Source organism: Cyprinus carpio, chromosome A3, assembly GCF_018340385.1.
Source record: "Cyprinus carpio isolate SPL01 chromosome A3, ASM1834038v1, whole genome shotgun sequence".
Lineage (NCBI taxonomy): Eukaryota > Metazoa > Chordata > Actinopteri > Cypriniformes > Cyprinidae > Cyprinus > Cyprinus carpio.
The window spans coordinates 38,562,442-38,634,530 of NC_056574.1; the positions used below are offsets into that span (position 1 = coordinate 38,562,442).

General features: G+C 37.2%; 2 protein-coding genes across 2 annotated transcripts; one reads left to right on the top strand and one right to left on the bottom strand.

Annotated features, from left to right (window-relative positions):
* Window positions 1-16,891: 16,891 nt before the first annotated feature.
* Window positions 16,892-19,091, top strand: LOC109067360. The gene is made up of 2 exons (XM_042732071.1): window positions 16,892-17,243; window positions 17,547-19,091. Exons 1-2 carry the CDS (start codon window positions 16,997-16,999, stop codon window positions 18,176-18,178), a joined length of 879 nt encoding a protein of 292 aa, XP_042588005.1. The 5' UTR covers window positions 16,892-16,996; the 3' UTR covers window positions 18,179-19,091.
* Window positions 19,092-25,651: 6,560 nt separating this feature from the next.
* LOC122138836 (tripartite motif-containing protein 16-like) lies at window positions 25,652-60,066 on the bottom strand. Its single transcript, XM_042733470.1, has 5 exons — window positions 59,936-60,066; window positions 54,620-54,793; window positions 52,615-52,661; window positions 27,281-27,819; window positions 25,652-25,672 (listed from the first exon to the last, which is right to left on the bottom strand). Exons 2-5 carry the CDS (start codon window positions 54,778-54,780, stop codon window positions 25,652-25,654), a joined length of 768 nt encoding a protein of 255 aa, XP_042589404.1. The 5' UTR covers window positions 54,781-54,793; window positions 59,936-60,066.
* Between the last annotated feature and the right edge of the window lie 12,023 nt (window positions 60,067-72,089).

Genomic DNA, 72,089 nt, shown 5'->3' on the forward strand with positions numbered 1-72,089 from the left:
AGCTTGCGGAAGGCTTTTTAAGACCCAAGCGGGAGTCCTCCATCGCTGTGCTCCGCTTCACAGCGCGCGGACTCGCGCTCACTGACCAAGCTTCAAAGCCACAGTAGCAAAGACAAAAAACATTCAGTCTACCTGGAGGAAGATGTATTTCATGTAAGTTACTGCTGTTACATAGAGAAGAAGAGAGAGAGAGGAGATGTGCCGAGAGAGAGAGAGAGAAAGTAAAAAAAACGTGTTGGCTATTCTTAAATTGAACGCTCATTATATGAAGTACAAATCAAAACACCAGGAAGCAAACTCTCAGTGGTTCTGTAATTGAAAAGTATGCAATTTGTTTATTCACAGGGCTATATGGTTTTGAAATAATATTTTAGTTCCAAAACTTAAGGCCAAAGTTTAAAAAAATGCTTTATTGGCTAACGTTCATCGACCTTCAGTTGTATGCTTTTTTAATAATCCCATACCATTTGTAAATTTTCACAGTATTTTCACCTCCTAAATCACTAACCTTTAAAGTCACAATTCTAGAATGGTAAAATTAATCAGCGCCGGCGGCACTTTTAAGACAATTATTTATTTATTTTATATTATTTAAAAAGAATAATAAAAACTACATAAATAGGTGAAGCAAAACAATATGAATAATATTTGACATCCACTTATTTTTCTGGACTCTTTCTTAAAGGAATAAAAAACTTAGTTTCTAACAAGAATAGACATGATAACATAGTATTATGTCACAGAAATTAAGTTTTAAGCAATTAAAACCTTTGCTTTTTACATGAACTTCAATACTGTGAAAACTGACTTTAAAATCTTAAGGAGTTTATAATTTAAAAAGGGTTAAAATGAGTTCACAGTGCCTGTTAAATGCCTAAGGAAATTGTAAGTTAACAATAATTAGAACTAACAATCTATTCGATTTTTTTTTTTAAGACAATTCAGTATAAATGGGTATTTACCTTTATATCAAACATTTTTGAAATGTCCACAGCTGGCAACGCGCGAGGCAGTTGAGCGTGCAAGTGATGTGCTGCACAAGTCATTTTTCAGATGCCAATGAAAAAAAAAAAAATAAAAAAAAAAACATGATAGGCCTAGATAGGCCCAGACTCGTTCCTAAGCTATAACTATTATAATTACTGTTACCCCCATTAAACATATTTAAACCGATTAATGCTATTCGTTTGCGCATTGTTTTTAAAACCTTCTTTTAGTTAGTTATTTTCAAAAGGCCTAAAAATAAAAAAAATGTGAGAGGCAATCATCATATATAAGGATGTATAAGTTGCAATTGTTCTGCAATTCAGAAATAATAACGGCTGGCCTCATAATGTTATACTGTTACCAACAGATATTTATCAAAAAGCAACTCATTTTAGTGGCCACCTACTTTATGAACCTCGGAGCATAGGGTAGCATAATTATACAGGTAAACACTACTCCTAAATCAAAGCCCGAGGCTAAATACCACTCTTGTAAAAACTAAAATACAACGGACTAGTTTTTTCAGATTTTGCAAAATAGAATAATATTTGCTTTACGGGTGCTGTCTAGAATTGTTTTAGGACGTGAACATTATGTCCTGGCCAGTATTTCATCCATTTGGTCGAAATACTAAAATTTGCCTTTCCCTCTCCCACCAGCACCACTTTTGCAAAGTTTTCTCTTCACGAAAGATACTTTTGTTTAGAGCTTTCCATTGGACCATAAGATTTGCCGCGGCTTGTCAAAGGCCTTCTCTTTCATGTCTGCTTTCATGTCTTGGTAAATGGTGGCATTTCTCTGTTGCTTGGAATGTAATATTCCCGTAATTTTTTTTTATAAATAACTACTTCAAAAAATAACTTCCACACATACCCGCCATCTTCAAAACATACAATGATCATATGACTTCAGCCATAGGACTTTTTTTTATTGTGTAGTACACCAATGTGATGTTAATGTGAAAACATTCCATTGCCAGTGTGCGAAGATGTATTTCCTTTTTTGCTTGTGCTGAAAGACAACCTCAGAGCGAGAGAGAGAGAACTTTTAAAAAACGTATGGGGTATTCTGTAAACTTGAAGCTCATTATATTGAAGTACAAATCCAAACACCAGAAGCAAAACTCTCCAGTGTTCTTTCATTCATTGTCAAAGAAAGTATCATCAATTTGTTTATTCACAGGCGCTATATACAAATTTGAAATAATATTTTAGTTCAAAACTTTAGAAGTGCCATTGTTTCAAAAAAATGATGTATTTATTGGGCTAACGTTTCATAGACCTTCAGTTGTTATGCTTTACAAAATCCCATGATTCACCCCCATTTGTTATTTCATTGTGCATTTTCACCTCCTAAATCACACTAACCTTTAGAAAGTCACGGTTTTTGGGGGGGATTGCTATAATGGTAAATTTTACTCTAGGCTGACGTGGCGCACTTTGTACCTTACTTTATTTATTTATTTATTATTATTTTTTTTTTAGAATAATTGTAAGCTGGCATAAATAGGTGAAACAAAACAAATATGAATAATATTTTGATCATGTCCCTTTATTTTTTCCCTTATTTTCTTTTAAAGAATAAACACTTATTTTCTACAAGAATAAACATGATAACATATTATTAATTCATAGAAATAATTAAGCAATTAAAACCGCTGTTATTTTTAAACTTGAACTTCAAACCCATTAAACTGACTTTAAAATCTTACACATGAGTTTATAAGTTGCAAAAGGGTAAAATGTCACAGTGCATGTTAAATAGCCTAAATGAACTTGTGTTAACAATATAATTAGAACTAACAATATAATTTAGATTTTTTTTTTTTTAATGAACAATTCCTGTATAAAAATGGGACGGCAACCTTTTATATCAAACATTTTGAAATCGTCCACAGCTGAGCAATCTTGTAGCGAGGCAGGTTGAGCGTCGCGAAGTGAATGTGCTGCACAAAGTCATTTTCAGATGCAATGAAAAAAAAAAAAAAAAAAACCCCTGGATAGCCTAGATTAGGCCCAAGACTCTGTTCCTAAGAATATAATAATTATAATTACTGTTAACCCACATTAACAACAATTTTAACCTTGATTAATTGCCTATTTTACGTTTTGCTGCATGTTGTTTTATTATTTTAGTTATTTATTTATTTTTTAAAACAGGCTAAAAAATAAATTAAGTTTGTGAGAGGAAAAAAAATACGTGTAAGTCATGTATACAGTTGCAATTTATGAACATTCAGAAATACTAACAGGCTGCCTAATATGTTATAAGGTACAACGGATATTTTCAAAAAACTCCTATTTAATTTGGCCACCTACTGATGTAATTTAGAGCCATATCGGGTCGCATACTTAACAGATGAAACACTAACCTAATCAAACCACCAGAGGCTAAATACCTACTCGTTGTAAAATTAAAACACCAGACTAGTTTTTGGTTCAGCTATGCAAAGAATGAACTAAGAAATAATATTTGCTTTACCATTTCGGCTATGTCCTAGAACTGGTTTTCATGGACGTCACAATAGGTCTCTGGCCAAGTATTTCAATCCATTTGGTCGCGAATACTATAAATTTGACTTTCCCTCGAAACCCACCAGCACCACTTTTGCAAAGTTTTCTCTTCACCGAAAGATACTTTTGTTTTAGAGCTTTCCATTTGGACCATAAGATTTGCCGCGGCTTGTCAAAGGCCTTCTCTTTCATGTCTGCTTTCATGTCTTGGTAAATGGTGGCATTTCTCTGTTGCTTGGAATGTAATATTCCCGTAATTTTTTTTTATCTTTAATTAGTTTAACAAAGAACTTCGTCTCATCTTCGGTCCACACATACCACGCCATCTTTAATAATGATCATATGACTTTTTATGTATACACCATGTGACTGTTAATGTGAAAAAAAGTTCCCATTGCAGTGTTGCGAATTATTCCTTTTTCGCATTGTCTGAAAGACCACCTCATGCGAGTGTAAAAACTTTTTGTGAAATATGGGTGTTTTTGTGAAACTTAATCATTTTCATTAGGCACATTCATTAACCCACTCTCGGCCAATATTTCATTTTGCGAATTTGATGGGTATAGAGAAACGCGGTCCGTACTGTCATCAGGAATGTGCCTTGCGGCCAGGAGGACAATGTTGAACAATTTAAAATCTTATACTTTTCAGTTAACCATCTACGACCCCAATAGATGTTCAGCAACACAATTAAAGGGATGGTATTCTTCTCTAACATTTCATACGACTGTTTACTTTTATTACTCTAGACGACAAACTAGGTGTTCCTTTGAGGTGACTCATTTTTGTTCGACGGCCGAAAAGGCATTTTGATAGGAATAGAGTAAGGTTTGATTTTGCTTTAGAGTTATGGAGGAGTTCGGGAGAGTTCGGTTTTGGGGGCGGATTGTATCATGGATAACGGCGGCTTACTGGATTATGCTGACCTGCAAGCTTCTCGTTTTTATAATACAGTCGTTGTAGAAACTCTGAGTATTTTACCTTATCACAGGGTACATGCCAGCGGACAGCCCCACTTCTTAGTGTGCTACGACTTAGCATTTATACCAATTATAACAATTGGAAAATCTTTCGAAGGAAAAACTTTCTAAACTTTCTAAAATATATCCCAATGTTTCAGATTTGTGTGATAAATGTAAACTTTCACCATGTAATCTTATTCATATGTTTGCCTTTTGTCCCAAGTTGCAAAACTTTTGGAATGATGTCATTGTGTTCTAATTGGGGATTACTTGTTGGGGCTGGGTATGGTTGTATATGGTGGTTGGGGTGGTATAAAATGTAAAAATGCAATTTGCAACAATAAAAAATCTATGACAAAAAAAAAAAAAAAAAGATTTTTCACAACAATGTTCAAAACTACTACCGGCTAAAACTACTACATAAAAAACTACAAATGTTTAGAGTAACTCAAAAACTATTTAAAAGTGTTAATTACAAGTTTGTTGCAATTTATAGATTAGAAATAGCTCTTTCAAATGAACACTGTTGTGAGCTCCATTAACAACCTAAACATGTCATACTCTAAGAATTTAAGAGCATAATAAAGGCTCCATAAACATGATTTGTGGAAATCAAAGATCTTTATATTACCTTGCTACTCTCATAAAAATACAGCACCACACAAACTTACTTATTATAATTATTATTAAAAAAGGCTATGTAGGCCTTTATTTGTTGTTTGCATAAACCTTGCACCACATAAACTTACTTATTATAATTATTTTTATAGTGACACTACACAGTAAATAAACATAACTCAACCAACTACTACAGCATCGGGTTAGATGATAAAATTACAGATAAAAAATTATTCCCATGCAATACAAAATAAAACAATTAATCCAACCACTACACATTTTTTTTAATTAACCAACCATCCCTTTCCACGTGTCAACTAACTACGCATCCAAATCCACGCACCTAATTGCGCAGTCAAAGTTAGACTAGTCTCAGCCTCAGACGTCATGTCCACGGACCGTTGGCTAAAAGTCTGATGCATATGGGACACAAAAGTGGAAACATCATCAGATTGGTTGAATTCTACAGGATTTCTGGGAGACATGTGGCACGTTCTTTAACCCTAAACATCAGGAATTATAGTTTGGAAAAAGTCTTTGTCTTTGTTACGCCTGGAAACAAAGATACCTTGGCGCCAAACCTCCTCATGGCAGAAGAAAGCCGCTGTGTTTACAACTGTGACGACGAGCACTTATCAGGATCAACTAAACACTGGAGTTTCAAAAGTATGTGAAATATTTAAAGTTTGTGGCATAGAATCTTTAAAATATGTCTGAGAGTTATTGTGTTATCTGTTATTGTGGCGACATTTCCACGCCTTGAAACGTGATGGTGAACGAAACGAACTGTGATTGGTTGTTTGACATGTCGGTCAAACGGCCTCAGGGGTGGGTCTTGGCCAGTGAAAGCTGCCTTGAATTCCAGACCTTCAGTCTGAAGTTCTGACTATGCGAGACTAAGGTTAGACTAGATTGATAGACTAGCTATTCCCATAACAAAACTAATCTGCCACATCTGGGAAAGTCAACAGGCATAGGATACTTAAAGGATACGCAAAGATGAAATTGATGATCCTGACCCGCCATCTCATCATGGACGTGAAAAGAAATGAATCTTTACAGATTACATAATGAAAGCGTTTTTTTTGGATTTGAATTATTTCGTTTTGTGGTCAGCTTTCTATAGATATATTCATCATGTCTGAAAGGAAAATATTCGCTGATTTTCAGTTCATTTTTGTGAAGCGCTCCTGTTCAACACCAAGACGGCGATTGGATAGCGCCTATAATAGTGCACGTTTATGTAGGTTAAATATTTAAACTAACATTATGATATGATTTAAGTATTTTATCTATAGATTATATTTTTGACATACTTATAACATCGTATGACATTGTCTCATATGATGCTCATGAGTTTCTTCATATTGCGTTAGTATCTGATAACATCAAATCAGTAGAAGAATAAAAATTGCTCTATGAAAGAGCTCCATGATTAGCACTTCCTGTTTTCCCTGATTGAGAATTTTTGTCCAATGACTAAATGACCTTAGCACACGTGTGGTTTTGTTTACAATTTCTGGTTTAATTGCATAAAGGGCAGTGTGAAAGCAAACCGGAACAAAAAAACAAACATTGTATTTGGTCTGGACCAAAGCAAGTGAACTAGCGGACTTTAATGATGTGAATACACCCTTGGAATGATTTCTGAAGGATCATGTGTGTCAGATTCCGGTCCATGTTTTGTGTGTTTTTGTTCCCCATCCACAAGAAAGCTTGTCTTCCCAGGATTGTGTTCCCACTTTAACATCTATGTTTGATCTCAACAGAACAATCACAGTACATTCTTACCCCAAGACAAGACTGATAAACATCATTACAGGTTTTTTTTTTTGGCTTTTTTCATTTCGCTAACATCCCTTTGTCCAATCTGTAGCTACATTTTGGGAAGTCATGGCCTAATGGTTAGAGAGTTTGAATCCTAACACTAAGGTTGTGGATTCGAGTCTCAGGCTGCAATACCACGACTGAGGTGCCCTTGAGCAAGACACTGAACCCCCAACTGCTCCCCGGGCGCCGCAGCATAAATGATACCCACTGCTCCGGTGTGTGTGTTCACGGTGTGTGTGTTCACTTTGGATGGGTTAAATGCAGAGCACCAATTCTGAGTATCGGTCACCATACTTGGCTGTATGTCACGTCACTTCACTTTTGTCACTTTCACATTTTCAAAACTCTAGAACAGCACAGAGAGGCTTTCTTTTGTTTTTAGATGACCTCCACCAACAACTGGTGCCAGAAGCAGAAAGGGAACAAGTCGGAGGAATCATGAGGACTTAGTGACTGCATGGGACAACGTAGCAGTCCACCATTCACATGCAATGACAAATTAGTTTGCAGCCCATCCGAAAATGATTTCCCTTTTTCTTCCTCTGTACTCTCCTTTCCTCAATCCCACTGAAGAATTTTTTTCTGCCTGGAACTGGAAAGTCTATGATCATTGACCACATGATCAATGTGCCTCCTGGACAGATGGATGCTGGCTGCAGAGACATGCTAAGTGTTTCTATCCAAGGTGCATAGCAAGAGACCATTGAAGGTGTGATGTTGACGAGAACATGTGGCCAAATGCTGAAGATCGTATAGATTAGAACTGTGCTGTTTTCCTGTTCCATTTTTGTCTGTCATTTTGCTTCATGTTTGTAATTTTTTTGAACCAGTGGGCTGTATGTGTTTTTTTTTGTTTGTTTTTGTTTTTTTATGGTCACTGACCGCTATTTCATTTTGCCAATAAAGCATTTACTGCAGCAATTGTCATTTTTCTTTTACATTTCATAAAGTACTAATGACTCCTTCATAATGCTGCACACATCCTATCTAAAATGAATCCACACATTCACACACACACACAAACACACACAAAATGTAGAGTTCATCTAACTGTAATGTTTTATTATTAGTAGGCAAGCAGGTAGGCACCTATTGAAGCCGTTGGCATTCTTCTTCTCATTATTCTTCCGCTCTGGAAGTCTATTGCAGCCCACAGAACAGTTGTGTTCTGAAACAAAAAAAGTTATGAAATTTGGCACACAGATAGAGCACAGTGTCCCCATAAACCATAGCAAGATTGGAGTCTCTAACAGCACCACTTGTCCAAAATGTAACTCATGTTTATGCTAATAACTTTTGAACCGTAAAAAAAAAAAAAAAATTCCTCTGAATCCTTGGCTCATGCCAAGTCAAATAGACATCAAAATTTAAAATTCATAAGATTTAATTAGATTACACTATATTCATCATAATCTGGGCTGTAGTGATTGTACAGTATTGAATTTTACGTTGTCTGCATCCATTTGAACCGTTGTCCTGACAATTTTATCACACTGAACAACACGCCCATAACTTTTTTTCTACTTGCTCATGGATTTCTTCATGTAAGGTAAGTATTTATTATACCAAGACAGCTAATGAGAACTGTTTACGGTCACATTACGAAGCCAGCTAGCACCTGTGATCATCTTTTTTAGCATTTTTTGTGGAAAAGTTAGGCTAGATATGAGGCATGCATCACTGATTAGTGAACCATTTAAAATTATTTGATTGCTTGGTGTAAAATATACATTTTTTTTTCTTTATTTTCTTTATAGGTCCCTGATAATTGGTGCTTTTTTCTTTCACATTTTTGAACAGGTATGGAAGATAAGTGAGACTCACTGTATAATCTCCTGTCAGTGGGATCATACCCATCAGAAAAGGCAGAACCTTTGTAGATATGCACTCAAATTCAACCTAAAGGGTGGTTATTTTAACTTGAAATTTTAACTATGTTTATTTTATTATTCATTTGTTGCTATCTTGATCTTTTCTTCCAGCAAATGTCCTTTTAGTCTACTTCTGTCATAGTCACACAGGGCACACAGGGATTGGTAAAACATGTGCTGCCATCTGTGCCAGATTTTACTGGCATGGCATGTCAGTTGACTTTGAAAATTGGGTGTTATTTTATATAGTTATTTTATTAGTTTATATATATATTATGTATGTGTGTGTGTGTGTACATATACAGTATGTACTTTTTTTCTGATAGGTACTGGAATGTGATCTATATCAAAAGTAGGAAAGCCTTTGACTGCTGTGCAGACCTTACAGTTAGGGTTGCCACCTATGTCTGATAAAAAAACCTGGACATATCGATGACCTGACTGACCGCTTTGCTCACAAGTGAAAATGTCCATTAGACATTAGACCCATAAGTCAAAACTGGCCTTTGTGCAGTAAGATTGTGCATAGTCGTGACTCTTAAACATCTCAAGTATTCTCACTTATCTTACTTAACTTATAGTTTACCTGATTGCTTAGATACTGGTGCTTGTGCTTGCTTTTGCTTCTTCTTTGCTAAAGAAATAAGTAGAGGGATGACATAATTAGATTTGGTTTGACCATACCTTAGCCACATCTATAGCCACTTTTATTTAGTATGTCTCAATCAGACATTGGAATAACAAAGTCATACATAAATAGGCCTTCGCTTACCTAGTCTTCCATCTATACTTGGTGTTTCCCTTTGCTGCAGCTATCAGTGGTATCTGTTCTTCAATGAATGTCTTGAATTTAGTGCATGACAATTTGAAATTCAACCTGACCTGAAGCTCAGACTTCACCACTGCAACTGACAGTCTGTTTCTTTTATCGGACCAAACATCCTCCATATGATTGAACACTCTTTCTGCATAGGCATTACTGACTGGTATGGAAAAAACAAAAGCAACTACTTTCAACAGCTCGGTGGATTCAGTTGCCTTGCTAAAAAAATAGGCCCACTTTCTATCTGGGGTAAGGTCTGTGGGAATGGTGTGCAAGACCTCATTCAGAATGACTACATCACCATACAGCTTGTCTTCTTCAACATCCAGGGCCAGTTTTTCCACTAAAACTTCCAACTCTGACCACTGGAGTGATTTTCCTTCATGAAGGCTGAGACAGCCAATGTGTGCAAGAACCTGGTTACTGAAGTCAGATTTATCCTCAAGATACAGCACTGCCTTCTCAAAAAAATCTGTCCACCAAGCTCCTGAACTGTTCCTGTTGCTGGGGTAAAAGGCTCCTCAGTATTTGTTTTGCTTTGCTGCCATAGAATTTGTCTGTGCGCCTTGCGATCAGCTGACTGCGCAATCGGTTCATCACAGAGTAAACGTCAATCACAGTAGCACTGTCACTCTTGAGCACCCTAATACATGAATCAAATTCTTGCATCACATTGTGCATGAATGCAAGGATACATTCAGCTACAGTACACGCTAAATTTTCTGCATCACTTGCACCACACACAAATGTCCAGATTATACTTGGGCAGTCCTCCTTTCCCAGGGATACAAAATAAGACTTTAAAGCTGGCCAACACTCTAAACTCCTCTGTATCGCTGGCAGCAAAGACAGCCAGCGTGTGGGGACATGCCTCAGAATCTCCCTGTATTTTGTATTAGTAAATTCACAGAAGTCCTTAAGCAATTCCACTTTTTTAGCAGAACAACTGAATTCACTATACACCTTCAGCACAAAGGCCTCCACGTCACACCCTCCAGCACTAAAGACACGATTAGCTGCTTTGACAGTGTTGTTTATGATGTGACACTTGCAACTGCCCTTCACAATTTGTGGGTTAGCTTCTCCGAGTTTCTGAAAAACTGAGTTGTGCCGACCATAATTAAAGGAGCCGTATGTAGGACTGTGGCCTAAACTGGTACTGCAATCACTATAAAAATACTGTAGAGCGGTGTCTCCCCTCCCCCTACCCCTGACTCGAGGTTGCCAGATGAGCTGCAGGATTCAGCAGAAACGTAGGCTGCTTCAATGAGCTTCCAATGGCAAGTGACGAACAGACGTACACAGTAAGTTTTTTTTTTCTGTTAATTATGTTTATGCTTCATGAGAGATATTTTGATAAGTAATTATGTATTTAAAAAAATTTACTAATTGTCATTAGTTAAATATAATCGTAAAGATTTATGCTCGTATGTGACAGTATAATCGTAAAGATTTATGCTCGTATGTGACAGTATAATCGTAAAGATTTATGCTCGTATGTGACAGTATAATCGTAAAGATTTATGCTCGTATGTGACAGACAGAACGGTAACTGTTAGTCTAGGCTACTGTCTCAATTACGTTTCAAATTGCCATAATGGGCGTGCTAATGTTGTTTTCCTCAGCGTCTCAGCATAATGACAGAGAAACGGGCTCCTGTAATGCATTGCCAAAGTTAGCATACGTCCATGTGAGCTAACGTTATGTTACTTTGCACAAACATGCATAACTTTGTTCGACTGTCATGAATATATGAAATGTCCATTGACATTCAAGTACAAGTTAGCCAAGCATAGATGAATCTTACCTGTCCAGGAGAAAATTAGCAACGTTGGCGTCTGTGTTCAAATTCTTCTCCGTTTTCAGCCGTCTCCATCTTTCAAAAGCATCTCCAGTACAAATTCTGGTTTTATTTCGGACTTTGTCACGACGAATTTCTGAATTATAACTAAGTCTTTTTGATTTAGTAACATTAGACATTTTTATCCGACTGGAGTTAGGGTAGGTTACAGCAAAGCTGGCAACACGGATCCCGAAACACTACTGACTTCGTGATTGGTAGATAGGTGGAGGGAGGCGCTTCAGGCCAAAACACAAAATGACAACATCAACATCAGTTGAGGGCTGCAAGTCCACTTTTTAAATGACAATATCCTGGCCGGACTACTGTTGTCAGTGATATAAGTATTTGAAATGAACATGATTTCTTAATGTCTAGTGACACCTCAGGGCCATTTTATGATTAATTGAAATAGATTTCTTACATACAGCTCCTTTAACTGATGCGTTATCTGCACCATAGGCACTGATCTGGCTGACTGAAAGTCCATTGTTCTCAGTAATAGACACTATTTGTTTGAATATAAATAAATTTAAATAAATTTATGCATTTAGCAGACGCTTTTATCCAAAGCGACTTACAGTGCATTCAGGATATAAATTTTTACCTATCATGTGTTCCTGGGGAATCGAACCCCCAACCTTGCGCTTGTTAACGCAATGCTCTACCACTTGAGCTACAGGAGCTTCACTAGATTTGTCGTCGTAAAAGTCTAACAATCCATACTTCACACCCTCGGATGCACAGAAATACTGGACTGTGTAGGGAAACAATTTTGTGTGCCCAGAATTGGATGCATCAGAACATACTGCAAAACAGTGCGCTTTCTGTAACTCTGCTGCTAATCTTTGCTGACTAAATGGTGACAACACATTTTCCACTAAGGCCTCACTTTTAGTTCTGCCACAAGACATTTTAGTTGCAATATCAGAGTCACTGAATATTTTTGCACTGACCTTGTTCCCACAGTCAGTTGACAGGTAGCTATGGCCATGTCCCACACCGTGATTGGCAGCTGTTAACTCGGCGACAGTAATTTTGTCCTCTGAGTTTTTTGTAATCATGAATGATGAAATTGCCTTTGTTTGTCTGGTTACTTGAACGCGACTCTGATGTTTCTTCGTTTTAGCATGGTCATCCAAAGCAGTTTTGCCTTCATGTTTAAACAGAATGAGCATACGGAGCAAATAGCATATAGTGGATCGCCTGGTGTTTGCTTTAGCCATGTGGAGTAATTGTCATTTTTCATCCAGTCATTAGCATATAGTGGATCGCCTGGTGTTTGCTTTAGCCATGTGGAGTAATTGTCATTTTTCATCCAGTCATTATTAAAGGAACACTCCGACTTTTTGGGACTTTAGCTTATTCACAGTATCCCCCAGAGTTAGATAAGTCCATACATACCTTTTTCATTTCTGTGCGTTCTGTAAGTGTTATTTGACGCACCACCGCTAGCCTAGCTTAGCACAAAGACTGGATGTAAATGGATAATGGTAGCATAGTAATCCCAATAAGTGACAAAATAAGGCAAACATTTTCCTATTTACATGTTGTGATCTGTATAGTCACAGTGTGTACAAATAACAAGGCTATATGAGACAGAGACCATTTTTAATCGTATAAATACTGGGAACTATATTCTCACTAGGCGTAGGAGCACAGCTAATGTTACTTGGGCGGAGTGGCTACTTGGGCGGAGTGATTAGCGCAGCACACGAGACGCCCTGTTGATGGTTCCGTAAACAAAACAACTTATAATTGATAATGCGATTAAATTTTTAACTAAAAACTACCTTTGCACGCATTGCTATCACCTCAGCAATCCGAGCGTCTCTGTCTACCTCCGGATTCGTGCTTTGTGTTGAGAATCTCTGCCATTAAACTTCAGAAAGTATGGTGGGTACTTGGCCTAAAAGAAGAGTTTCATCAAATTACATTTCCATTATGAATTGTATTTAATAATTAAAGTGTGAAATAACTACACCACACCTTTCAGATGTTTGTCCCAGTCATTCTGCTTGTCATTGCAGTACTTGGACAAAGCCCTCTTGATGGTTGGGTTGGTCCTCTCATGCTGTCCATTTGACTGGTAGACTGACGTCACGCACTGCTTCACGCTCAAGATGCTGAACATGTCCTCCCTGACCTGATGCCAGAAAGGTATGGTATTAATCACAGCAATATACCAATAATACAAATAACACAAAACTCTGTTAGAAGTAATGATAACCTGGTTGTGTAAGACAGGAGCCACTGTTTTAATAGTGTCATTGCGCTGACACTGTGGACTGTGGTCAATCTAACATTTAATTAGATGTTTGTAACATCTTACATCAGGGAAACATATCAATATGGGACAGTGTCCATACATCTTACCCAGTTTTGACGTCCTCCATGATGCCTAGCCAGTAGGAAAGGACAATTTAGTCTTAAGTTCTTGATCAGTCTTGATGTCCACCTGTCCCTGGGTAATCATGACACTCTAGCAAGACTCTTTCCTGTTGATTCTTATCCAGAACTACTAGCCAGTTGGACTCCTTTTCTGTGAAATACAGATGTCCATCTGTGTTGGACATAAAACATATATTACAAACATTTTAATATGCATGTTAAAGTTTTTACCAATTAGGATTTAATTTTACATTTCATTTAGCCATTAAAGATGCACTAAGCAGTATTTGAAAAATGCTTTTGACCATGCTCAGATTTTCTGGTTCTAGTCAAAATCCTGGCAGCAGCGTTCTGGATGAGCTGCAGCTGTCTAATGGTCTTTTTGGGAAGGCCGGTGAGGAGACCATTACAGTAGTCCACCCTGCTGGTGATAAAGGCATGAACAAGTTTCTCTAAGTCTTGACTGGAAACAAAACATCTAATTCTTGCAATGTTTTTTAAGATGATAGTATGCTGATTTAGTTACTGCTTTGACATGACTACTGAAACTAAGGTCTGTCTCCAGAATCACACCACGATTTCCTGACTTGATTTTTAGTTGTTAGACCCCTAGAGTCAAGGTATGCATTCACTTTGAAAACTTTATCTTTGTTTCCAAATGCAATAACTTCAGTTTTTTCCTTGTTTAACTGAAGAAAGTTCTGGCACATCCAACTATTAATTTCATCAATACATTGGCAGAGGGAGTCAATGGGGCTGTAGTCATTTGGAGATAAGGCTAGGTAAATCTGTGTATCATCAGCATAGCTGTGATAGGCAATTTGGTTCTTTCTCATTATTTGACTCAGTGGGAGCATATACAGGCTAAACAAGAGCGGTGCCAGAATTGAGCCTTGTGGGATGTCCACTTAGACTTATGCTCTCCTAGACTCACATAATAACCTCTCCCTTCTAAGTATGACCTGAACCATTTGAGTACCATCCCAGAAAGCCCGACCCAGTTTTCCAGTCTCTCTAGTAGTATGTTATGATCGACAGTGTCAAACGCAGCACTGAGATCTAGCAATACAAGCACTGATATTTTGACAGAGTCAGAATTTAAGCGAATATCATTTATTATGATTATTATGAGTGCTGTCTCTGTGCTGTGATGCAGTCAGAAACCAGATTGAAAATTGTCCAGGTATCCATTTGAGTTTAAGTATTTGTTCAGCTGATTAAGAACTACCTTTTCTATAATTTTGCCTATAAAAGGAAGATTAGATATTGGTCTATAATTGCTCAAAATGGTGTCATCAAGATTTGCTCTTTTTCAGGAGGGGCTTAACAACTGCAGTTTTCAGGGAATTTGGAAAAGTCCCAGAAAGAAGTGAGGCGTTCACCACTTCTAAGAGATCTGCTTCTAAACAGTTAAGCACACTTTGTGGGAAGTGTGTCAAGATAGCAGGTTGACGATTTTAGGTGCTGCACTATTTCTTCCAAAAGTTTACTATCAATTCCTTCAAAAATAGACATAGTATCTTTTTGATATTGCGGCCAAATCTGTCTGACCTCATCCTTCCTGATATTGATGATCATCTCAGAAAAGAAGGAAGCAAACTCATTGCATTTGCTGTCTGAGAGCATTTCACTTGGAATCTGACTTGGGGGGTTTGTCAGTCTCTCAACAGTGGCAAAAAGAGTATGAGTTTTGTTTAAGTTACTGTTTATAAGGTTTGAGAAGAAATTCTGTCTAGCTGTGGCTAGTTTCACATTAAAAGCATGAAGGCTGTCTTTATAGATTCTATAGTGAATTTAAAGTTTTGTCTTCCGCCACATCTGCTCGGCTTTTCTGCATTGTCTTTTCATAGTCTGTACTCCTGTTGATTTTCTCCAAACTGATTTCTGTCTGTTTGTTTTCTTATTGACTATTATTGGAGCAATATCATCAATAACATTCTTAACTTTTGAGTTAAAGGAATCAAGGAGAATATCAACAGAGTCTGCAGAAATGCTTGGTGTTAAAGATATAGCATACATAAACAGCACACTAGTGTTCTCGTTAATGCATCTCCTTCTGACAGAGACAGATCTAGATTAAGTGGTAGCAGAGATCAATATATTATAAGAAAATACAGAAGTGATCAGATAGTGCTACGTCCTTAATAACAATGGATGAAATGTTTAGACCCCTACTGATGATTAAATCTAGAGTGTGTCCACCTTTGTGTGTGGGTCCATGCACATGCTGAATCAGGTCAAAAGTGTTTAGAACCGTTATCACTTCTTTTGTAGTTTTGTTTTCTGCATTATCTATGTGAACATTAAAATCCCCTGCAATAGCAAAACAGTCAAACTCTGAGGAAATCATTGATAACATTTCTGTGACCTCTTCAACAAAGGCTGGAGAGTATTTTGGAGGCCTGTAAATAATGATAAACAGAATGCGTGGAGCACCTTTCAGCACAATTCCTAAATATTCAAAAGACACAGTACTGACCAAATGACACTTACTTGCACTGATAGACATCTTTAAATTGAGCAGCTACACCTCCACCTCTCCTAACAGTCCTGCAGACACTCATGAAAGTAAAGTTAGGAGGGGCTGCGTTCATTGAGGACTGTTGCACTGCAGCTGTCTTCTAGCCATGTTTCATTCAGAAACATAAAATCCAGATTGTTTGTGGTTATAAAATCATTGATTAGAAATGATTTATTTTTTAGTGAGCGAATGTTTAAAAATGCTAACTTGATGGCAGAGCTTTGGTCTTTACATTAATCTTAGTTTGATAATAAGCCACAGATTAGATGAGTTTGCCCTTCGGCTTGAAAAGGCCTTAGGGTGCTTTCACACCTGCCTCATTTAGTTCGGTTGAATCGTTCCAGAGTTCGTTTCCCCCTTTGGTGCGGTTCGTTTGGGCAGGTGTGAAAGCAGCAATCGCACTTGGGTGCGCACCAAAGGCGGACCAAACAAGCGTACCGAGACCTGCTTGAAGAGGTGGTCTCAGTACGCTTTTAAACGAATTCTGGAGCAGTTCGTTTGTGGTGAGAACATGATCCAACCTCGAACAGACCCAACTGCAAAAAAAAACGGATAATTTTTGGACTAAACCAGCTGCCGTAGTCAGCTGCGCTGTGCATTATGGGATGAGGAAGTGTTTGTTGACAGTTTGCACTTTAGCATGGCAGCTCATGGACAAACTTGGAGTAGTGAGGAGGTGCGGAGCCTCATAGAAATTTGGTCTGATGACCATATTAGGTCCCAACTTTCGAAAACTCACAAGAACAGCGCGATCTTCTCATTGTTTAGCAAACAACTCAGGGAAAGGGGGTTTGATAGATCCGTGGAACAATGCCGGGTTAAGGCAAAGAAGCTCTGCCAGCAGTACATCCAAGTTCGGGATGCACTTAATAAAACAGGCAGCTCGGGTAAGGAGAAAGACAAGTTCCCCTGGTATGATGACCTCGATAATATACTTGGGACAAAAAAAAAAAAAAATAATATATATATATATATATATATATATATATATATATATATATATATATATATATATATATATACTATTACTATATATATTATTATTATTATTATTATTATATTTATTTATTTTTTTCCTTTGTTTAGCACACACACTGCATTGTTTACATTGCAATATGCATTAAAATATATTTTTATCTGCATTAAAATGACATAAGTAACATAAAGAAATTGTGTTTTTCAATAAACAGTGGGAGATTCAAGCAACATATCCTCTGATGCAGATGTCACAAACACCGTTGCTGATGCAGGAGTGTCTGAAGATCCAGGTACAGAGAGCAGTGCCAATGAAGAAGCCATCATAGGATGGAGACTACCCATTCCTGGAGCCAAAGCTCGAAAAAGAAAGCTAAAGTCTTGCAAAGCTGATGTTGACATCCAGGCATACATGATGGACAACAGAATGATGCTGACAGAATTGCATAGAGCTGAACAGAGCCAAGTGGCTCAAGAGGCTGCCTGTTTTGAGAGAATATTGAAGGCACAACAGGAGGCTGAGGAGAGAAGATTCCAGAAGATGCAGGCACAGCAACAGGCCACTAACCAGATGTTTCTGCAACTAATGGGCACTCTAGCAAGTGCGCTGAATCCTGGTCAGCCCCCACCTCATTCCACAACAGTGCCAGCCTGGACCACAACACCCCCACCAACATCAATCCCTAGTGCTTGGTCCTTGCCCCACCTGTTTCAGCCAACTGCCCTGCTGCCAATGAATAATCCACATCACCACCGGCAATCAGAATCTCCATCCAACCAAGATGAACATCCTAGCACTTCATCCATTATACATGATATTAATAGTACACACTACTACAACATGTAGTTTTTTTGCTTGTTTTTGCAATCTAGGAAAGGCTTTGTTTGTGTAGGCCTTTAATGTGCAGTCATTTTGCTCTTTAAATTGTTCTGTTTAGTGTTCTGAAGAATATACTCCAGCAGAAATGACTACCCTGTGTGTGTTTACATTTCCCAGAAATATGCTACCTCATTTTCATTATTAGTATTTTTTTTTTTTTTTTTACTTTTGGAATACACAAGGATATATAATATAAAGTAAAAAGAGGACTTTTTTGGCACAACACACAGCCATTTTTAATAAATGGCTTAAATGTTTAACTGTAAAACATGTTTATTTTCCAATCATAATGTTTTTGTAGCCAACATTTATGGAAAGTTTCATTTGTCTGAAGTTAAACAGGCAAGTTTGGTGTTAAGAATGTTCCATATTTTTAGTGTATTTACGTGTAGCAGCAACTGCTAGCAAGCAGTTGAAGGACTAGCTGGAGGCAAATCTCCCTAAGACCACCACTTACGCACTGAAATAATGGCATAGTGCCTTTAGCTTATGGTGTTTGTGTGGTCACTCATGGGAGATCGAGGTTCAAATTACATGCACTATGTTACCTAATTTTTCAAGGTTTTCTTTTCAAAAGTTTATTGTAATTTCAGACAATGTACCAGACACATAACACTGTAAAAAAAAAAAAAAAAATACATTTTACTTTCAAAATGGAGAAAAATATGTTCAGATGTGTCAACTTTACATTTGTTACAAATTAAAACAGAAATCATTTTAGAGCAAAAGTATTTCCATTCCATCCATTTTAAATCAGACAAAATAAGTTTAGTATATGGTGGTTCCTTATACCAGCACATGAACATAAATGCTAACAGATGAACTCATCAAGAAATAACAGCAGAATTTTATTTGAATACATACTGAATACTGAACAGTATTTGCAGGCTTTGGTCATTCATATTGTAGCAAAGTAGCTACACAGTGCATTTCTAATGTGTTGCTGCTGTGCGTGCCCCTGATCATGTACAGGTCCCTCTTCCTCTGCAACTCTTTCTCCCTCCAGAAATTCCTCCTTCTGTACCTCGCAGAAATTATGCAGCACACAGCAAGCAGACACAATGCGGCTTACAAAAGTTATGTGGGCCTCATTTTCTTTAAGAAGGCAACGCCAGCGTCCTTTGAGGCACCCAAAGGCACGCTCAACTGTCATACGGGCTTGGCTTAATCTGTGGTTGAAATTGAGCTGCTGTTGTGTTACTGCTCCTCCTTCTGGGTAAGGTTTCATGAGCCAAGTTAGTAGAGCGTAAGCCGAATCACCCAAAAGAAAAAGAGGTACATCGACCCCTTCAAACGTTTCAGTCCAATGAGGTAAAATGGTGCCTGCATTGCCACGCACAATGATGAGAGGGAGAAAACACAGGCATAGTGTATTCTGCCTGGTCGCCCAACATTAATGTCCCAAAATCTCATTCTGTGGTCCACCACACCTTGCAGAATGATGGAATAGTCTCCCTTCCAATTGTAATAACAAGATGAGTTGTCAGGTGGAGCTCTGATCTTAATATGGGTTCCATCAATCGCACCTGCCACCTGAGGAAATCGCCATTTGTCTCAAAATCCCTGTATTATCTGCCTGAACTCTGCTGCTGAGGGATGCTTGATATACAGAGGCTTCATTACCACATTTATGGCAGTCACAACCTCCTGGGTGATAGTGCAACATGTTGATAACCCAACACCAAACAGTTGTGAGATAGACCTGTACTCCAGGTTTGTGGCTAATCTCCAAACACAAATTGCAACTCGAGCCTCTACAGGCACTGCCTGTCTATATTTAGTGTTTTGTCGGGTAAGCCAGGGCCGGAGAATGTCACAAAGGAGTCTGAAGCTGCCTCTCCGCATTCTGAAGTTTTTCAGCCAGTCTTCGTCTGTCCAGGTGGTGTTGATGTGGGGCCACCAACTATCACTTCGTGGCAAAGTCCAAATTCTCCTGTGTTTAACAGAAATATATAATTAATCATCTAGTCATTAAGAAAACTTTCAGGAAATTATCTCTTAATTTACATTGTTATTATCATATGTAAACTGATTTTATTAATATTGCTAGAGAAATTAGGAAAATGTCATTTTTGCTATTAACATTTCGAAATGCTTTAAAATAGGTCTGTAATATGGATGATATCAAACTGTTTTTTGACAAGCAAGCAGAAACATAGCGTTAGCATCATAGCATAATTGCCTAAGTCATTTTTGGCCAAATTATTTTGGGCAATTATGCTATGAGGCTAAAGGTTACCACACAACATCAAATTCAAGGAATTCCAGGCACCAACACAGCATAGTATAGTGTAGAGAATGTTTAATGAGAGCTCACAGAAAACTATTTCAAAGAGAAAGAGAGGGCATGACATTTCCTGATAGATCGTTGGTAATAAATACAGAAGACCGCCATGCCAGAGCAAAGAAGAATTAATGCACGCCTCCGCTTGAAGTTACGAGCGATGCCCGCTCGCCGTTTGCAGTGCATTAGAACAATGTTTTCAAGCTGCATCCGCGCTTCATTACAGAAATGTATTGTTTGCATATTGTGGTGTATACAAACAATGTAATAAGTTATAGCCAGGGACAAAACCAGCCCGCGCAGTCGTTTCTCCATAGTTGTGTTGTTTCTGTGTTGTTTGCCGGCTTTTCCTCTTATGTTGGAATTTTCCCGCACGTAAATTCTGACCAATCGAAAAGCAGTTTAGGAAATACGTCATGGCCAATGAGTGATGTGGATGTTGTCATGTGACTGCATTTTGGTTCGTTTCAACTGGTTCGGACCAAAGCAATCAGTGTGGTGTGAAAAGGAACCAAAAAAGCTGAAAAATGCTACAATGTATAATTGTTTGCCCTTGGTTCGTACCAAATGAACCGAACTAGAGATGTGAAAGCACCCTTAGTCTTTCTATAACGTGATAAAACTGAAAAAGTCTAGTAATGACAGGCAGAAGACAGCACTCAGTGAGTGCACAGGACGGATATTAGCAGATTGACCATAGATAGCGAGAGATGGCAGATTTAAAAAAAAAGGGCTTTTCAGCGGTGGAGAGAACTCAAGGAGCAGGAAGGCCTGGAATCAGATGCAGAGGTTGCTGTGTTTCTTCTTGATAGGCGAGTTACGTTGATTTTTTACATTGAATTATCATAGTGACACTTATCGCATTCACTTATTGATGACATCCCTTGGCTGGCTGGCATAGCAGATTCTACCATCGTCGCTGCCAGGTTTGTGTACGTACATGTGGGGCAGAGTTATCAAAATTGGGGCCGAGGTCCTGTTGGGGTATGGGCATGTTTGTTTTGGTGCTTATAAATATCAACATCGTTCAGCAAAATTCACTTAGTGCATTAACTATGCCATAATGGATGTTTTCTTTATTTTACAAAAGCACAGCGCTGTTGTTATTATGAGTGTATACAAATAAAAGTAGACCCTTTACAGATTTGAATGATGTATTGCTCTTATCTGTACGATCAAAAATGACAGAGCAATTTAAGTTCTCTTCAGCGTTATCAGGAAAAAATGCCATAAATCATGCTGGTGAGTTTGTCGACCCCAGAGGGTAAACTATGGTTAGTTCAGCATATTCATTGTATTTATTTGTGGTTACCATAGTTTAACTATAGTAACCATGTTTTGTTTTGTTTTTTTTGTTTTTGGTAGGTAAACCATGGTTAACTTTCGTAAGGGCTTTATTATACGACTAGTTCATATTACATTAGCATGTAAGAATAAACTTGAAAATGTATATTAATCAGCATTTTTAGAATATGTGATGGCATTGTTCATTGTTAGTTTACCAATCACTGTGTTAGGAAATGTTAATGTTACTGTAAACTTTTAAAAGATACATCTGCATACATCTGTAAATATTAACAATCTTTGATGGCTGCTACAGTAAGTTATAGTACAAAATGCTCTGTTCCCAATAGGTTATACTAGAGGTTTGGATTTGCTAGCCAATATAAAATGGCATTACATTTAATAAGGGCAAAAAAAACAACCTCTACCCATCTCTTTTAACAGATGTTTTTACTTGGCCACAAAAACTATTTGGACTTGTTATCTACATATTCTTGGTGAAATGTCATAAAGTTATAATTTCTTTTGATGACTGCTACACTGCAAAAATGCTTTTCTTGCTTAATATTTTTGTCATGTTTCCAGTCCAGATATCTAAAAATTCTTAAATCAAAAGGCGTTCACTAGACAAGTAAAAACTATTGTCTTGTTTTGTGGAAAAATATATCAAAATGTATTTATTTTTTAGAAAACACGAAAATACCTTTTACTTATCTAGTAAATGCTTCTTGATTTAATAATGTTTAGATAGTAGGACTGGAAACAACAAAATATACTAAGTAGGAAGAGCATTCTTTGCAGTGTACATAAGTCAAAAAGACAGATAAAAAATTAGATAGATAATATAATAATAGATAATAGATAGAAAGTACTTACCCTTCAGAATCCATTTCAAATGATTGGTTCAAAAAATAAATAGAGACTGGTCACAAGCACTAGATGATCTTCAGATGATACTGAAGAACAGATTAAGCTTCCATAGTTAATAGATGAACTTCAGATGATACTAAAAAAAAAGAAAACATTTGAAGATGAATATATAAAAAAAAAAAATATAGTGTTTTCAGTTCACACTTACACTAATGTAAACTTACAAAATCAGTTTTGTCAGCTGGCTAATGCTGAAAAGTATGACTGCCATTAATACAGTACAGTCTAACATTAGTACAGGTCATTTTTTAACTTATTACACATTTTTAAATCAGTTTTATTGTTTTATAGTCCTTATTCACCTGGGGCCCATTTCAATAAGGAGGTTCAACCAACTCTGAGTTAAAACATGAACTCTGAGTTAACTTATCTTGAGATGGGAAACTGATGATCAATGGAGCTCCGAAATTATGATTCACCATGGCAACAGCACTGACAAAAAGATGTCTGCATACTTCTGAGTCAATATGTAACTTTAATTCTTAATCACTGTTATATCAGCGGTAAAAACTAACAGAACTGTAAATTATTGAACTAATATTAATTTTCATGGTATTCTACAGGCAAAAGGGAAAAATGAAAGAAAAAAGCAGCTAAACATGAAGTATAAAAACATAATTTAATTAAGGTAAATCACAAACACAAAAGGTTCATGAGTGTAGGCTACATGACTTTACAAACATTTGACATGTTAAATAAATATCATTCATGGTCTATTTTATTTTCTATTTTTTATGGTCTCTATATGTGCTCCTGTAGCTCAAGTGGTAGAGCATTGCATTACCAAGCGCATGGTTGGGGGTTTGAATCCCCAGGAACACATAATAGGTAAAAACCAATTTAGTGTGTGATAAAACTAATATTACTAATTTATTTCATAAATTTAACTTTATTTTCACAATTATTTATTAATGTCACACACACATACTTAGTGCCTTTAGACTGAAAAGATGAGAGTGGTAAATGTTACAGACAGATTATCATGGAACTGTTCAGTCTATTATTGATTTTTATTTCCACTTCACTTTTATCCAAGGAGACAGAACTATTTGCACTGTATTTATCAGTGGGACAATATTCACTGGCGGTGATCAACCACAAGATGCATGCCAGTTAGAAATGTGTCCAAGGGCAGTCTTCCTTGCTCTGATGTCACACTGACATATGTCGAAAATCTTTCACAACAGCGACGTTGACCAAAAGCACAATGGGAAAGGACTCACTGATGTCACCGTTTAATGCTCACTGGTTCAAACAACCGTGATGTTGCATTCTCTCTCTTCTAAAATGTTTTATTTTTATCTAATTTCATGTGATTATGTGTTTAAATTATGCATGAATAGTCCCATTCTTTATGACAGTCCTCTATGAGTAATGTGATTGTTGACATTTCTCTAAAATTATAAAAAACATGTTTATATGAATGTAAAAATGAATGATAAATGTCTTTCGAATGGAATTAAAGGTGACATATCATGAAAATCTGACTTTTCCAGGTTTTAAGTGCTATAATCAGGTCCCGGGAGCATCATCCAACCAAGGAAACGTGTAAAAGATCAACCCAGTAACTTTGTTTTGGTAAGCCTTTTTCTGCAAGCAGTTGAGAAAATGAGCGCGTCTGATTTCACTGCCTTGGTGACATGGCAAAGGGATCTCATTATAATTTTAACACCCCTTAATCTTTAAGTTTATACCCATGGCGCCATTATTTTGATTTTGCAAGCGACAACTGTGTACCAGTTCTAATGCCATGGTGAAAGTTTGAGTGAAACATGCTAACTGTTCTGTCTTTAGCTGCACAGACGAGCACAGAACACTGTTCAGAGTCCCAGCCTCAGAGCAGACAACAGAGCAGTGGATTTATTGATTTATTTACTGAATATTGCTGCTGCCACACAGATCTAAAAACTTCACAGACATAACCGACTGTTTTTGTAACTTGTGTGTTTTAACATAATCTTGTGTGTGAAAGAGAACTTAGTTTAGTACTCACATGCTGTGACAGCCGCTTTCTGTCCGTGTGCTTCGGATGTGTGCGCTCAGAAAACCCTATATCAGAAGTTTAAACTCATATGGTTTAAAACGCATGATTTCAGAGTGCAAGGTAAAATGCACGAATGGACAACATTCTACAGTTTACTACAATTTCTGCAATTTAAAGTTCTACTGTCAAGATCTTTTGCAATTTTTAATCGTTTGAAAAAAAAAAAAAAGAACACTTTTTCGGTTTGATTTTCACCAAAATTGGCTTAGATCATCTTCAGACCATGAAAAATTATGGATATCAAATTGATCAGCCAAACTGTTCTTGAATAATGTGCAAATTAACTTGACGAAGAGCACACAAAAATGGATGTGAGGCTTTATCTCCACAATGCTTAAGCATATTGAGACCAAACTTGGTGTGTGTTATAAGAACCATGACCTGAGGCTACCTGCACAGTTTTAGTGCAGCGACACCTCGTGGTCAGGAGACATGAAAAATGGCTATTTTCGCTTGTAACTTCTGAATGGTTTGGCCAAAAATCACAAAATTAGTCTCTTTAGATTTGGTGCAGCAACCATATCCAGTTTTCCCACGTCAGCCATTTTGGACGATGGCCATTTTGAATTGTGTTGTAAAATGCAGCATTTTATGAATGCATTGTGTCTTTGGAACCATGCCCTGATGGTACTCAAAGAGTTTCAAAGCAGCACCACCTTGTGGCCAAAAGTTACAATGAAATTAACAAATATGCTAATAACTTTTGAGTATATTAGCCTATTATGATGAATCTCAATGTGATGATCTCAATATATTCTTTGGGTCATGCTGAGAACATAGATACCAACTTTGCTATAGTCAGCTGAACTTCCTGTCCGCCATTTTGATTTGTGTTGAAAGAACTCCTTTTCTAAAAAACTCCTCCTAGACCGTTGGTCCAATTTTCCTAAAATTTGACTCAGATCATCTTCAGACCATGCTGACAAAGAGTTATCAAAAGATTTTTGATAGGCCAACCCATTTTTTAATAACACATCAATGAAATTGTTGGCATGATGCCAAGCTAATACTTAGCTTAGCTGCAACTCCGCAGCACTTTATTGACACCAAACTCTTTTTTTGGCACTGTCGCCTTACACTAACCACACCATAACAATTTAATATCACTGCCATCTCTTGGTCAAAAGTAATAAACCGGTAAATCATATCACTATTGACTATATTTATGATTTTTCAGCCATTTTGACTAAAACCATTCTAAAATAATTTTAATTACTCGTTGCAGTTGTTCTGATGCTCCATATCATGCTTAGCCCCGTAATTGTTGCTTGCAGCTTTATTTATCATTATTATTGTTGTTGTTGTTAAATATTCAGTTTTTATTTTACATTACCATAGGATTGTTGCAATAGTAACATTATTCCTTCGTTTATTTGTTATAATTTAACAAACTTAGTTAATAAAACCCCATGCTTCAGCTATGGTAATGTTTGCATTATATCTAAGGTAATACTTGTTCAATTCAGCAAAGTTTGTACATATATTAGTAAATAAAATAATAACAATAATAATAAAAGTTTTTTTTTTTTGTCCATTAAATCATGTTCATTTTGAATCTTAAAAAGCCAAAATCCCTGCTGCTCCTTTCACTGCTTGAAAGAGATCCTGTAATGATTTAATATGGCTCTACTGTAGTTAGATTTTATTAAAAGCTGTGATTAATGTCATATTTCATAACGTCAGAAACTGTCATGAAGCTCATTTCAGTCTTGTGAGGAATCATTTATATTCATGATTCATACAGCATTCACACATTCAAATCACTAACAGTCACTAAAATATGATCTCAAGCTGATTTGTCATTGTTTTATTACAAACAATAGAGAAAAACCACATGAATTATAACACATTTAACGGCATGTTCTGAATGAATGACTGAACTTACTGTCTAGATCAGGGGTCGGCAACTTTAGCATGCAGAGGGATAATAGTGAAAACTGCAAACCGACAAGTCCCCCTAATAATTAAAAATGCCCTTCCCCAATATTGTTGCTCTTGTTGTTAAGTTACATTTTCAGCCTGATCTGTCTGCACTGGTCAGTGTCAAAATAATTCAGATGACCAATCATATCAAAGTAGGCAGAGTTTGCGGTTCACAGAAGCAGATTGCGAATTCCAGCAGGCAGTGTCAGTTTAACATTGAAAGAGAGTGAGGTAAGATGAAAATTTGTTGCGGTTTTTGTTTTCTGGCACAGTGGTTAACCAGAAAAATTCATGCCCAAAAGGTTGCCAACTCCTGGTCTAGATGAGTATTTATGACACGTTTATTCTGATTCATGTTATTTGACTGACACAATATTCATGTAATGAAGACACTCTATAATATCTCACTGTTACTGATTTGTCATGCAGCTCAAAGCATTATGGGTAGAATCTCTCATCAGTCTATTCTGATTCATCAACACAGTTTCACTGATGATCCAAAACCAACCCTAAACCCAGGATAGAGCGTCTGAGTGAATGTGGTCTGGACTGTGTGGATGAGGCTCATTGTGTCAGAGACGCTGTAGAAGGAAAGAGTTCCTGCACTGTGATCCACAAACACTCCTGTTATATAGTGATCATCATCACACACTCCTGTTATATAGTGATCATCATCACACACTCCTGTTATATAGTGATCATCATCACACACTCCTGTTATATAGTGATCATCATCACACACTCCTGTTATATAGTGATCATCACACACGTCTGTTCTACTGCTGATGGGTTCTATAGGGAGAACAGTCTCTATGTTATTGTGTTTGAATGAGTATCTGTCAGGAGAGCAGATCAAAGTCCAGGACTGATCATTACCTCCAAACAAACACTCATAACCTCCCTTCCTGCTGATGCTCTTATATGACACTGATATAAACACATCATTGTCTCCACTCCACTCAATCTCCCAGTAACAGCGTCCACACACACTCTCTCTACACAACACCTGTTCCCAATAATCAAATCTGTCTGGATGATCAGGATACGGCTGTTTCTCTCTCACACGTGTCACTTTTTTGTTCTCCTCGGACAGAATAAGTGCAGTGTTTGCGGTGTTTGGATCCAGTGTGATATCACAGGCATCTGAAACACAAGAACAGAGACATTTTGATTCCGAGGGCTTGGTCGTCCCTGGTTCGTTTTCGTTGAGGAGGAATAAATCACCGTAATGATTTATTCCTTAGCTCAGTCGATTGGTGAGTCAGTGCAAGTTAAGATGGCTCTGATAAATGTTAGATCATTGGTGAATAAAGCCCTATTCGGACGGGACTAGTTTTACAGGGGGTCGTTAGAGAAATCTGTGTTTCACAGACGTACTTGGTGATTTTAATCCCGTCCAAATCTGCCACGTCTGTGTTTTTCTCACACAACCTCTGTAATAATTCCAGAGCAAATTACCTACTGTTTTTCAGCAAACTCAGTGATCCTCTGAGAAAACTAATCCTGTCCGAATGCGAATGTCTGTGATTGCCGGCAATATTTTATTTCACAATGCGTTTCCTTGTCTGTTTTGGCCAATGTGAATTACCGTAGATGCTCTTACCGCACACATGTTTGATATATTTGCTTCCCGGCAAAGAAATAATAATAATAAAAAAATTAAAATAATAAAATCAAGAGCCAGATCACGTAAACTGTTAATACTGGCTAAATATCAGCATCAGGTAAGATTACTCACGTTCATTTATGCACTCAGTTACATAATGTTTTAATTACAGATGTACCTTTATGAAAATTAAACATGGGTTTAGCCTACTACAAAAAAAAAAAAAAACTTAACCCTTGTGCATTGTTCAAATTCACTACCCTTTCGTTATGTTCGGGATGAAAACATCCACTCAATTCAACTGCTGTAAAAATGTATCAGATAAATATTTTTTTTCAATTTTTTTTGCATAAATCTATTAATCAACCTCAGTCCTGATCAAAACTACCAAATGTTTTTAAAAAAATCCAAGATTTTAACTCTTTAATTGCCAAGTTCATAAATGATGTCACTGATTTGGGGGAAAAAACAAAACAAAATGACTTATTTTCAATATAAAAGTAATTGTGGCTGGATTTTTTTTTTTTTTTACTTTTATCACATTCTTGGGCATGTCAAAGATTAGTAACAACATTGGCTTTGATGCATTTTTAGTTTTTGTGCAGCATTAGATTTTATTTTTATCTCCCTCATTTATTGTTCGTGGCTGTTTTTGCCCCATTGACTTCCATTATAACGACATTTTTTGATTGCAAAGCCATGACACCATAAAATCATGCATTCTTGATTGTTTGTGGTTTTCCCTTTTGGGAAGAGGTAAAATTTGTTATTTTTACAGTTGATCACTAGGTGGGACCATTAACCCTTTAGATAGGCCTGTGCAAAAAAAAAAAAAAGCTTAGTTTCTGGTTTCTGGCTTGTATATGGAGTTATACGGAGTATAACAGCAAATTATAGTGTTTGTGTGTGAGATTCTTGATTGTTGGAGGTTTTCCCTGTTGGGAAGAGGTAAAATATGTTGTTTTTTACAGTTGATCACTAGGTGGGACCATTAACCCTTTAGATAGGCCTGTGCAAAAAAAAAAAAAAAAAAACATGGTTTCTGGCTTGTATAGGGGGTTATATGGAGTATAACAGCAAATTATAGTGTTTGTGTGTGTGTGAGATTCTTGATTGTTGGTGGTTTTCCCTGTTGGGAAGAGGTAAAATTTGTAATTTTTTACAGTTGATCACTAGGTGGGACCTTAACCCTTTAGATAGGCCTGTGCAAAAAAAGGCTTAGTTTCTGGCTTGTATATGGAGTTATATGGAGTATAACAACAAATAGAGTGTGTGTGTGTGTGTGTGTGTGTGTGTGTGTGTGTGTGTGTGTGTGTGTGTGTGTGTGTGTGAGAGAGAGAGAGAGAGAGAGAGAGAGAGAGAGTGTGTGAGACAGACCTTTGCGCACTTACCTTGATGTATTTGAGAAAATCAAAATGTACACCTCAGCTCTCAGAACTACATGGAGTAAACAAAAGTGTATTTATGCACCTGCTGCCTTTTAATGGTGTTGATAAGTATAGACTAAACAAAAGCAAAGTACATGGATTTAAACACTTGCATGCCATCCTGCTGGTCATTTGATGGTGAGAAGAGCAGCAAGCAACACGAGAAAGGGCTTGACTTGTACCAAAGTTTTAGAAATTATTATGCAGCTTGACCCCTCCAGCGAGCTTCAGTTCATTTGAATTTGGTATTGCATTTTGGTTCATGATAAATTATGTTCATAAATCTGATGCAAAGTAGATTTTTTTTTTTTTTTACAGAAAAATCAAAAAATGTATCACTGAAGGATTTTAAGGTTTTAAACTGGCTTTACCATCAAGAAAAGACAAGCATTTCACACATAGGCCATCCGTACTTTTCACCATGAAAAGGCAGCAGGTGCATAAACACACTTCTTTTTTTATTGTTTACTCCATGTAGTTCTGAGAGCTGAGGTGCATATTTGGATTTTTTCAGATACATCAAGGTAAGTGCACAAAGGTCTCTCTCACACTCTCTCTTTCTCTCTCTCTCTCTCTCTCTCTCTCTCTCTCTCTCACACACACACACACACACACACACACACACACACACTATAATTTGTTGTTATACTCCATATAACTCCATATACAAGCAAAAAAATAAGCCTTTTTTTGCACAGGCCTATCTAAAGGGATAATCCCAACAACTAATCAACAACAAAAAAAACAAAAAATACCACCTCCCAACAACAAAAAAAACAAACAATCAATAAAGAAACTCACACACACACAAACACTATTATTTGCTGTTATACTCCATATAACTCCATATACAAGCCAGAAACTACGTTTTTTTTTTTTTTGCACAGGCCTATCTAAAGGGTTAATGGTCCCACCTAGTGATCAACTGTAAAAATAACAAATTTTACCTCTTCCCAAAAGGGAAAACCACAAACAATCAAGAATGCATGATTTTATGGTGTCATGGCTTTGCAATCAAAAAATGTCGTTATAATGAAAGTCAATGGGGCAAAAACAGCCACAAACCATAAATGAGGGAGAAAAAAAATAAAATCTAATGCTGCACAAAAACTAATAATGCATCAAAGCCAATGTTGTTACTAATCTTTGACATGCCCAAAACTGTGATGAAAGGTAAAATATCCAGTCCACAATCACTTTTTATATTGAAAATATGTCATTTTGTGTGTTTCCCCCCCCCCCCCCCCAAAATCAGTGACATAATTTATGAACTTGTTAATTAAAGAGTTAAAATCTTGGATTTTTTTTAAACATTTGGTAGTTTTGATCAGGACTGAGGTTAATTAATAGATTTATGCAAAAAAGTTTGAAAAAAATATTTATCTGATACATTTTTACAACAGTTTAATTTAGTGGATGTTTTCATCCCGAACATAACGAAAGGGTAGTGAATTTGCCCACAGTGTATTTTTGAGTTTTTGAAAATTTTCAAAGCATTTTCCCAAAATATGTGTAAAAATAAGATTTGTCACCAAAAATCATTCCATTTGCTGAAACACAGGGAAGTTGTGGCCAAAATAAGACTCAACATTACCCCCTAGTGGACGAAAACGTCCCCAACAACGCATAAAAGTTAAACTAAAGAAACCACACATTAACATGGTTTTGCTATACTAGCCATTTAGTTTTTAGTGTTTATTGTGTAATAATACTAATGGTAATCAATCCGAATGCCTAATGTTATATGCAATGCATGCATATAGAGCGCGTGATCTCTGTGACGCCCAGATGCACAAAACAGACCCTCCCAACACACAAAAAAAAACATAATATGTAGACACAACCGAATATAACATAAAACATTTATTTTACATTATTTTTTTTTTTTTACAACAAAAGATCTGGATTTTTTATTTGTGACTGAGACTTGGTTGTCAACTGAGGATGTGAGTCCTTTCTGAAATTGTACCTTCAAACTGTTCATTTTTAAACTGCCCAAGATCAACTGGAAAGGCTGGCGGCTTAGCATGTGTTTTTAAAAGCTGTTTCACTTGTCGGACTATACAATCTGAGACTTTCTCCAGCTTTGAGGTACTGTTATTTAATCTGAAAAGGGACAAACAAATTAGCAATTGCTATTGTATACCATCCTCCAAAAACAAACAAAGACTTTATACATGAGTTTGCTGATTTTTTAGCTGGAATTGTTTCTCAATTTGATAGACTCTTGATTGTTGGTGATTTTAATATTCATGTATGCTGCGATACAAATCCGCTTGCTAAAGAGTTTAAAAATCTTATTCACTCTTTTCAAGGAATCAAAGCATTTATTGTCATATACCCAGTGAGGAAAACAAGTTTCCCTGAGCAATGAAATTCTTACTTTGCTGTCCACAATGAATGTCAAGACAGTGCAAAACTATATACACACATAGACAAACTGTACACGATACAGACTATACACACACACAATGTAAGAAACATAATAATAAAAACTATGCTGCAGTAGTAGGAATGTAGAAGTATAGACTATGTATATCATAGACTATGTATAATATAGACTATGTATATCTATATATGCAAGGATAGAGTAGGAATATAGAATGTGAAAAATAGAAATATAGACTATGTTTATGATATCTATCAGGGGTGCAAACAGCGCGCTTTTTGGCGGCTCTCGCTTTTTTCACGGCCGTCTGGGTGACTTGTGTGAATCGTGCAGATCCGAAGAGTTTTTTTTTCTGGGGGGGGGGGGTGTCTGAGAGTCTGAGAGTGTCGGATTATAATTTCACCATCAGTAATTCAGGATTGCCTCCACCAAAAAAGTAAATGAGCAAATCAGAACACTGCGCGCCAAAACAGCACCGATATGTGCGCTGGTGTGAACCACTATGTTTCTTCTCGCTGCGGTATATCTGCCACTGCAGCATTATTTCTCCCTGAGACCCGAGTTCGGCGCCGCACCTTCCCGTTTTACTGGAAACTGGTGAGATCATCAATGACTGGAGGTAAGGATATTTTTGGTTTATAATGTTATGTAATCTACTAGTCATGTAATTTATTAAACATTTTAACTAGGCCGAGGTAATATGTTGTATGTCTGTGTGTAACCTGCTATCAGTACGATTTAGCTACATCAAGTTCACATGTAAAGACCTAACGTTAGTGCTAGCTAGCAGATCAAATTATGGATGACTGCAGCTACATAGAAAAAGTTGTTAGGCTCGAAATCGCATGTGCTCGTGAAAAATGTAATCCGTCGATATATACGGTAACCTAAAAATATATTCAGGAGTAAGTTACTGCTAATTTGTGCGAGTGCAAATAATGGTTGTGGTGCTAACGTTACCTGTTTCATTTTGTAAGCCGTCAGTAAAAGAGGTAGAACAAGCCAATGCTGATAGTTAGGATGTTTTATTAATATTAATTAGGGCTGGGGGAATTAACGCGTTAATCTTTGCGATTAATTTGAAATGTTTAACGCGTTAAAAAAAAAACGCATTTAACGCAGAACTTTTTTTGCCTCGTTTTAATGATTTCCTGTTGCGACTGCTATTGAAAAGCCGAAAATATGTGGATCGGGTTTCATTCTCGCGCAGCTTTCATGAGCGGGTCTTTTCCGCTCCGTGTGCGCCGCCGCACTCTCTGTTCCGTGTGTCTGTGTGTGTGTGTCTGTGTGTGTGTGTGTCTGTGTGTGTATGTGTGTGTGTGTGTGTGTGTGTGTGTGTGTGTGTGTGTCGGCCATAGGTGTCGGCGCGCTGCGCTCTCTGCTCAATGTCCGACTCTGTGTTTGCGCTGCGCGTTCTGCTCTGTCGTTCACGCCCCAAACGCTCCAATCATGTACCGATCAAGCACTGGAAAAGCAAAGTCTGCTCAAATAAGGTGACATTTCTCTGTAGACTTCTGTTTGCTGAGCTGGTATAGTCATGCTGGGCAACAATGTTAAAGGAATAGTTCACCCCAAAAATGAAAATTCTGTCATTTTCTCTCCCTCAAGTTGTTCCAAACCTGTATTATTTCCTTTCTTCTGCTAAACACAAAAAAAGGTATTTTAAAGAAGGTTGGTAATTAAACAGTTGCTGGTCCCCATTGACTTTAAGTAATATGATCGAACATGATCTGATATGCTGATATGACTTGCCATTGTGCTGCAGCCATGAAACCTGAGTATGAACTCAGTTTAAACATGTTTTTTGTATGGTATGTGTGTTGCAGATAATCATGGATTTTATTGGGAAGGTGACCAAGGCATACACAGCTTGTGGCAAGTACATGCAGAACAAACTACCTCTCAAAAGTAAGAAGACCCTACAGGCCTTGTCCTCTATTGATCCTGTGGTGAGGGGCCATTCCCAGGCTGTTACTCAGCTGAAGGAGTTGGCTAGGATCATAAAACATTTAGTGCCCCTAGAGAGTGACATCAACCAGGAGATCATTAGGTACAATGTGGACCCCAACCTGGCCAAGTATGAAGATGGAGATGACATTGTGAAGTGGTGGGCCCATGTCATGAGTTTGGGGAAGTATCCAGCTCTCAGCCAGGTTATCAGAGGGGCCCTCTCCATCTTCCATGGACCACTGGTAGAGTCCTCCTTTAGTCTCATGGGAGATGTGATTGATGCTAAAAGATCTAGCATGAAGATCTCCACCTTTGATGCAGTGCAGACTGTCAAATATGTGCTGAGGTCAAGGGGCAAGACTGGCATTGGCATGTTCAAAAGAGATGACATCAAACTGGGGCCAGTTGATAAAACTCTCTGCCAGAACATTAGGGTTGCAGGGAGAAGGGACAAGACCGACAGAGAGAAGAGGATGGAGGCAAAGCAGAAGAGGCAGGTGGAGTATGGCTGCAGTGCTACATGTGAAAGTACAGAGAAGGCCAAGACCACTGCTCTGGCCGAAGAGAGGCAGACACGTCTCAAACATGTTGATAAGAAAATTAATGCAGCCAGACGCAAGGCCCTGGATACGTTGCAGGAGGTGGCCAGGAAGAAGAGGAAGTTGGAGTAAAGCAAGAAGATAGTTCAATGAGAGTTTATGTTTCGGAATAAAAAATGAAATTGAATATTACAAATTAGCGTCTGTGTATTTTGATTTTCAGAATTTCATTTTAGTCTGTGCCTATGGGGTGGGCTGGGGATGGCAGGGGTTGGTGGCAATGTAAGTATCTGGATATTTGCCGCTGGGTGGGGGCTTCGATTACCTCTCTCTTTTTTGACCGTACATGTGTTTGCACCCCTGATCTATATATGTGAATGTACATTAATAACTTATGTTATTACAGATATCATCTGAAAAATGAGTGAAACTACCTCTTTCCAAAACTCCTGCACCTTAGGACAACCCCACATGCAGTGCAAAAGTGTGCCTTTATCAGATGTGCATTTAATGCATGTGTCTGGAGTGTTCTGACAAATTTAGTTTAACCTAACTGGAGTAAAATACGCTCTCATAATCCAGTTGTACTGTATTAATTTAAGATAACTGTTTGCCCTTGAGCTTTTATACATATTTTTTCCCATATATCTAAGGAAATGTTAACTTTTAAATCTTCTCTCCAGGAGATCAGTTTGGATTCTGAAGATTCTTTAGAGTATGACTCAAATAATTAATAAAACATTGATATTAAGCCTTTAGATTGGGGTGACTTTGATAGTAAAATTTCAAGAGAAGTCTTAATGGGTTTTGTAAGCTTTGTACCTTGGTGTGAAGAAACCTAGCTCCTAAACTGAAGAAATTTAAAGAAATGTGTTTTAGGAATATCAAACTGTGCCACAATATCTGCAAAGGACATTAAGTTGTTAAAAATCCTCATTTTTTTGCAGTCCTTTATCATACCATAGCTTAAATCCGGAGTCTGATCTAGCTGGTTTAAAGCTTTCATTTCCCCATATTGGGGTAAAACATGATAAAGTATTTGTCTGACCTAAAAAATTATGCACATCAAACCAGACTTTAATTGTATTAATGAGAATAGGATTAAGAGATACAATATCTTTACCCTTTCAGAGAATTTTGAAATCAGTCGAATAAAGATTCAATGTCCAACCAAGATGGGTGAGGTTCAGGAGAAAAACAGTATAAAGTAGACCTCAATTGCACTGCCCAATAATACCACTGTAGATTAGGAAATTGGAGACCACCCCTATTGTATGATAAGTATAATAGCAGCAGTCGAAATCGAGCTCGTTTATTACTCCAGATAAAATCAGTGAAAACAAGTGACGTAAAAAAGGAGGGTGGAGGGCACAGGGGAATATTTTGAAAGAAGTATAGTATTTTAGGTAATATGCAAATTTTTATTGCATTTATACGTCCAATTAGCGATATATGGGTAGACTTTTCCATCTGTCAATGAATTTGGAGATATTGTTTAAAAGGGGGTTGATCATTTTCTGAGGATATATAATCTACATTAGCTTCGATTTTAATTCCTAAATGGGTGAAAGAGTCTACTATATTAAATTGAGTAACAGCTGGTCGTTGATTATCATCCTTATTCAATAAAAGAAGACATGATTTAGACTGATTAACTTTATAACCAGAGAAGTTACAAAATATTGAAAGAAGTTGTATAAGTGAAGGAATGGAGCGGGCCAAACTTGTAAGGTATAAAATAACAACATGCATACAAAAAAATACATATATCTGTGGTGTTTAATCTGATGCCTAGTATGTTACAGTGAGACCTTATTGCTATGGCAAGAGGCTCGATTGCTAAGACAAAAAGAAGAGGTTATAAGGGGCATCCTTGACGAGTGCCCCTTTCGATATTAAAAGCCCTGGAGACAATACTATTAGTAAGATAGGATGCTTGTAAAGTATCTTAATCCATTTACGAAAAGTTTCTCCAAACCCAAATCTTTTCAGGACCTCAAATAGATAAGGCCATTTTCAGCATCCAGGGACAGAATGGCCATATCAGAAGCTCCCTTTTTAAGATATAAAATGTTAAGCAAAGTTCTAACATTATGGAGACCTTGCCTACCTCTAATAAATCCATTTTGATCTCGATGTATTATATTGGGTAGAAGTGCCTTCAACCTCCTTGCCAGAATTTTACTCAATATCTTAACATCTGTGTTAAGTAATGAAATTGGCCGAAATGATTCACATTTAGTATTTATTTTACTAGGCTTAGTAAGTAACGTAATTAACGCGTTTCTTAAAGAGTCTGGGAGCACACCATTTTCAAAGGATTCTTTTAACACTTCTAAAATTGGTGGGACAAGTTTTCTTTAAAATTTCTTATAAAAGTCTACATTAAGACCGTCTGGTCCCGGTGTTCGTCCCGCTGTTATTAAACTATCAATAGCCTCTGTAATTACTTCTTCTGTTATATCTATGTCCAGGAACAATTTTGCCTCTTCAGACAGACTAGGTATGGATAGACTATCCAGAAAGGTGGTTTGTGCACCATTGTTTAAATATTCAGAGGTGTATAAAGTCTCGAAAAAGCATTTAAAAGTATTGTTTATTTTAGTCAGGTCACTTGTGATATTCCCCTTATTATCTTCAATAGAATTTATTGTTCTTTCAGATTGATTTTGTTAAATTCTCCAAGCTAACAATTTCCCAGCTTTCTCACCTTGATCATAATAATTTTGCCTTAACATCATAAGGCTGGCAGCTGCTTTTTTGGCAGATAGTTTGTTGTATTTAGTTCTAAGAGTTAACAATTCTTGGTGAATGGTTAAATCATCTTTATCTGATAAGTTTTTTTCAAGAAGTTTAATTTTTGTATTGAGTGCAGTCAATTCTTTTTTGCAGCCTTTTGATTTACTGCTTGTGATGCTTATAAGACTTATAACTTTAAAAGCTTCCCATCTGATACAGGCTCAGGTTTGTGTTGTGTTAATATCAAAATACATTTCTATCTGTTGTGTGATTTTCACAAACATTTTCATCTAGGAGCCATTTAGGGTGAAATCTCCATACTGGAGGACCACCTGATAACCCAGGGTCATTATAAGTAAATAGTATAGGCGCATGATCTGAAATTACTATTGTATCATAAAGAGAATCAGTAATATATGACAGAATTGTTGCTGAAATCAGAAAATAATCAATTCTGGAATAAGACTGATGTGTTCTGGAAAAGCAAGAGTACTGAATATCCTTAGGATGTAACTGTCTCCATATTTCTATTAGGTTTAAGTCCTTTATAAAATAATGAAGGGTCTTTCTGGTCTGTCTATGTAACTGATCAGTGCCGGAAGAACGATCTATAATTGGGTCCAGTGTACAATTGAAATCCCCACCAATTACATAAAACCCAGAAAGGCTGGATAAAGTCAGTCTTAGCTACTTGAAATGTGATTGATTTATGGATCATTGTAATAACTCCTCGTGTTTGAGTACTAAACGAAGCTGAAAACACTTGACCAGGCCATCTATTACGTATTCTACATATGTCTTTAGACATTAAATGTGTTTCTTGGAGAAAAACAATTTTGGAGTGTAGCTGCTTTATCCTAGTCATTACTTGTTTAATTTTAGTAAAAAGTATGCAGCCCCCTACAGTTCCAAGAAATAAACTTAACCCCAATAGTCCCTGCCAAATCTTGTAGTACTAGATAATACAATACTCTCCTTAGTTTTAAAACAGAAAATCACCTGTACCTTGTGACAATAAAAGGTAAAATTAGAAAACATCATAATTAGAAACACTAACCAACATAAACATTTAAACACTACAACTGTGGGTTGCCGAGAACCACCAGCAAATCCACATGCTACTTTACTTCTAACTTCCCCCATCTGAATGGTACGATGAATGGTGAGAATTACATCCCACATGTGCTCCACTGAAATGACTTTGTCCCCTTATAAGGAATATGTCCTATTAATAATTGTCCGTTATTCCCATATTCCTGAGTGTGAATAAATCATTAAAATAATGTCTCAAAATTACATATTTGTTAGACTTCGGATGAAGTTTGAAAGACGTGAGATTGGCCATTGACAGTCACCCGAAGGCGCGCTGGAAAGATGAATCCATTCTGTAGGCCCTTAGCTCGCAGCTTCCTCTTGACTTCATCGAATTGTCTCCGTTGCTTGTTTACTTCTGCAGAAAGGTCTGGGCAAAACATGACTCTGTGGTTTTGGAACAGCGTGTCCTTCTTCACTCTGGCCGGATTCATTACACGCTCCTTGTCTCTGTAATTCAAGAACTTTGCGATCATCACTCTCGGTGTTGAATTCCTGTCCGTATCAGATCTTCGCATACTGCCAATCCTGTGAGCCCTCTCTATGGCCAGGGGTTTTCATAATGGCTCCATGTCTAGTGCATCAGGTAACCAGCTTTCTAAGACTGCACACGCGTCGCTGCCCTCGGATTTTTCTGGTAAACCTACGAGTCTCAGGTTGGAGCGTCGACTGCGATTCTCCAGGTCATCTATTTTCCAAGTAAGTGCTGCAACTTTCGTTTTTGAGAGCACTGGTCATCTTTTGAAGTGTAGTAATCGAATCTTTGGTCTGTGAAATGCATTCCTCTGTCTGCGTCAATCTTCCGAAACACTTGGCAACTTGATTTTTAACATCTTGTACAGCTGAAAGGACAGTTTCAAATTGAGAAGTCATGTCAACGCTCACTAAATGTATTGCTTGGAGAATATCACTTGTGTCATCGTGAAAGCTGCTAGCTTGATCTCCATAACTTGGTGACAACTTTTCTCTGCCATATGTAACACGCAACCCTTCTTCCAGGCCCTCAGAATCTGACGCAATATCAGTTGCTTTTTTCGGCTTCTGCTTTCTGCTGGAACCAACTCATGCGTCTCATCAGCACATCGCCATAACCGGAAGTTCCGAACTTGGTTATGAAGTTAAAACCAACCACATCTATAACTGACGTTATTCCAGCGCACCTACTTATTCAGGTTTTTGATGTTATTGGGCCTTGTTTTGTAGAAATAATAAATAAGAGTCTGTTGGATTTGTTCCACAATATCTAAAGCATGCTATTGTTAAACCATTGTTGAAAAAAATCTAACCTTGATGTGACAGTTCTCTCAAATTTTAGGCCAATTTCTAATCTACCTTTTATCTCTAAAATCCTTGAGAAGGTAGTTTCTGTCCAATTATTAGATTTTTTAGACTCAAATGGAGTATTTTGAATTCTTTCCAGTCTGGTTTCAGGAAACATCACAGTACAGAATCTGCTCTCTTAAGAGTGTCAAATGATATTTTATTATCTGTTGATTCTGGGAACTCTGTAATACTTCTGCTGTTGGATTTGAGTGCTGCCTTTGATACGGTCGATCATGACATTCTTATTTCTCATCTTGAATACTGTGCAGGTATTAGAGGTCATGCACTGAACTGGTTCAAGTCTTATTTGAACAATTAGAACCCTTTTCGGTTCATCAATAAATGGATGTTTAATCCTCCAAAGTGTGTGCACCGCCACTACTTGTCGATTCATTAACACCTCACTTGTCCTCTGTAATTCCAGACCAACTTTGCGAATCAGCACTCTCGGTTTGTGACATTCCTGAAGCCGTATCATCATCCTCCGCATACTGCCAATCTGTGAGCCCTCTCTAGTGGCCAGGGGTTTTCATAATGGCTCCATGTCTAGTGCATCAGGTAACCAGCTTTCTAAGACACTGAAACACGATGCGGCGCTGCCCTCTGATTTTTCTGGTAAACCGTACGAGTCTCAGGTTTGGAGCATCGACTGCGATTCTCCAGGTCATCTATTTTCCAAGTAAGTGCTGCAACTTTCGTTTTTGAGAGCACTGGTCATCTTTTTGAAGGTAGTAATCGAATCTTTGGTCTGTGAAATGCATTACTCGTCTGCGTCAATCTTCCGAAACACTTGGCAACTTGATTTTTAAACATCTTGTACAGCTGAAAGGACAGTTTCAAATTGAGAAGTCATGTCAACGACTCACTAAATGTATTGCTTGGGAGAATATCACTTGTGTCATCGTCGGAAAGCTGCTAGCTTGATCTCCATAACTTGGTGACAACTTTTCTCTGCCATATGTAACACGCAACCCCTTCTTCCAGGCCCTCAGAATCTGACGCAATATCATTGTTGCTTTTTTGGGCTTCCTTTCTGCTTTCTTGCTGGAACCAACTCATGGCGTCTCATCAGCACATCGCCATAACCGGAAGTTCCGACTTGGTTATGAAGTTAAAACCAACAACCAAATTCTATAACTGACGTTATTCCAGCGCACCTACTTATTCAGTTTTTGATGTTATTGGGCCTTGTATTGTAAAATAATAAATAAGAGAGTCCTGTTGGATTTGTTCCACACATATCTAAAGCATGCTATGTTAAACCATTGTTGAAAAAAATCTAACCCTTGATGTGACAGTTCTCTCAAATTTTAGGCCAATTTCTAATCTACCTTTTATCTCTAAAATCCTTGAGAAGGTAGTTTCTGTCCAGTTATTAGATTTTTTATAGACTCAAATGGAGTATTTTGAATCTTTTCAGTCTGGTTTTAGGAAACATCACAGTACAGAATCTGCTCTCTTAAGAGTGTCAACTGATATTTTATTATATTATCTGTTGATTCTGGGAACTCTGTAATACTTCTGCTGTTGGATTTGAGTGCTGCCTTTGATACGGTCGATCATGACATTCTTATTTCTCATCTTGAATACTGTGCAGGTATTAGAGGTCATGCACTGAACTGGTTCAAGTCTTATTTGAACAATAGAACCTTTTCGGTTTATATAAATGGATGTTTATCCTCCAAAGTGTGTCTGACCTGTGGGGTTCCTCAAGGATCTATTCTTGCTCCCATTTTGTTTTCTTTATATATGCTCCCTTTGGGCTCAATATTTAGAAAACACAGAGTATTTTTTTTTTAATGCAGACAACACTCAAATATACGTGCCAATCAAGCAAAATGACAATGCTGGTTTGTCTACCCTAACTGCCTGTTTGTCAGATATTAAGGCTTGGATGTCCAAATTTTTTTTGAACTTAAACGAGAGTAAGACTGAGGCAATTGTGTTTGGACCATTAGCTTTTTCTGGCAGCTTAAATCAAGTGTTAGGCAGCTTAGCTGCTTATGTAAAGCCATCTGTTAAAAATCTGGGTATTGTCTTTGACTCTCCACTGCTATTTGATAAGCAGGTAAATGCAGTTATCAAATCATGTTTTTTCTAGCTGAGACTACTGGCCAAAGTTAAAAGTTTTTTTAAACCCTGCTGAGTTTGAGAAAGTAATCCATGCATTTATATTTTACAACCAAAACTACTAAAACCTAATCCACATAGCCACTGCTCATTACTACAGTAGGTGGACAACCAGAATGGGTAATACCACCGCCACAGGGCCGCGGCGTTAACTGCAAGTCAGTTGCGTGATAAAATTATTCATGAAACTGTCGCCAGGTGGCACAAAGGGACGGATTGCAAACTGACTGTAGCCTAATTGTAAAATGCTGGTTTGTAAACAGAGATGAAAGGACGAAGTACAACAAAATTACATTATAATATAACATTGTAACATCCTTAAAAACCATTAGAAAATTTACAGTGAGTAAATTTCAAGACGTGGGATAGTCTTAGGCTACAGTCTATGTATCAAAAATTAAAAGAAAGACCTTTACACAAAGGCTCTTATGCATGCTATTGTTATTTAACAGTCATTACATATATAGGCCTATATATATACATACACACACACACACACGGATTAAAAGCTAAATGTTTTAATTTTGGTTCATTCTTGGTAGAAAAAATAAATCATACAAAATAAAGTCCTTCAGGTTCCATATGCAGAGCGAAATGGGAATGGTCCAGCATTTAGAATAATTCTTATTAACTCTGCTATTATTCTTGATTATTCAAACTGCTAACACTTTGCAGTTTTAAATTATGCCTTTACTGTGTGAGTATTTTCTGTTTCAGCTGTTTGATCTCGCTGGTGCCTAATGCGCACATATTCATTGGAAACAGTGCAGCCGTTCTCCGTGCCATTCGGCGTGAGCAGCGGTCCACTTTGGCATATTTTTGCTAATTAAGATTTTTTTCCATCGATACTGAAACACGCGTAAACTACAAAGCCTATTTTACCTAATGAATAACAGTTAAGCTTCAAATGGGGAACATCACGAATATGGAAACGTTTGGATTTGTCCCGAATGAGAGATGTAAGCCCAACTTTACCTTATGTTTCACTTTAAATTATAATTTTAAAAAAAATGTATAGCTAAGCCTATATTATTATTATATACTGCAATTGTATTTATCCATTAGAATTATATATTCATATATTTTTATATTATATATATATTAAGACAGAACTGCTTGTGGTTCCAGCAAACCCATCGTTTCATCACAATTTCACCATCAAGTTAGGTACATCAACCATAACTCCTTCAAAAACAGGCAGAAACCTTGGAGTTATGATTGATGATCAGCTAACTTTCTCAGACCACATTGCTAAAACTGTCCGGTCCTGCAGATTTGCTTTATTCAACATCAGGCCCTTTCTTTCCGAACATGCTGCACAGCTCCTTGTTCAAACTCTTGTTCTGTCCAGACTGGACTATTGCAATGCTCTCGTGGCAGGTCTTCCAGCCACTACTCTATCAAACCTTTACAATTAATCCAGAATGCGGCAGCAAGATTAATTTTTAATGAGCCGAAAAGAATACACGTCACACCTCTTGTTTATCAATTTGCACTGGCTACCAATAGCTGCTGGCATAAAATTCAAGGCATTGATGTTTGCATACAAAAACCACCAATGGCTCTGCACCCCTTTACCTAAATTCATTACTTCAGACTTATGTGCCCTCTAGAAGCTTGCGTTCTGTAAGTGAAACATCGCTTGATTGTGCCATCCCAAAGAAGCACAATGTCACTTTTACGGACTTTTAAATTAAATGTTCCCTCCTGGTGGAATGACCTGCCCAACTCAATCCGAGCAGCTGAGTCCTTAGCCATCTTCAGGAATCGGCTTAAAACACATCTCTTCCATCTTTATTTGACCCTCTAACTTTAGCACTCACTATTCTAATTCTATTCTTAAAAAAAAAAAATCTAACTAACTTTCTAATCTTTTTGTATTCTATTTTATTTTCATTTATTATACAATTATAAAAAAAGACCTCTAACACTAGCTTGCTCTATTCTTTTTCTATTCTATGTTTTCTTTTTTATTATATTATTTAAAAGCCCTTGCTACGTGTACTGCATTTAAGCTAACTGAGACTTGTTATAGCACTTATATATCATTGCTCTTTTGTTGTTTTTGATTGCTTCCATTGTCCTTATTTGTAAGTCGCTTTGGATAAAAGCGTCTGCTAAATGACTAAATGTAAATGTAAATATATTTTTAATTCTTGTTCTGTTCTGATAGTTAAATTTAAAGGATTTGTTGTAAAGTGTGGGGAACTAAAAATATCCTGTTGGTACATTATAACATTATTAGGCCTGCCATTATTATTTCTGAATGTAATAAAATGCAACTTATTTTTTTTCTCTCAAAAACTAAAAAATTTATTATTAGCGTGTTTTTAAAAAACATGCAGCAAACGAAAATAGGCGATTAATTGGTTAAAATGGTTGCTGTGGGTTAACAAATTTACATTATAGTATACTTAGCCTAGATTAGGCCCAGACTCTGTTGCTATGTTGTTAACTATTTACAAGTTTCTTGTATGTTTTTAATCCAGTTTTTTTTTTCATTGCATCTGAAAATTACTTTAAGAAACAAAAAAACCCCCCCCCCCAACAAAAAATTCTGCATGCACATTCAATTTGTGCGCTCTGGCGGAGAACCTGCCTCCCGCGATGCTCAGCTGTGGATGATTTAAAAATGTTTGATACAAATGTTGCTGTCCCATTTTATACAGGAATTGTTAATTTAAAACAAAACAAACAAACAAACAAAAAAAAAAAACTAAAAGATGCAAGTTAACCCTCTGGGGCCGACTAACGCAAATATGCATTTTGAGGCATTTTCTCCTGATAACACCAAAAAGAACTTAAATTACACTTTCAGTTTTGATCGTACAGATAAGAGCAATACATCAATCGAATCTGTAAAGGGTCTAGTTTTATTTGTATCCACACATAATAACAACAAAACTTTGTGCATTTATAAAATAAAGAAAACAAACAGGGAGGGCTGTCTGCAGCCTCAGTCTGCGGTGATCTTCATTTAGAAACGCGTCATTAAAATGAACTGTAACTCAGTGAATACTCAACACAGAGACATGAGAGATATATCTATAGAAAGCTTGACATGACTTTTAAACTGAGCAAGTGCTACCAAAAACAAATATTCTGTGATAAAGTAATCCATATGAAACCAACGCGATGTCAGTCTTTCACGTCTCCCTTCATTATATCTAATTCGACCACGCCCATGCACCGAGCGCGCTATTGGCATTATTATGGTCGCAGCAAGTAAACACCCCATAACAATAAAAAAGCAGCGAGTTTTTTTTACATTTTACTTTGCACTTTGCGCTGAGAGGAATGAGACGGAATTCACAGCAGAAAAGACTTGCTGTGACAAATAAGAAAGAATTCACCTCAAGAAGCTTTGGATTATTGATTCAACGGCTTGATCAAGCAGAGATCCTAAACATGAGTATGTCTTTTTTTTATTATCCTACTTGTATTAGTTTTCACATGACCTGTACACATTTTACTAGTTAGACTTTTTTCAAACTATAATTCCTGACTAAATGTATAATCAAGTGAAACATTATAAAGTTTAATTCACGGCAAATGTCTCACCATGCTAGGATGTTTTTTTTTTATGTTATATAACATAAACAGCAATACAATATAAAAAAAATAATGTTGCTAGCCTAATATCAGTAAGAATGGTTAGACAAAACCTTACTGAGATAGGCTATTCTCTGTTCACGAATATAGCCAAATATGTTTATAACTATATATATTGTATAGGCCTACATACAAAGCATGCTTGTGTTTATGAATGTAACTAAGCCTCTGTTCATGAATATCTGCACTGGTGTAAATATTTTGAATGTGTTATACCCGGGATCCTCTGAGGTGTAAATGTATCAAGTAAGCTGTAAATATCACTGATAATATGTGTGCTATGTGGTTATTGTGTTCTTTTTTCTATAAATTAGTACTAGTATCAGTGACCATCACAATAATGTTAATAATGTAATTAAAAAAAAAAAAATATTTTGTCCTCATAGTCTTTCTTGTAACTCAACTCTCCCATCCAAACAACACACCTAAATGAAAATCACACTATGCGGGTCTATGTCTTCTCAGGTGTGAATCACAATGATATTCATGATAGTTCACGCCCTCTCGCATAGACCCTTTCTACACAAAAAGTGTCTTAAAAAATGTAAATCAATATATTGTTTTCTGTGAGCGAGTAATCAAGATGATTTTCACATCATTTTGAAGCAAAAACTCTTAGGCTTCAAAATCTGTTCTCAAAAGTCTTGTGAACAAATGTTCTCTAGGTGTTTTATTGCCTTATTTCAGTGACTTCAAAAATTTAGTTTTTCACTAACCACACATAAACGTCGCTTTCTCAAAAATACAATCATGTACATACATGCTGCTCACATATTATTGTAGCCCAGTTTGTGCTGATTACAGTGATATTAGACTTTAGCAATTTATATTTGCATAAGCAACTGAAAAAAACACAAATATCAGGGCATGTCAAAACTTCTCTAGGCCCCCAAAACACCCTCAGGCCCCAGAGGGTTAATTGAGATTCAAGTTGAATCTAGTATAAAAAAAAAAGCTTTAAATTGCTTAAATTATTTCTATGAATTAAAGTAGCCTATCATGACTTTTCATCATATCATTTTTTACAGTGTGATAACGAACTGTAATCATTTTCCATTTCGGAAACCAAGCACACACTTTTTTATTTTTAAAATCTATTATTCGCTCGCATATCTCCTACAACAGGTTTTTTTTTGTGTTTTTTTTTTGAGGAAGGTGCCACTGTCAGGGGAGTCAAAAGAAAATTACATTATCATTAGGGTTGCCAATTAACTTCAGAAATGGAAAATAAGGGCTAATTGTGATTCTTGTGAACTTTATTCTTTAAGAAAATAAGGGACAGAATAAGGGACGATCCAAATATTTGTAATGTACAATAATGTAGGCCTATATCTGCCTGCAGTTAAAAAGTTATCAGAAATAATCATATTTGTTTTGCTTCACCCATTTATGTAGGCTACAATTATTCTAAAAATAAATAAATAAATAAATAAATATTGTCATACAAAAAATGCCATCAGCCTGAGTAAATTTTACCATTATAGAATTGTGACTTTACAAGGGTATTAATTTAGGTGAAAATACTGTGAAATTACAAATGGCATGGGATTTTAAAGCATAACTACTGAAGGTCTATGAAACGTTAGTCAATAAAGCATTTTTTTAAACAATGGCACTTAAAGTTTTGAACTAAAATATTATTTCAACCATATAGCCCGTGAATAAATAAAATGTTTTTAATAAAAGAACACTTAGAGAGTGTAGGTTTCTTCATTTGTACTTGTACTCCAATTCAATATAATGAGCTCCAAGTTTAAGAATAGCCTACACTAGTTTTTTTTGTTATATTTGTTTTATTGTTGTCTCTATTTAACAGCATTAACTTACAATGAAATACGTCTTCCTTCAGGTAGACTGAATGTTTTCCTGCCTTGCTAAATGTTGGGCTCATGATCAATAAATTGCATTCGCCCAAACTGATTTTGTAAAATCAAAACGCTGGTGAACCTGGGTGCAGTTAGTGTGAGTCGCGCTCGCTGTGAAGCGGGAGCAGCTGGCAGAGGATTCCGCTTGGTCTTAAAGCCTTCTCAAACGCATACGTTTACAAATAAGAATGATTTTTGCAAAAAGAATGATTAATTATTAATTATTTAATTATTATTTGTTATTATTATGGTCTGGTGAAAACAACAATATGGGCTGTGAGAAAATAATGAATAAAAAGAGTAGGGCTGCTGTGAGTACAGGCAGCACATTTCAACCAGTAGCATGACAACATACCGTTCCTCGCAGCCAAAAAACAGACCGAATTCAGTTCAACTGGAGGGGGTCCGCGTTTGTTCTGTATAGCTTGTGGGGGTTGAAATAAAGGTGTGAATCTTTTTCTCTTTATATAGACAGTCAAGTCAAGTTTTTTTAATTTATTTATTCTTAATGTATTTGTTGCTTTGTAGCTATTATTTTCAACGCTGCAGTCATTTTGGCAATACAAATGTAAAAATATATTGCAGTAATAATAAACTGTCCCGAGATGTCATGTAGGCCTAATTTTTTTAAGTTTCATTACTGGGCACTTCGTTACTGATGTGACATTCACAGTCAAAACCTGGGGCCGGATTCATGAAAATCTAATCAGAATTTATGCAAACGCATATAAAATGCTTTAAAAACTTTAACAAAGATGTCTAGAGGGTATTTAATAGGTCTGCCCCCACGTAAGGTTTTTCTAGTTAATAGTAGTCATTCATTTAAGTCATTATTCAACTAATCGCACGTTTATATTAAATTAACATATATAATCCATAATGAGCCTTAATATATTCCGCGCTCAAGCACACGCATTAAGTTTGCCACAAAGCACAGGCAGAAGTAGCCCAATAATTGTGAAAAAGGAGACATTTTAATTATTTATTAATAAACAAATGTTTTCTTGTCGGCTGCAAGATGAAATTCACAGTGCTGACTCTCATCTCCACAGTATACTGTACACACCTTTAAAGAGAAATGTAACCGTCACAGATTACATAATGCTTACATTTCAAGCTTTCTGTAGATATATTTCTCATGTACCCAATGTGAGGCACCCTAATTTTAAGTTATTTCATTTACAGGAAAAAAAAATCAAGTGATCGAAAGGGTGCCTCCCTGTCATGCATGCGCATTAATAATTTTTGCACAAACACTTGAATATGAATAATAAAAGAGCACATTTCTTTTCGGTTACAGTACGGGATCCGCATTAAAAAATAATCTTCACAAGTCTACAACCAAGACAGATGCAGTTATAACCTGTAAATTGAAGGCTATTTGACGTTTTAAAATGATCTAATGGCCAATGCCGCTCCAAATCATTGATCATTCGTTGTTCTTGATCAAGATTAAACAGATGCATGACTCTTATAAACTTGTTTCTCTTCTGCCTTAAATAATAAAGATATAAAACAGGTTAAGTTAACCCTCTGAAGTCGATTAACGCGTATACGCGTTTTGGGGTATTTTCTCCTGATAACCCCGAAAAGAACTTAAATTACACTTTCAGTTTTGATCGTACAGATAAGAGCAATACATCAATCGAATCTGTAAAGGGTCTACTTTTTTTTGTATACAGACATAATAAAAACAAAACTTTGTGCACTTATAAAATAAAGATAACAAACAAGGAGTGCTATCTGCAGCCTTTGTCTGCGCTGATCTTCAGTTACAAATGCGTCATTAAAATGAACTGTAACTCAGTGAATACTCAACGAAGAGACATGAGAGAGATATCTATAGAAAGCCTGACATGTCTACTTTTAAACTAAACAAGTGCTGCTGAAAACAAATATTCTGTGATAAAGTAATCCATATGAAAACAACGCGATGTCCGTTTTTCACGTCTGCCTTCATTATCTTCTAATGCGACCACGCCCCCGCGCCGAGCGCGCGCTTTTTAGATTCAAATGTTTCACTGAAGCGCACGGCTTTTGAATACGCCCACACAACAGAAGACAACGCAGCAAGATTGTTCTTCAAGTTTTTTTTTATTTTACTGTTTGCTTCGCGATGAGAGGAATAAGACATGATTCACCGCAAAAACATGTGATGTGGTTGAGGATTTGAGATTTGGATTTCCTCAGAAAAAAGAATAAAGCACTTTATTCAGCAGAGATCATAAACATGAGTAAGTCTCTTTTTTATTTATTTATATACTTGTACTAGTTTTCACATAACGTGTAAACATTTTACTAGTTAGACTTTTTCCAAAGACTTTTAAACCTATAATTCCTGACTAAATGTATAATCAAGTGAAATATTATTAAGTTTCAATAACAATATACACTACTATACCATTCAAAAGCTTGATGTAAATAATATAAATGTAACAATAAATGTAACTGTAACAAATGTAACAATCATTGCTGTTCTTTCAATTTATCCCCCCTAAAAAACCTAAAAAAAATATTCTCAGCTCTTTTCAACATTAATAATAATAATAATAATAATAATGATAATAATAACAATAAATGTTTTTTTGTAGAAAATAAGATTGTTAAAAGGATTTCTGAAGGATTGTGTGACTGGAGTAATGATGCAAGAAATTCAGTTTGAACGTCAGCTTTGATTGTTCCTAATAAACTGTTCAACTGCACTCACAAGTGAATATTAAATTATGTTGTGGTATAATTAAATATATTCTAAATGAACTACAAACATAAAATTATATACATTTTTTTTTGTCCTCACATTCTTTCTTGTAACTCATCCCTCTCAGTGACACAGCTGACTGAATGGCTCATTATGCAGCTCATTATGCAGGCCTTTGTCTTCTCAGGTGTGAATTCATGATAGTTGACGCCTACTCGCATATGACTTTTACCAACAAAAAGTGTCTTAGAAAATTTAAATCAATATATTGTTTTCTGTAAGTGAGTAAACAAGATGATTTTCACATCATTTAGAAAAAAAAAAATTCTAGGCTACAAGCTCCAGTTCTCAAAATTCCTGGGAACCAATTTTCTGTATGTGTTTTATTGCCTTATTCAAGTGATTTAACATTTTCAATTTTTCACTAACCACGCATAACATTTTTTTTCTCAAAAACACAATCATGTACATACATGCTGCTCACATATTATTATAGCCTAGTATGTGCTGATTACAGTGAGATTAGACTTTAGCCATTTAGATATTTATAAGAAACTGAAAAAAGCACAAATGTCAGGGCATGACAAAACTTCTCCAGGCCCCAAAAATACCCTCAGACTCCAGAGGGTTAAATATTATTGTACAAATAATTATAAAATGCTATAGACATTTAGATTGAATAAGATTGAAGTTTCACATTTTGCATATGCACTACAAATTAAATAATTTTTTACATGCAATTACACAAAATAATACCAAACAAGATTTGTAATGAACATAAAATATGTAAACATATAAGAATAAATGCTGCGAGTCGCACTCAGCTTCATGCACGCGCAAATCTTGCACTCTGATATTTTAAGGAATATGATACACAACTGCATTTAAATGCGGCTGCATTTTTTTTTTTTTTTTACTTAAATTGTATGAAAGCAAGTAAAGAAGGCTTCCTTTTAAATCACTGGAATTGTCAATTAATGAAGCTCTTTTTTACATTGTTTGGACTTTGGTGATCATAATGAGAGAACTTGAGTTTAAACATGAGGATGTTTTATTAATCAGTCCATTCTTTAGAACAGGGGTCTCCAACCCTGCTCCTGGAGAGCTACTGTCCTGCAGATTTCAGCTCCAACAGCTCCAACCCCAAGTGTTCAAGGTTACTTGATAATTACAGACAGGTGTGTTGGAGCAGGGTTGGAACTGAGGTCTGCAGGATGGTAGCTGTCCAGGAGCAGGGTTGGAGATCCCTGCTTTAGAATTTCAATGATTTAGCTAAATCGTGCAGGTTTAATTTATTTGTTTCTTGTTTTAATTAAGCCTAAATAATGGGAGAGAAATTATACAGTGCCTCACGTTTTACTAAAATAAAGGAAATAATTTATAAAACACGCAACAATTTCTTAATCAGTGTACAGACAGATATCTTTTTCCCAAGTAGTTATCTGTCAAAATAGGTAACGAATAACAAAGTTGTGACAAAAATGCATGCTGTTTTATTAAAGGAATTTTAAAATATACATTAAAAATGTATTTGTGACAAATATAGGCCTAACATGTGAGAATATTGACATTTTGCATATAAATCCATGTAGCGTAGCTCACTAAAATAGGCTACCACTTTTAATGCTCCGATGCAAAGTAAACCACCATTTCTTAAGGATAATATAACACATAATTCATATTATATAAATAATACTGCACACCTATTAAATGTGTCAAATCTAAAATAAGGTGTAATACTGTGTAACTTAGAGAAAATATAAGCACAGGCTCATAAGCTTGACATTTATCCTGCTTGAATTCGTTCTAAGAAACGCACATAACTTCATAAGTAGGGCCTACTAAACTTTCATCTGTGAATATTCAATAATTTAACTTCAGTGTTTTTCTTTCATTTTCCCTGACTGCAGCTGTCAAATGTAACACATCGGCTAGACTCCTCAATGGCACTCGTAAATTTGAGCACATCACCCCGTCTTACTCTCTCTGCGTTGGTTTCCTTTTAGAGTAGTGTTTTAGATTTTACTCTTTGTTCTTAAGGTCTTAAACGGTCTGGCACCGTCTTATTTTTCTGAACTTGTGACTGTTAACATATCTGCAAATTGTTTAAGGTCATCAAATCAGAAACCGTTAAAGGATCCCAGATCAAGGTTAAAAAAAACCTGGCTTTTGCCATAGTCGGCCCCAAATTGTGGAATAGCCTACCTTTATCTATTAGGATAATATCTTCAGAATCTATGTTTAAAGTAAAACGTAAAACTCACCTTTTAGAAAATGCTTATAACATCTGAGTCATCCTGAGCATGTTTTTTCCTCTGTATGTACTACCTCCTGTACCATAAAACTTTTATGTTGTTTTATTGTTTTGATTGGGGTTTTATTAATTTGATTTTATAATTTCTTGTAAAGCACAATGCTCAACGACTGTTGTTGTACTGTTCTATATAAATAAATAAACTAAACTAAACTAATTTAGAACAACAACAATCACTACAGCTGTGTGTGTGTGTGTGTGTGTGTGTGTGTGTGTGTGTGTGTGTGTGTGTGTCTGTGTATTTGTAGACGTACATTTTTTCAGTCCTGCTGTAATCCTGGATTCTCCTCCATGATTCACACTAAAACACACACAGACTCTCATTCAGTCAGTCAACAAACACAACATCAAATTATGACTGCAGCTATGATTTTGAAAACAAGATAATCAAGATAAAACAAAATGTTAAATCAAAACTGTGATTTTGTTCTTTTATGTTTGTCTTTATTTTCAGGACAGAAACTGATCTGCTCTAAAGCTCAGAGATTCTGCAGTAGTAAAAATGTTTCCACATTATATCTCATCTCAGCACTTTTGATCATTGACTACACGTTTTAATTCATCATTTCATCTGAATATCTGTATTTGTAAGATTTAGTCCAAACAGTTTTGAGTTCATTGATTTATTTCATGATGCAGCAAAAATAGACTTTTGTCTATTACAGTAGTCAACATTTGAAGTGGATCAAAAAAGTTAATCCTAAAACAAGAACGGGAAACGAAAAATAAAAAACATTGTTTTGGTTTTAGGACAACTTTGAAAAAAGGTTTTGATCCACTTCAAATGTTGACTAGTGTATATAGTGAGACTGAAGAGTGTTGTATTTATGTTTTTCTCATTTGTATCTCATGACTAGTTACACTTTTTTTTACCAGAAGCTACTCTGTATCTTACTAATGATTCTCTGTAAAAGTTCATGATGCCTATCCACAGTAATGATTAAAAACTAATAGGGGACATAAAACCACAACTTCATGAGATATTACTAATGAGTTTTTAAATTCCAATATTAGGAACCTGTGAACCTTAATGTAAAGTGAATGCATGTCAAACTTCTCTAGGGCCCCATAAACACCCTCAGACACCAGAGGGTTAAAGACACATCTCTTTATTCAAGCATTCACATAATGTATCTCATAACCTTGTAATCCAGTTTTATCTGATTGAATACACAATTATCAGTCTTTGCTTGAAATGGTTTGAACAGCAGCTACACTAATTTTTCTTTACTTGCTTTTCTGTTTCTGCTACGAGATGGGCATCCCTTGGTAACTAGGAATTACACCAGCTTCAGTCTGGATCCGTCCTCTTATGAAGATCTAACCAACATACAAAACTATCACATTTTTTGTGAAGCTGCTTTGCAACGATTTGTATCGTGAAAAATGCTATACAAATAAACGTGAATTGAATTGAATCTGAGATGACCGAACACCTGAGCAAAGATAATGCCTAACCCTCAAAGGACCAATTTACCATCATACTACCAAAAGTTTTCTATAAGTTTGATCACAACATACAATCATTGCTGTTTATCGAGTTCGCTATTTATGTTTAAATACATGTCATTAACTAACTGCATTAATTTTACTGTACATTTCTGCCATATGGACATCACCTTGATGTAGCCACCACTGATAATCTACTAAATGTGAATTAGAAACCTTCATTTTATGTGAAGCTGCTTTGCAATGATGTGTATCATGAATAGCGTTAAACAAATATATTTGAATTTTATAATCTGAGGTAATGATAACTAATTTACTATGACTATTACTATGACTCCTCTATTTATCTAAGTGAGTCTTACAATAATTTACAAGTTGTAAATTTAAATGTGTTATCATTTTGATTATGTTTGTTTCCACCTTTTTTGGATGCTGTAAGGAGGTGGGTGCCATTTTTGTTGTATTTTCACTGTGTCCTCCTGTGTTGTGGCTAGTTAAGGAGTTAAAGTACTGTTCTTTAGATAATTTGGTTTTATTTAAGCAGTTTAGTTAAGATTTTATTCTGCAGGCAGAACTTTTTTTTTTGTTGGTTTGACCTTGTCAATAAAGCGAATGCTTTTTATTTATTTATTTAATTAATTTATTTATTTATTTATTTTTGTTTAAATGTAAAAATTGATTGTGGTGTGTCTTGCTGCTCTTTAAATCCTTCATAATCTTACATCATCTAGAAAACCCATAGACTTATGTAAATGTAAGAGTTTAAATAAGACCTGAAAACTGTTTTTAAAGTTTTTCTGTTTAACATACTTGAGTTTGTCCAGACTGAAGTTGGGAGTCTTGAGTTTTTCAGAGAGTAGCTTCACTCCTGAAACTCCTGGGTGATTGTAGCTCAGATCCAGCTCTCTCAGGTGTGAGGGGTTTGAACTCAAAGCTGAAGACACATAACCACAACCTTCCTCTGTCACCATACAGCCAGACAACCTACAAACACACACAGCAACAGTCCACATCACTTTAGTTTGGCAGTCAGACAACACTGACATGATCATTTGTGTTGTAGCTGTTATTTTCTATAATTTCATTCACAAAAGTAACAAGAACAGTAAAAAGATACATTTATACTTCAGTAAGAATGGTATCAAGATATTTCTGTATTGTTACTAGACACCACGGGTAGAATATTGAATTGCATTTTTTTTTAAAAACTCGCTGTCCGTTCATAAAAGATAATTTTGTGTTCATTTAGCTTTATTAGGAAAAAAAAATACAAATTCCCCAAATCATAGCACATTATAGATATATTGTTTAAATGGAAAAGTAAATTGACATAGTTTAATAACAATAATAATACAAAGAGTTCATTTTCAAAAACCAATAAACGGCACGTTTTTAAAAAAAAATGAACTGACTGCCGTGCGATATTCTTCACATTTAGCACGTTCTGAACCCTAAACACATTTTGTCACAAAAGCCAGTATTGTCCACTGTCAAGGCATTTTGAGTTCACGTTTTACAGCAGAAACCGACAAGCACCCTTTTGTTTGTGAACACAACCCGATAAGTCCTTGATGAACCTGCAATATCTTCTTCGGGAGTAAAAGGAAAATAAAAGCTGACATTTTATTCACAGAACCTTGCTAAAGCAGCATGTTACAGTGGTGAGGGAAAAGCTCCCTGTATTGTGTGTGTGATTACAACAACAAAGTTTGTCAGGTGTCTAGATTATCAGCTGAGAAGGTTACACAGATGATATTCTGGGCCCTCTCATACACTCAGCACAATGTGGTGCAAGTGTTTTTGCTAGTTTCAGCCCAATGCAGTTATCATTTTCCTGTCCTGCGCCGCATTGTTTTTTAAATAGCAAATGCATTTGTGTTCATTTGTGCGGCCATGGGCATGCTGGTCTGAAAACAAGGTGTGTTCAGGCGCGTTGCTATTTTGAGGAACTGAAAATAGACTGCACCATAGACCAACTCAAACCTGGTCTAAGACAAGGACTTTAGTCTGGTGCAATGTTTTTTCTTTGTTATTTAATGGGGTCCTATTAAGCTTTTTCACGTTTTCAACTTTAGTTAGTCTGTAATGTTGCTGTTTGAGCATAAAAAAAGATATGTAAAGTTACAAAACTCAAAGTTCACTTCAAAAGGAGATATTTTATTTAACATAAATCACTTTTCAAAAACTACAACGAACGACTCGTTTGGACTACAACGCATATTTTCCGGGATTTGTGATATCACAAAGATTGAGGAATGGGACAAGACCTGGTTGAGCTGCACTAGAGAAGGCAACAAGTGTTATCACTTTGTTGGAGACAAGCTAGCTTTCCCAAGGCAGACAAACTTAGAGTGGTTACAATCATCCAGGTTTAAATAGTGCTCAAATTGATTTGATTTTGACACAATATTTACACTGAAGCTGGTAGGCGGCTATGGTAAGGGGCATGACATTTCCCAACCAGGTGCCAAGTGCTGTCAATCACAACACACACTGGCCCAGCTAACCAATCTCAGCACATTTCGTATTTCAGAAGGCGGGCCTTCTTGTGGTACAGGAACTATTCGAGCCATTCATACCAGACTGAGAGAGAGGTGTTGTAATAATGTAAAATATGTGAAAAATAATGTATTTTTCGAACAACCTAGTGTGAAAGCCTGATCTAGTACACACTCAAAACAAAATCAAGACTTGGAAAAGAGCATAATAGGACCCCTTTAAAAGAGTGTGTTATATAGGTTGATCCACAACGTGCGTGCACGCTGCTTATTAAACACACAGGCACACACAGCAGCACACAAACATGCTAAATATTAAAAATTAAAAGATTACAATGCAAAATAATATTATTGTGTAGGCTACATAAATGTAAAAATGCCTACATGTCATAATGGATAGTCATTGCATGTATCAGAATTATGCTACCTATTTGCTCGTGCACGAGCAGCACAGTTACATCTTGTAGAAGCGTTTTGTCTTTGCGGTTGCCAATTCTGCCATGTAAATAGCAAAACCGCCATGGCATGAGCGCAACTGGCTCCAGAAAAACACCCATTACTCATTAAGAAAATAGGGACAACCCGTTTAGACCATGCACCCAAGCGTGCCGAAGATGCTATGGGGAAAAACTTTTTCTCCAAATACTGAAGTCTTTTCAGTTAAGTAGTGTAACTGCATGGCCATTGGTCCGTGCAATGAATTAAAAAAAATTAACCAATGGCTCAGCAGAGGAGCTGCGCGAGCCTATGGCAATGAAGCCTGCCAGAGCACGCCAGAATGAGTGGGGCATCTGGCTATATAAGCAGGCACTTCACCATAGAATCTGAAGCGACGACTGAGTTGTGCAGCTACATAGCGCGCCCAGCAATGAAGTACCTATTGATACTTCACTAGTACTGTGTCTGCTTAAGACGCTATGGGGAACCAGTACCCGCCGTGCTATGCTAGAGGAACGACTAATACTTGAACTTGCCTTGAACACCAATTGGGGCCCAGAGGGACCCAAGTATTTTGCACGGAAGCTCCACAGGAGGCCCAGTGCTTGGTAATTGTTCCAAGAGAAATTGTACAGCCTCGGAACCCAGTGGGGCCATGAGTGTAGAGTGAAGAAGGCAAATGCCTGAAGCACTGGTTTTGCCATATGGCCAGAGTAAGTCCATTTAAGTAGAAAGGATACGAGCCTGTAAGGCCAGAACAACCAGATTATAAAACCTGGTAATTGTGGACAGCTAGGCCCAGCTGGCAGCCACACAAATTTCTACAATGGACACACCACTAGACCAAGCACAAGAAAAGGCAATGCCTCTTGTTGAGTGGGCTTTTACTCCCATGGGGCATTGTAGGCCCAAAGAAGAGTACGCTAGAGTGATCACGTCGATTACCCATTTGTAAAATTCTCTGCTTCGTGACCGGAGACCCTTTGGTGCAGTCACCAAAGCATACAAAAAGTTTCAACTACCTGAACGAGGCAGAACGCTCAATATATATTCTCAATGCCCTGACGGGGCAGAGTAAATTCAGCTTTAGGTCCTGCTCTGAAGGAGGAAGTGCCAAAAGAGCTGCTCTGAACAGGACTGAGAGCACTTTAGGTACATAACCTTGCCTCAGCTTCAGGACAACCTTGGAGTTGTTGGGCCCGAATCCAAGAGCACCTGCAGATCTCCCATATGCTTTACCAATGCTAACGCCAGTAACAGAGCATTCATTGGTGTCAGGGGACAAAGGTCAACAGACTATAGTGGCTCGAAGGGAGGGCTCTTCAGAGCCCTCAACACCGTGGGCAGGTACCATATAGTATCGGTGATAGGGCGAGGTGGGTTGAGCCTCCTAGACCCCTTCAAAAATAAACAACTAGGTTGTTTCTGCCCACCGACTGGCCAGCTACAGGATCGTGTGAGGCTGCTATGGCTGCTACATAGACCTTGAGGGTGGAGGGAGAATGATCTTTATCCAGCAGTTCTTGCAGGAAGGACAATAACAGAAAAATATGTCACAGGAAAATGGGTCTGCGCCGTGGGCCATACACCAGGTGGAGAAGACAGACCATTTAAGGGCATAGTATTTAGCTTGCTCTTGGGGAGGTCCGCAGGCTCAAAAAATAAAGATATAATAGCTCATCCTCCTACTGGGCCAAGATGAGACAGTATTCAAGGTAATTCAGAATGTGGATTCCCATATGTCTCAGCGGGGGTAAAGAGCTGCATCCATGCACTATGTGAAAGTGCGAGGAGCTAGGGACAGTCCAAAAGGAAGGACCGTGTATCAATATACCACTCCCTCGAAGGTGAATCTCAAGAATCGTCTATGGTGGGGGGCTTTCTGGATGTGGAAGTAGGTGTCTTTCAGATTCAGCAAAAATAACCAGTTCCCTGGGCATACTTGTGAGAGAATCTGTTTCAATGTAATCATCCTAAGTGGCCATTTCATGATTATGCAATTCAGGTGTCTGAGATAGAGGATGGGCCTTAGGTTGCCCTCCTTTTTGGAGACGAGGAAGTAGCAGGTGTAGATGCCTGACTTGCTCTGAGCTGGGGGAACCGTTTCTATGGCTCCTATCACAAGCAAATTCATCACGTGTGCGTCTTTGCTCTAAACCGAGGTGGGAAACACGGCGCTAAATTGCAGGGGTTTTCGAGCAAATTGCAGTGAATAACCTTATTTTATTATCCCCAAAACCCGGTCTGGCACTCCGGGGATGGCCTGCAAGGCCTCAGCCAACTTGACAAGGGGTTGGATTAATCTGAGTGGCTGGTCGCCGTACAGGGACCCCACACTCATGATAAACAGAAGAGAAAAATTTTGCTCTCTTTGAAAATGCTTTCAGTAAATGCTTTCAGTAAATGCTTCGCTAGACTTAATGTGAAGCTTTCAGCAATAAAGGTGACAGCGTTCTGCTCCAATCTGCCTAGGAGGATTAAGACGCTCAGTGTAATGAGAGGCGCTGATCCTCACGTGTGACACACACTGATAGATCAAGTAAAGCACGCATGATGTGGGGCCGGTATGAAATTGCTCAATGTCTGATCACTTAACCCACGAGCTTGCCATTGCTTCCTCCAAGGTAACTGGGAGGAGAGAGAACGGGGAGGTGGGGCTGCCTTCCACAAGCGAACAGGCTTTGAGCACAGCCTTAACGATACACACACAAATGTGAAGATGCCCAGTGACAGCATTCCTGCAATGATCCGCCTAGGAGGATAGAGCCGCTCTATGTATCGAGGGTCGTTGATCCTCACGTGTAAGACCTGGATCGAAGGGCAGCAAGGAGAGTGAGCATGCGGCTCTTTGTCAGCGTGAGATCACTCAGACCCAGTTGCTTAGCTCCCTAACTCCGCTGTTTCTCTCTCTGAGGCTCTCTGAGACAGGAGAAATGGCCCCTGCCCAGACAGGCATCACACTCACTGCCCTTCTGCATCGAAAAAGCTACACACAATCTCACAATGACAGCATTCTGTCTCAGTGAGCATGCAGTCTCTGCATGGGAGCTGCCCAGACAGGCGACACACTCACTGCTCTTCTGCATCGTGCAAGGTTACATTGAGAGCAAATGCTACATTTGTTGATAAAATTTTAAGGGTATTTATTGTAACATAATTTGTTTTTATTATTTTATGAGAAAACATTTACCTCAGTATCTCCAGCTGACAGTTTGGATTCTTCCGTCCACCAGAGAGCAGCTTCAATCCTGAATCCTGAAGGTCATTGTTACTAGACCCAGCTCTCTCAGGGCAGAGTTTGGGGATTGTAGAACTGTTGACAAACTCTCACAGGACTGAGCAGTGAGTGAGATTACATAAGGAAAATCTAAACAAGAAAAACAGCCATTGCATACATAAATCTTGCAATATGATTTTAAGTGAATTAAGTTAATGCAAAATAAATAAATAAACAAAAATAAATAATAAAAGGTGTTTGAAAATAAACCTCAGTATCTCCAGCTGACAGTTCAGATTTTCAGTCCATTACAAAGACGCTTAACTCCTGAATCCTGCAGGTCGTTGTTACTCAGATCCAGCTCTCTCAGGACAGAGTTTGGGGATTGTAAAACCGATGACAAACTCTCACAGGACTGAGCAGTGAGATTACATAAGGAAAATCTAAACAAGAAAAACACAGCCATTGCATACAGAAAAAAAAAAACATAATATGATTTTTAGTGAATAAGTTAATGCTAAATAAATAAATAAAACTAAATAAAGTGCTTTGAAAACCTCAGTGTATTTAGTTTTACAGTTTGGACTCTTCAATCCAAGAGAAAGCAAAAGCTTCACTTCAGAATCCTGCAGGGCATCGTTATTTAAAGTCCAGCTCTCTCAGGACAGAGTTTGGGGGATTGTAGAGCTGATGACAGACTATCACAAGACTGCAGCATTGAGATTAACACCTATGTAGCCGTGCGCTACGTAGCCTGCGTAGAGTTCGACGCTGAGAGAGAAAAAAAAATTGTGACACTGATGTGCTATCAGTAAAGTTTATAATATGAAGCACATGCTAGAGGCAGGAAGTTTTTCTAGTCAAGCCTGCGAGATTATGTTAATTGGTTGTGTGTGAAGAACAAATAATATATCTAATTCCAGAGCCTCTAGTTGCCTACTGAACAATTACTCAGTTCAGTTTGATCAGGGGTTCATGGAGTCTATCATTGGGCCAGCTGGAAACAATTACATGACAGGAAAGGCAACATCAAATCCTTTTATTCTTTGTTACATAGCTGAGGAGAGTGTTCCAAATTTTCCTCTCCAGCTACATAGTAGAAACAGATATGAGCTTAAAAGTGCACTTTCTGCTAATTTAAACTAAGTAAAGATCTTTTTCATAGTTCCAGTGATAATTCTTCTGGTTTTATCCCATATACACATTTTCTTATCCATCCCAGTAATAAATTTTATGGATCACAATCTTTGTTGTTTCATTCTAGTGTCATTGGTGTTACATCAAGAGATGAGGCAACTGGGCTTCATCTTCTCTTACTTACAATATCTTGAAGTATGGAAAGGGAAATCATTCAAATTGGTTCAAAAACTACAGGGTTAATATTCCACAAAGAAATGAGTAAACATCATAAAAGTATGAGACGCTGTAAACCATGCTGTTATTTTCAGAGGGTTTTCACAACAGTGTGTTTAAATGTGCTAAAGAGAGTTCTTGGGTTTTTGCAGCTCCTCTTAAAAAGGTCAGTAGAAATGTTTGACTTTGCCATCTTACTATTTCTCATAATAAGATGAATAGTCCCTTCGTATCTCATATGATACCTGAAGTTATTTTCCATTTTCTCTCCACCCTTCTGTCAAATCCTAGCCAGTGTTCAGACCTTAGGTTTATAGTGTTTTGTAGATGTACAGCAGATAAGTAAAACTGGTTTGTAATGAGTAACGGATGTAATGCATTATTGTGTAGCAAATGTGTGTGTTTATTTCAAGGGCAGCACCATAAATGTGTTTGTTACTTTTTTCCTTATTTATTCATTTATTATTATTATTTTTCCATCCATGTTATAATCACTTGTCATTTGTAATTATTTTTATTATTCTATTCAGCACTCTTATCCTTCTCCCCCAATCTTATATATTTAATTAATTTATTTATTTTTTTATGTTTGTTTAATTTAAAAATTGATCTGTGGGGTGTCTTGCTGCTCTTAAACATTCATAATCTACATCATCTAACAACCCATAGACTTTGTAAATTACGAGTTGAAGAAGACGGGAAAACTGTTTTAAAAGTTTTTCTGTTTACATACTTGAGTTTGTCCAGATGAAGTTGGGTAGTCTTGAGTTTTCAGAGAAGTAGCTTCACTCCTGAAACTCCTGGGTGATTGTAGCTCAGATCCAGCTCTCTCAGGTGTGAGGGGTTTGAACTCAAAGCTGAAGACACATAACCACAACCTTCCTCTGTCACCATACAGCCGAACAACCTACCAAACACACACAGCAACAGTCCACATCACTTTAGTTTGGCAGTCAGACAACACTGGACATGATCATTTTGTGTTGTAGCTGTTATTTTCTATAATTTCATTCACAAAAGTAACAAGAACACAGTAAAAAGATACATTTATACTTCAGTAAGAATGGTATCAAGATATTTTCTGTATTGTTACTAGACACCACGGGTAGAATATTGACTTTATTTTTTTTTTAAAAACTCGCTGTCCGTTCATAAAAGATAATTTTGTGTTAATTTAGCTTTATTAGGAAAAAAAAATAAAAATTCCCCAAATCATAGCACATTATAGATATATTGTTTAAATGGAAAAGTAAATTGACATAGTTTAATAACAATAATAATACAAAGAGTTCATTTTCAAAAACCAATAAACGGCACGTTTAAAAAAAATGAACTGACTGCCGTGCGATATTCTTCACATTTAGCACGTTCTGAACCCTAAACACATTTTGTCACAAAAGCCAGTATTGTCCACTGTCAAGGCATTTTGAGTTCACGTTTTACAGCAGAAACCGACAAGCACCCTTTTGTTTGTGAACACAACCGATAAGTCCTTGATGAACCTGCAATATCTTCTTCGGGAGTAAAAGGAAAATAAAACGCTGACATTTTATTCACAGAAACCTTGCTAAAGCAGCATGTTACAGTGGTGAGGGAAAAGCTCCCTGTATTGTGTGTGTGATTACAACAACAAAGGTTTGTCAGGTGTCTAGATTATCAGCTGAGAAGTTTACACAGATGATATTCTGGGCCCTCTCATACACTCAGCACAATGTGGTTGCAAGTGTTTTTTGCTAGTTTCAGCCCAATGCAGTTATCATTTTCCTGTCCTGCGCCGCATTCTTTAAATAGCAAATGCATTTGTGTTTCATTTGTGCGGCACCATGGGCGTGCTGGTCTGAAAACAAGGTGTGTTCAGGCGCATTGCTATTTTGAGGAACTGAAAATAGACTGCACCATAGAACAACTCAAACCTAGTCTAAGACAAGGACTTTAGTCTGGTGCAATGTTTTTTTCTTTTGTTATTTAATGGGGTCCTATTAAGCTTTTTCACGTTTTCAACTTTAGTTAGTCTGTAATGTTTGCTGTTTGAGCATAAAAAAAGATATGTAAAGTTACAAAACTCAAAGTTCACTTCAAAAGGAGATATTTTATTTAACATAAACCACTTTTCAAAAACCTACACCGAACGACTCGTTTGGACTACAACGCATATTTTCCGGGATTTGTGATATCACAAAGATTGAGGAATGGGACAAGACCTGGTTGAGCTGCACTAGAGAAGGCAACAAGTGTTATCACTTTGTTGGAGACAAGCTAGCTTTCCCAAGGCAGACAAACTTAGAGTGGTTACAATCATCCAGGTTTAAATAGTGCTCAAATTGATTTGATTTTGACACAATATTTACACTGAAGCTGGTAGGCGGCTATGGTAAGGGGCATGACATTTCCCAACCAGGTGCCAAGTGCTGTCAATCACAACACACACTGGCCCAGCTAACCAATCTCAGCACATTTCGTATTTCAGAAGGCGGGCCTTCTTGTGGTACACGGAACTATTCGAGCCATTCATACCAGACTGAGAGAGAGGTGTTGTAATAATGTAAAATATGTGAAAAATAATGTATTTTTCGAACAACCTAGTGTGAAAGCCTGATCTAGTACACACTCAAAACAAAATCAAGACTTGGAAAAGAGCATAATAGGACCCCTTTAAAGAGTGTGTTATATAGGTTGATCCACAACGTGCGTGCACGCTGCTTATTAAACACACAGGCACACACAGCAGCACACAAACATGCTAAATATTAAAAATTAAAAGATTACAATGCAAAATAATATTATTGTGTAGGCTACATAAATGTAAAAATGCCTACATGTCATAATGGATAGTCATTGCATGTATCACAATTATGCTACCTATTGCTCGTGCACGGAGCAGCACAGTTACATCTTGTAGACGCGTTTTGTCTTTGCGGTTGCCAATTCTGCCATGTAAATAGCAAAACCGCCATGGCATGAGCGCAACTGGACTCCAGAAAAACAGCCCATTACTCATTAAGAAAATAGGGACAACCCGTTTAGACCATGCACCCAAGCGTGCCCGAAGATGCTATGGGGAAAAACTTTTTTCCCCAAATACTGAAGTCTTTTCAGTTAAGTAGTGTAACTGCATGGCCATTGGTCCGTGCAATGAATTAAAAAAATTAACCAATGGCTCAGCAGAGGAGCTGCGCGAGCCTATGGCAATGAAGCCTGCCAGAGCACGCCAGAATGAGTGGGGCATCTGGCTATATAAGCAGGCACTTCACCATAGAATCTGAAGCGACGACTGAGTTGTGCAGATACATAGCGCGCCCAGCAATGAAGTACCTATTGATACTTCACTAGGTACTGTGTCTGCTTAAGACGCTATGGGGAACCAGTACCCGCCGTGCTATGCTAGAGGAACGACTAATACTTGAACTTGCCTTGAACACCAATTGGGGCCCAGAGGGACCAAGTATTTTGCACGGAAGCTCCACAGGAGGCCCAGTGCTTGGTAATTGTTCCAAGAGAAATTGTACAGCCTCGGAACCCAGTGGGGGCCATGAGTGTAGAGTGAAGAAGGCAAATGCCTGAAGCACTGGTTTTGCCATATGGCCAGAGTAAGTCCATTTAAGTAGAAAGGATACGAGCCTGTAAGGCCAGAACAACCAGATTATAAAACCTGGTAATTGTGGACAGCTAGGCCCAGCTGGCAGCCACACAAATTTCTACAATGGACACACCACTAGACCAAGCACAAGAAAAGGCAATGCCTCTTGTTGAGTGGGCTTTTACTCCCATGGGGCATTGTAGGCCCAAAGAAGAGTACGCTAGAGTGATCACGTCGATTACCCATTTGTAAATTCTCTGCTTCGTGACCGGAGACCCTTTGGTGCAGTCACCAAAGCATACAAAAAGTTTCAACTACCTGAACGAGGCAGAACGCTCAATATATATTCTCAATGCCCTGACGGGGCAGAGTAAATTCAGCTTTAGATCCTGCTCTGAAGGAGGAAGTGCCAAAAGAGCTGCTCTGAACAGGACTGAGAGCACTTTAGGTACATAACCTTGCCTCAGCTTCAGGACAACCTTGGAGTTGTTGGGGCCCGAAATCCAAGAGCACCTGCAGATCTCCCATATGCTTTACCAATGCTAACGCCAGTAACAGAGCATTCATTGGTGTCAGGGGACAAAGGTCAACAGACTATAGTGGCTCGAAGGGAGGGCTCTTCAGAGCCCTCAACACCGTGGGCAGGTACCATATAGTATCGGTGATAGGGCGAGGTGGGTTGAGCCTCCTAGACCCTTTCAAAAAATGAACAACTAGGTTGTTCCTGCCCACCGACTGGCCAGCTACAGGATCGTGTGAGGCTGCTATGGCTGCTACATAGACCTTGAGGGTGGAGGGAGAATGATCTTTATCCAGCAGTTCTTGCAGGAAGGACAATAACAGAAATATGTCACAGGAAAATGGGTCTGCGCCGTGGGCCATACACCAGGTGGAGAAGACAGACCATTTAAGGGCATAGTATTTAGCTTGCTCTCAGGGAGGTCCGCAGGCTCAAAAAATAAAGATATAATAGCTCATCCTCCTACTGGGCCAAGATGAGACAGTATTCAAGGTAATTCAGAATGTGGATTCCCATATGTCTCAGCGGGTAAAGAGCTGCATCCATGCACTATGTGAAAGTGCGAGGAGCTAGGGACAGTCCAAAAGGAAGGACCGTGTATCAATATACCACTCCCTCGAAGGTGAATCTCAAGAATCGTCTATGGTGGGGGGCTTTCTGGATGTGGAAGTAGGTGTCTTTCAGATTCAGCAAAAATAACCAGTTCCCTGGGCATACTTGTGAGAGAATCTGTTTCAATGTAATCATCCTAAGTGGCCATTTCATGATTATGCAATTCAGGTGTCTGAGATAGAGGATGGGCCTTAGGTTGCCCTCCTTTTTGGAGACGAGGAAGTAGCAGGTGTAGATGCCTGACTCGCTCTGAGCTGGGGGAAACCGTTTCTATTGCTCCTATCACAAGCAAATTCATCACGTGTGCGTCTTTGCTCTAAACCGAGGTGGGAAACACAGCGCTAAATTGCAGGGGTTTTCGAGCAAATTGCAGTGAATAACCTTATTTTATTATCCCCAAAACCCGGTCTGGCACTCCGGGGATGGCCTGCAAGGCCTCAGCCAACTTGACAAGGGGTTGGATTAATCTGAGTGGCTGGTCGCCGTACAGGGACCCCACACTCATGATAAACAGAAGAGAAAATTTTGCTCTCTTTTGAAAATGCTTTCAGTAAATGCTTTCAGTAAATGCTTCGCTAGACTTAAATGTGAAGCTTTCAGCAATAAAGGTGACAGCGTTCTGCTCCAATCTGCCTAGGAGGATTAAGCCGCTCAGTGTAATGAGAGGCGCTGATCCTCACGTGTGACACACACTGATAGATCAAGTAAAGCACGCATGATGTGTGCCGGTATGAAATTGCTCATGTCTGATCACTTAACCCACGAGCTTGCCATTGCTTCCTCCAAGGTAACTGGGAGGAGAGAACGGGGAGGTGGGGCTGCCTTCCACAAGCGAACAGGCTTTGAGCACAGCCTTAACGATACACACACAAATGTGAAGATGCCAGTGACAGCATTCCTGCAATGATCCGCCTAGGAGGATAGAGCCGCTCTATGTATCGAGGGTCGTTGATCCTCACGTGTAAGACCTGGATCGAAGGGCAGCAAGGAGAGTGAGCATGCGGCTCTTTGTCAGCGTGAGATCACTCAGACCCAGTTGCTTAGCTCCCTAACTCCGCTGTTTCTCTCTCTGAGGCTCTCTGAGACAGGAGAAATGGGAGAACGGGGCTGTCTTCATTGAAGGCGGTCTGCGAGCGGAGAAGAGCGAGACTCATGCTCTCAGTGAGAGCATTCTGTCTCAGTGAGCATGCAGTCTCTGCATGGGAGCTGCCCAGACAGGCGACACACTCACTGCTCTTCTGCATCGTGCAAGGTTACATTGAGAGCAAATGCTACATTTGTTGACAAAATTTAAAGGGTATTTATTGTAACATAATTTGTTTTTATTATTTTATGAGAAAACATTTACCTCAGTATCTCCAGCTGACAGTTTGGATTCTTCAGTCCACCAGAGAGCAGCTTCAATCCTGAATCCTGAAGGTCATTGTTACTAAGATCCAGCTCTCTCAGGGCAGAGTTTGGGGATTGTAGAACTGTTGACAAACTCTCACAGGACTGAGCAGTGAGATTACATAAGGAAAATCTAAACAAGAAAAACAGCCATTGCATACATAAATGTTTGCAATATGATTTTAAGTGAATAAGTTAATGCAAAATAAATAAATAAACAAAAATAAATAATAAAAGTGTTTGAAAATAAACCTCAGTATCTCCAGCTGACAGTTCAGATTTTTCAGTCCATTACAAAGAAGCTTAACTCCTGAATCCTGCAGGTCGTTGTTACTCAGATCCAGCTCTCTCAGGACAGAGTTTGGGGATTGTAAAACCGATGACAAACTCTCACAGGACTGAGCAGTGAGATTACATAAGGAAAATCTAAACAAGAAAAACACAGCCATTGCATACAGAAAAAAAAAACATAATATGATTTTTAGTGAATAAGTTAATGCTAAATAAATAAATAAAACTAAATAAAGTGCTTGAAAACAAACCTCAGTGTATTTAGTTTACAGTTTGGACTCTTCAATCCAAGAGAAAGCAACTTCACTTCAGAATCCTGCAGGGCATCGTTATTAAAGTCCAGCTCTCTCAGGACAGAGTTTGGGGATTGTAGAGCTGATGACAGACTATCACAAGACTGAGCATTGAGATTACACCTATGTAGCCTGCGTAGAGAGAGAGAAAAAAAATTGTGACACTGATGTGCTTATCAGGTAAGGTTTATAATATGAAGCACATGCTAGAGGCAGGAAGTTTTTCTAGTCAAGCCTGCGAGATTATGTTAATTGGTGTGGTGAAGAACAAATAATATATCTAATTCCAGAGCCTCTAGTGGCCTACTGAACAATTACTCAGTTCAGTTTGATCAGGGGTTCATGGAGTCTATCATTGGGCAGCTGGACAATTACATGACAGGAAAGGCAACATCAAATCCTTTTATTCTTTGTTAATAGCTGAGGAGTGTTCCAAATTTTCCTCTCCAGCTACATAGTAGAAACAGATATGAGCTTAAAAGTGCACTTTCTGCTAATTTAAACTAACTAAAGATCTTTTTCATAGTTCCAGTGATAATTCTGGTTTTATCCCATATACACATTTTCTTATCCATCCCAGTAATAAATATTTATGGATCACAATCTTTGGTGTTTCATTCTGTCATTGGTGTTACATCAAGAGATGAGCAACTGGGCTTCATCTTACTTACAATATCTTGAAGTATGGAAAGGGAAATCATTCAAATTGGTTCAAAACTACAGGGTTAATATTCCACAAAGAAATGAGTAAACATCATAAACAGTATGAGACGCTGTAACCATGCTGTTATTTTCAGAGGGTTTCACAACAGTGTTTTTAGTGCTAAAGAGAGTTCTTGGGTTTTTGCAGCTCCTCTTAAAAAGGTCAGTAGAAATGTTTGACTTTGCCATCTTACTACTTTCTCATAATAAGATGAATAGTCCCTTCGTATCTCATATGATACCTGAAGTTATTTTCCATTTTCTCTCCACCCTTCTGTCAAATCTAGCCAGTGTTCAGACTTAGGTTTATAGTGTTTTGTAGATGTACAGCAGATAAACTAAAGTAAACTGGTTTGTAATGAGTAAAGGATGTAATGATTATTTGTAGCAACATGTGTGTGTTATTTCAAGGGAGCACCATAAATGTGTTGTTACTTTTTTCCTTTATATTCATTTATTATTATTCTTTTTCCATCCATTTATAATCACTTGTCATTTAATTATTTTATTATTCTATTCAATCATATAATCATTTATAATAATTATTTAAACTTATTTCCTTATTATTGTGGTTGTTTCTGTTTCTTGTTTCCTTTCAGTTTAGTTTTATTAATCCCCTTGTTAGTTTCCTAGATTTCTAATTAATCCCACCTGTATTTAGTTAAGTTCTATGTGTCATCAGAATATTGTGATTTAAAGAGTGATTTAGAAGACAGGAGCATGACTCATTTATTGTTCCTTGGTGGTGGAACTATAGCTTTATTGAAATTTAAAGTTAAAAATGATCCAAAATCAATATTTGAGCAAGAAGATAACAGGCAGTGTTCAAAACTATCGCCTTACTTTAGCCCGTTCACAACAGTTATCTTATAATGATGTTTTCTAATTTGAGTGGTACGGGTAGGTTTTCGCAGGAAAATCAAGCATGGCACCGTGTTATTACGTCATGCATATGAGGATCCTGCAGGTGGCGGTTCGTTTAAAGCCTTTTCTGTGCTTCTGATTACAGATAGCCTGGGATTACAAAGATTTGTATTTTAAAGGAAACCAGTTCGAAGGGAGCATAATTTGCTTTTTGGGTTAAAATAAATTCTTAATATGAAATTCGAAGAGTATGACAATTAGATTAGACCATGCAGATATTTAAATCTACACACTAATACACACTATACTCATAGTCACCAAGGCTGATGTTGTTAACATTTAATCATTTGGGAATAAAGTATAACCATAATAATAATTTGAACAGTTTGATGTGATATAAGCTAACCGATCTTTAGATTTAGTCACCACTGGTAGCAAGATTTATGGCAATGCTTTTTTCCTCAATAGGTCTGATTAAATGTTGCAGACTTGTTACTTACTTGTTCAGATGACAATATATGGTTAAAATTCTTATTTGGGTCATATTCCAAGATGCAGGCAAGAATCTGTGATTGCGAAGTACAGTAAATCTCCACACCGTTGCGGTGACTGACTGCTAGTCTGCTACACATACTCTGCAGAACATTAGATTTATCCACCCTGGAGCCATACCAACTCACAACCCACGCAAGCTAGATAATTCCGCAAACAGCTGCAATTCCAGGTTTTCAAACAGGGATGGCGACAAAAAGTCAAAACTTATGCATTGCAGCTTTAACACTTGTTAATTTTTACAAATACTGCAAAAATTAAAGTTCAGATATGTTGTTTAACAATATGCTATGACTGAATGGGACCAACTTTGTGGAGTTTAGATGTAATTTACTCACCATGTGTATAGCATGGCTGACGACATACCGTATTCTTGACTCAAATGTGATTGAATCTCTTATTTCTGTTTGCTCTTTTAGATACATGTACAAATGCCCACTGTTGCCAGAGGATATATCTCTCTTCTTGTAGTGTTATAGAAATAAACAAAGCATGAAAGTAGTTCTCCGTGTCCGCCTGTGATTTGAGTGATGTTGGTTAAAAAGCATTACATGCATACAACTTATTTTGCCTTCAACAATTACTCACTCTGGTTATGTAATTATTTTTTATTAGCATTAGTACAGTAACTATGCTTATGATTTGACAGTGCTTTTATTAAACCTCTGGAGTTGATTAACGCGTATACGCGTTTTGAGGCATTTTCTCCTGATAACCCCGAAAAGAACTTAAATTACACTTCCAGTTTTGATCGTACAGATAAGAGCAATACATCAATCGAATCTGTAAAGGGTCTACTTTTTTTGTATACAGACATAACAACAACAAAACTTTGTGCACTTATAAAATAAAGATAATAAACAAGGTGTGCTGTCTGCAGCCTTTGTCTGCGCTGATCTTCATTTACAAACGCGTCATTAAAATGAACTGGAACTCAGTGAATACTGAACAAAGAGACATGGAGAAAGATATCTATAGAAAGCCTGACATGTCTACTTTTAAACTAAACAAGTGCTGCAGAAAACAAATATTCTGTGATAAAGTAATCCATATGAAAACAACGCGATGTCCGTTTTTCACGTCTCCCTTCATTATCTTCTAATGCGACCACGCCCCCGCGCCAACCGCGCTTTTGAGATTCAAATGTTTCACTGAAGCGCGCGGCTTGAATACGCCCACACAACAGAAGACAACGCAGCGAGACTGTTCTTCAAGTTTTTTTTATTTTACTGTTTGCTTCACGATGAGAGGAATAAGACATAATTCACCCCAAAAAGATGTGAAGTGGTTAAGGATTTGAGATTTGGATTTCCTCAGAAAAAAAGAATGAAGCACTTTATCCAGCAGAGATCATAAACATGAGTAAGTGTCTTTTTATTTATTTATATACTTGTACTAGTTTTCACATAACGTGTAAACATTTTACTAGTTAGACTTTTTCCAAAGACTTTTTACAAACTATAATTCCTGACTAAATGTATAATCAAGTGAAATATTATGAAGTTTCAATAACAATATGCACTACTATACCATTCAAAGCTTGATGTAAATAATATAAATGTAACAAATAAATGTAACTGTAACAAATGTCACAAACAATGCTGTTCTTTCAATTTATCCCCCCTAAAAAACCTGAAAAAAATATTCTCAGCTCTTTTCAACATTAATAATAATAATAATAATAATAATAATAATCAGATAATAAATCAGATTGTTAAAAGGATTTCTGAAGGATTGTGTGACTGGAGTAATGATGCAAAAAATTCAGTTTGAAAGTCAGCTTTGATTGTTCCTAATAAACTGTTTAACTGCACTCACAAGTGAATATTAAATTATGTTGTGGGATAATTAAATATATTCTAAATAAACTACAAACATAAAATTATATATATTTATTTTGTCCTCACATTCTTTCTTGTAACTCATCCCTCTCAGTGACACAGCTGACTGAATGGCTCATTATGCAGCTCATTA

Excerpts from the sequence above, each read along its gene's own strand:
- LOC122138836 (XM_042733470.1), bottom strand. The coding sequence starts at position 54,780 with ATGGTGACAGAGGAAGGTTGTGGTTATGTGTCTTCAGCTTTGAGTTCA. Across the intron at positions 27,820-52,614 it reads TACAGCAGGACTGAAAAAAT|ATGCCTGTGATATCACACTG; the intron begins GTACGTCTACAA and ends CTTGTGTTTCAG. Across the intron at positions 25,673-27,280 it reads GAGTGTTTGTGGATCACAGT|CATGGTCTGAAGATGATCTG; the intron begins GCAGGAACTCTT and ends ACTCTTTGTCAG.
- LOC109067360 (XM_042732071.1), top strand. The coding sequence starts at position 16,997 with ATGGCAGCTCATGGACAAACTTGGAGTAGTGAGGAGGTGCGGAGCCTC. Across the intron at positions 17,244-17,546 it reads TAATAAAACAGGCAGCTCGG|TGGGAGATTCAAGCAACATA; the intron begins GTAAGGAGAAAG and ends TTCAATAAACAG.